The sequence below is a fragment of the Mytilus trossulus genome, chromosome 8, assembly GCF_036588685.1.
Source record: "Mytilus trossulus isolate FHL-02 chromosome 8, PNRI_Mtr1.1.1.hap1, whole genome shotgun sequence".
NCBI lineage: Eukaryota > Metazoa > Mollusca > Bivalvia > Mytilida > Mytilidae > Mytilus > Mytilus trossulus.
Window position 1 is genome coordinate 21,274,344 of NC_086380.1, and position 72,089 is coordinate 21,346,432.

Genomic DNA, 72,089 nt, shown 5'->3' on the forward strand with positions numbered 1-72,089 from the left:
ATCAAGTATTTAATTTTCTTATAATTTTCATCTTCATTTTGAATATCGAACTGACTGCTGGCAGCCGGTTGGATATTAAATATAGAATAACGAATAACGAACCAGGTGCTAACTTCACATACATGGTCAAAATGAAATTAAATACAATAGAAAACGACGACGACATCAGTGTACATATTTTCTCGATTAAATTCCGCTGATAGGCTTTTATAATAAAACAAGGAAATTTAACTTTGGAAAAAATCTAGGGACAAGACATACTAGAACAGACAAACACATTAAAATTGAAGTTGTTGTGTTTTGACTGATAATGAGAGAAGTAAAACAATATTTTCAAATGACTAAAAATGTTTTGTTAACTTAATATTTACAAACACTGTAATATTATCAATCAAATATGAATCCCTGGTCACTAAAAAACAGAACTGTAGAGACCTTACTAACACGAGCATAAGACAATAAACGTACTAAGCTCCCCGCGGAAGAAACGAATTCTAAAATATTGTTCATAACCAGCTTTTGATGGGGTTCGTGTTTCTCAAGGTTTAATTCTATATTGTTTTTTTATGTATTTTTGTTTGTTTGTTGGCATTTTTGTCTTCTAAAGGCATGGCGTTGTCAGCTTGTTAACGATTTTTGTTCTGTCATGTACACGAGATGCAAAAGATATAAAACATGTAAAAGGGACACTTACACTATAGGTTGTTGTCACATTGCCATTCAAATTACATATTCAACTAAGAACATACTTTTCCTAAATGTCTCTTTTGCAAAGAAAATATTGCCACTGTGTTTTGTAGAAACATAATTTATGTATTACTGGTAAATTATTAAACCAAGGATTTCATTACCATAAATTACTCAAAACCTTTACTTAATAGTTATCAAAGGTACCAGGATTATAATTTAGTACGCCAGACGCGCGTTTCGTCTACATAAGACTCATCAGTGACGCTCATATCAAAATATTTATAAAGCCAAACAATTAAAAAGTTGAAGAGCATTGAGGATCAAAAATTCCGAAAAATTGTGCCAAATACGGCTAAGGTAATCTATGCCTGGGATAAGAAAATCCTTAGTTTTTGGAAAATATCATAGTTTTGTAACAGGAAATTTATTAAAATGACCACATTATTGATATTCATGTCAACACCGAAGTGTTGACTACTGGGCTGGTGATACCCTCGGGGACGAAACGTCCACCAGCAGTGGCATCGACCCAGTGGTGTAAATAGTTATCAAAGGTACCAGGATTATAATTTAGTACGCCAGACGCGCGTTTCGTCTACATAAGACTCATCAGTGACGCTCATATCAAAATATTTATAAAGCCAAACAATTAAAAAGTTGAAGAGCATTGAGGATCAAAAATTCCGAAAAGTTGTGCCAAATACGGCTAAGGTAATCTATGCCTGGGATAAGAAAATCCTTAGTTTTTGGGAAAAATCATAGTTTTGTAACAGGAAATTTATTAAAATGACCACATTATTGATATTCATGTCAACACCGAAGTGTTTACTACTGGGCTGGTGATACCCTCGGGGAAGCTCTTAATAATCAATAGATATAAAAAAAAAAACTGGTTTTAAAGTTTGGTTGTACCTCACGGTTGTATTTCAAACGTGATAGCACATCCTCATTTTTACAAAAAATGTTGTTAAGCGTGGTTACCAATTCAACACTGTAATAAAATCATTGAATATAGTTTTTGGGGTATACTATTGATTTAGTTATCAGTAATTTAAAAGCAAAATAAATATTACTAATATGTTATATACATATACACATTCATGTATCTTAAATCTGTCGATACTTGTTTCTTTTTATTGTCATGTTTTTCTCTGACTGTCTATGGCGTCTTTACACTAACTCGATTGGATGTTGGATGTGTACGGATTGATAATTAAGTCTTAGATTCAGGAATTTTTATTATTTGTTAGTGGCTTTGAACTAGCTGTAAGTTAACTATGGATACTCTCAGATCTATACCTACTGTCCACTGGTATGTTTGTCCATCTGATGAGCTAAGTCTTTTTCAACTGATTTTGTGATCCCGATAACATGTTTAACCACGAAACATTCTGTATGCATGTGAATTAAACCAAGGATTTCATTTAGCTTGACTTTTTGTTTAATCTGTTGTGTCATAGTAAATGTCTTATGTTTTGTTTGGTCTTTTCTTCTTTTTTCTTCTTATTTATTTTGCTTGTCTCTCGGTATATTTACAAAACCACATTTAAACTAATTACATAAATAAAATAACACCTACCTAATTGTAACACGATATCTTTTCCACTTGAAGGAAAATATGTTTGTTTACTATTTGAGATGATATCGTTTGTTTGCGGATGATTAAAAATCGCATATACATATGACACAAGAGCGTATGATAAATGATTTTATATTTAGATCACATAAAAAAATGTAATAAAATATTAAGATTTCGCGGATTCAGAGGAATTTATTTGATGATACTATTATAAAGGTTACAATCGGAAATGTTTGACCTTATATATCATTGACAAATCCTTTCATTATATCAAGAAATGAATTTTAAGGGAACATTTTTTATAAGATAACTATTCTATGCTATACATATCATACACATGACGAATTGTTTTGATTTGATGAGATTAAAATAAAAGATAATGTCACTTAACTTAAAAGTGGTGCTTGCTCAAACATTAATGTTGATAATTCGTACATCTAGCCTTCGTCTATACATATCATTAACTGCAACCTTATTAGATAACACGTCTATTATATATTGTTTTTTGTTTTCTGTGTGAAGGTTATGATTCTAACGAACCTAGATTGAATATAGGCGTTTGATTTATTATATTTTATAAATTAAGTTATAGTTTCTTACTTAAGGTATAACGCTGTTTTATGTAAATGCTAATGAAAGGCAATCTATTGATAAACATTCTAAACTTTTTCGTAAATTTATGTGTTCATTGTTAGACAAGTTTGTCTGTTTTACTTGATTTGTGTTGTCAGTGTTAAATTTCAGAACTTGTCTTGTTTTTCCAAGGTTTGCTTGTTTGACATGTATATATGTCTTTCTTGGCCAAAGAGTCATACTTTTTTGGAATTGTCCTTTGTGTTTCTAATCTTTAAGCATATATATATATACGTATCGTGGAAAAGTGACTAAAGTATAAAAAAAACCCACAAAAATACTTAACTCCGCGGAAAAATCAATACTAATAATACAATAGTCTCTTAATGAAATGGAAAACTAAAAGCTCAAGCACATCAACAGAATGGACAACAGCCGTCATATTCCTGACTTGGTGGAGGCATGATCTTATGTAGAAAATGGTGGATAACACTGCTTTATTGCTTAATAAACTTGTCATAATACTTTCTACAGGTCGAGATAAAACGATATTCTTTTAGTACAGTGTAGATGACCAATACAGAAAATGGTCTTGCAAATGGTCAGAAGAGTCCCGCAGCAGTAATATGGTTATGAGATGACTGTGTACTATTTGACGCTATGTAGAGATCACTACCTGAATGTAAAATCATTCAAAAATCCACTCTCAAGCACTTCCGTTTAGATGTTACCAGTAATCAAAGGTACCAGGATTATAATTTAATACGTCAGACGCGCGTTTCGTCTAGATAAGACTCATCAGTGAGGCTAATATATATATAAATAGCTGTAAAGCCAAACAAATACAAAGATGAAGAGCATCATACAACCGCATTATTGGCTGCTTGTTTGGCCAGCACAATCACAAATCGCTTTGCAAGAACTCAAAGCTTCTTTTTTTCTAGAAATAAGCGTAGTATGTACTCTTTTAGTTTATTTAGTTTATTTTTAAATCATTTTCATAATAAATATTAGAATATCTACAACATTTATACACTTATTTAAATAGGATTCAAAAGATTGTTTTTGGTCAAATATTTACCTTTTTACACCATTTGTTACAATACGACGAAAGAACTAATGATTAGACGACACTGTTTCATATATTTTTAAAATGAATGAATAAAACATTTATTCCAAAACGCACATACATGCTAAAGCAATAAAAATAAGCATATTTACAGCAATGGTAATGTATTTGCATCAACACAATACATGTACTGAAAATTTAGTTATTTCTAAATTGACAACATGCGCATATCAAAGTTTTCGCCTCAGCTCTAAATGTTTTGTCAAACATTCCATACACAAACAGATTAACAATGTTATTGATAATGATCATTTGTTCAATGAACCTTAAAACAATAACCTCATTCTCAGTTCTTTGGATCCAGAAATTGCGATAAAAAATAATCGAGAAGCGGAAAACTAACTGAGGAATATAACAAAGAATAAATACTAAGTTTATAACTATAATCATCAATTAAAACCGTTTAGCTGCAGAAATACGTTCTTCCGGCATTGACGTATTCGTCTGTCGTTCAGTGACATCACAATTAGTAGAAATATTTGCATGGTGTGTTTCATTGGACGAATTTTCCAGGTCAGTTTCAGCTAATGACATACTCACAGAATTGATGTTGGCAAAACTAGTGTCCAAGCTGTTTCGTGATTCCAACATTTGTGCGTTTGTGGTTCTCATCCTCAAAACATTATTCACCACAGTGAACATTTTACTTGCAATAATCATTTGTCTTCCAATCAACAAATTTAAAATGATTAGCTCCAGCATAACACCAACGATGATAAAAGATGGATAGAATACAAATGTTCGATAGAAGTTGTGATCCACTTTCATTATGTTGATACCACACATATATCCTGTCACGTTCAATTCAATGTTAGGCATGCGCAATTGTTCGCTCCAGATAATAAACGGAGCAGACACGGTAACCGACAGAATACATATGAAAAGCAGTGATAAACGTCTCAAGTTCAGAGTCAGTTGAGGTCCAAATGGTCGACATACTTTCAAATACCGCTGCAGCGTTATGACTGCCAGGAGAAATATCGACGAAAACCCACACATGTTGAATAAAAACCACAGAATCTTACAGGAAGTAGTATATGTAATTTTGACTGGAATTAAATTTTTCCATAGGTCTAATGGTGGTTTCAAAAGGCAGACAAACATGCCTAGATTATCATAAAGTACTTGCCTTCAGTTTGTTTAAGTCTTAATTTATAAGTAATCAGCACTATCAAATTCCCTACGAATCCCAGAATGAAATATAAAACGAGAACCACGTCGTGTGGTACAGTCCTTGGATGGTTTAAACTTCCCACTAACACCATACACCATTACACCATACACCATACCCCATTAAACCATACACCTTGTACCATTACACCATACACGTTACACCTTAGCACCATACACCTTACACTTTACACCATACACCATTCCCCATTATATCTTGACGATCCGAAATTACCCATAATGCAATTAAATTTTAAATATTAAGATTTTTATTATGTTTATGCTTACAATCCGAAAAAATGAAATTAAAAAAAAAATCGTAATATTTTACAGCGGAGTTAAAGTCACAGGATAGCTGCGATCAAATTGCAAAATAATAATAAAAAAAATCCATATGTCGTATTTATACATATATGTGTCATGTGATATAACTCAAACACATACTTTGTTTATATTAATATAAACTAATCCATGATTCTAATCCCAAAATAATCCAACTCTTGACCTTCTATTCTATAAGCATATAACTATTTGTTATAATACAGATTCATTAAAATGTTAATTTTCAAATCTCATCAAAGATGCCATATGCATCCCGCTCAAATGAATATATCTTTTGTCTTGTGTTATAACTGCTGATTGAAGTTTGAAGGTTATTTAACCCAAATAATTATCTAAAATACATAAAGAGATCTTATCTGGTACAATATCTCTTATGTTAACTTATTATAGTATTCGAACTAATTACACTGGAAAATTTAAATATATAACATTATCTTACATTTATGCAATCTTCAGATGCTAAATGATAAGCCTTGTTTTGTACAGAGTTAGGAGAATTGCATATAAATTACTGAAAATCAATAACTATATTTGATGGATAAAAATCAAAGAATAAACAAATTATGTAAAATCGTGTTAAGAAGACACATACAGACTTTGAATGTTATCGTATTTTTACGCTCATCCGGGGAATAAATGTTTTGCCGATAGTTAACTCTTGCAAACACATTCGGTCTTGAAATTCATGATTCTACAAGCATTAATTATGAGTTCTTTATTTGAGATTGTAAAATAAAAGAACTCTGAAGTTTCATTTTGTTTGTATTATAAAAAAAATAATTATCTTTTCATTGTACTACTACATTTCCTGGGATAAGTACAGTAGCTGTCGAAATTTGAAATAATGCCTTTCGTGTTCTTGTTACCCTTTAAAAAGGGAAAAAGGAACGATCTCACACCATACGGTCTCTGTTGAAGAGTTTTTAATATTCTTTAAACCACATATACAGCACGTACTCCTCTTCTTTTAAGGTGGCTCACCCAAATAAGGACGTCCGGTAGATTGTTTTTATTTTCACATATTTTGTAGATTTTTTTATGCTGAATCCAAAAATGCAATGAAAAAAAGGCTCGTTTTTCCCCTCACATTGAAGCGAAATGTGCAAATTTGACCATATTTCCAAAGAAAGAAAACGCAAATATAAAAGACTTTTGATACTGTTTATAATGCTTTTTTGTTATTTTTTATTTATATGGATCTTGTCTGTACACCAGCTTTAATTAATTGTAATATCTTCAATTTTTCACTTATTCTTACAACCTATAAACTTCAAGATTATAAAAAACCGGTTTCTTTCTAAAGTGAACATTGATTGGTTAAATATTTCTCAGTGATGTCCTGTGTTTGAATTTGTTTGTTAGCTTTTTGGTCATGAATGTTTGTCTCTAATATTTAATTAACTGTGCATTTGTATTCAGATATCGCAGATCAAATTTATTCGTTCACTGTGTAATCATACGTTTTTTGATTGAGTTAAGTCTGCCAATTGTTATTTTATCGTATGTTTTTCTATGTTGTGATGTTATGCTATTGTTTCAGAAAAAGGGAGAAGGTTTGGATCCATTAAAACGTTTAATCCCGCTGCAAATGTTTGCACCTGTCTTAAGTCAGGAATCTGATGTACAGTAGTTGTCGTTTGTTTATGTAATATATACGTGTTTCTCGTTTCTCGTTTTGTTTATATAGATTAGACCGATGGTTATCCCGTTTGAATGGTTTCACACTAGTAATTTTGGGGCCCTTTATAGATTGTTGTTCGGTGTGAGCCAAGGCTCCTTGTTGAAGGCCGTACTTTAACCTATAATGGTTTACTTTTTAAATAGTTTTTTTGGATGGAGAGTTGTCTCATTGGCACTAACACCACATCTTCCTATATCTATTTATAACAATACTGATAAAAAAAGCTCTTATGAAACAGCATTATATGATTGTAATAAATTGAACTCAATAACATTCAAGGTTTTATCTTCTCATATAATAAATCAACCGCCATTCGCTTCATATTCAAGAAATATTTGCCACTGGACATAAAACAAACCACAATCAATCATAATTTTCCCTGTTTGTCTTATTTGTTACTTTTAAATAAGCCACTGCTTTGTATTTCTTCTTGTAATTTTAAATTTTGATGACATATTTTTATCTTCAAGTCTTTAAATTTCACTATGTTGCACTGTTTTACTATATCCTTCTCTTTAATTCTCACCTGGGAAGATAATTACACACATACATGAATATATATATATATGTATATATATACAACTCGTCTTAACATCAAACAAACAATGTTACATCTTTATTTTTTCCTCGCCGGGATTCGATCTCATGCTAATGTGATACCGTGACACCAGGTCGCCTGTACTGCAGGTGTCCGCTAGACCACACGACCACCAAGGCTCTACCTTTCCTCGTCAGTTTTAATCTAGCGGCGTACTGCAGTACATAATATATAAGGCCTGGAGATGTTACTGTTACAGACCAGCTCAATTATCTATAGTAAAGGATCCTACAAATTAAAGTAAGATACAGTCACAGAAAATAATTATAATTATTAGTACGTCTGAGTCAGTGACAACTCTACAACAGATTTTTCCATCGGATCGCAATCAATGATGGTGATACATGGCTGTGTGCATTATGTATATTTAACTCGTCTAAACATCAACCCAACAATGTTAGATCTGTAAATTTGCTTTCGCATTTTTTTTTTCTTTTCTCGCCTGGAGTGATATTGAGTGATCGTGACATAAAATTGCCTGCACTGTATGCAGCGCGCTAAAAGAGGGACGGACGATACCAAAGGGATAGTCAAACTCATAAATACGTCATGACTAAAATTGAAAAAAAAGACAAACAGAAAAACAATAGTACACATAACACAACATAGAAAACTAAAGAATAAACAACACGAACCCCTCCAAAAACTAGGGTGATCTCAGGTGCTCCGGAAGGGTAAGCAGATCCTGCTCCACATGTGACACCCGTCGTGTTGTTTATGTGATTACAAATCCGGTAAGTTGTCTAATTCGGTACGTCACATTCATGAAAGGGAAGGGGATTGTAGTTACGACGTAAGGAACATATCCGATATTATGTGTGAAATGGTTATTCCATAACGGTCAACCAACTCGTGATGGCGTCCGTAAAATTTACGAAGGGAGGATTTCAACTTCAAAATTTGAAACTCTTGGTTTAATAGCTTCCTTGTAAGCAACAACCTTCTATCAAGAAAATCATGATAGGAAATGCAAGTACGGGAATATCGTATCAATTGGGAGATATATACCCCGTATGCAGGTGCTGCTGGAATGTTGCTTCTAAGAAATGGAAAGTTCACAATTGGAAAGCTGAAATCATCTCTTTTGTCGTAAAGTTTTGTTTTCAACCGACCCTCATTGTCAATTTCTAGATGTAAATCAAGATATGAAGCCGACTAAACTGTATCTGTACTATACTTTATCTCTAGTTCGATGGGATACATGCGTTCCACATAGTCACCAAATTTTGAATTGTTTAGTGAAAGAAAATCATCTATATAGCGGAAAGTAGAGTTAAAGGATATTGCTAACTTCTTATCTTTCTTCCTAAGAAGTTTATGCATGAAGTCAGCCTCATAATAATAAAGGAACAAGTCGGCAAGTAGAGGGGCACAGTTTGTTCCCATTGGAATGCCGACAGTCTGTTGAAAAACACGTCCTCCGAACGTAACAAATATGTTGTCTATCAAGAAATCAAGCATCTTGATAATATCAGTTTCAGAGAACTTTTTGCTTGAATCAGAGTGATTCTTTACAAAGTAGGATTCATCCCTCCCTAAGACAAGATACTTGTATCTACGTTGGCCATTCTTTTTTATGAAGCAAAGTTATACCGACTCTTTCAATTTGTCTTTTAGTTTGGAATGTGATATACTTGTGTAAAGAGTGGAAAAGTCAAATGTTTGAATACTGTTACAAGATGAAAGAGAGTTAGATTGTATATACTCTAAAAGATCTTTGGAATTTTTAAGTATCCACATCTGATTCACGCTAAACCACACGACCACTTGGCTTCACTTAAATATATATCATTATTAACCAGTTGCAGGAAGTTATTGAAATTTATCAGCAATAGTCTGCAAGCACATTCATTGCATTAATATTGTCTTAAGCTACCCTTACCATGTGCATATGGCGTGAAACTCGTCTACTTCTATCAAAGACACATTCATCTGCTGTAATGTCATTCTGCATTTTTTGTCACTGATGAGTGTTTTTGGTGAGGCAAACAAATAATCAAATTTGCCTTTCAAAATATCATCATTTCCATTACTGCAGGCCCCTACAAATTGATAAATAAAGCTTTATGGTGGTTAAAATGATTACTTATACACATGTATGTATTAAATAATCTTCTGCAAAATGAGATATGTAAGCAGATAATCCTGATAATATTTCGATCATGATGTACACATTTGATTTTTCTATGGTTATAACTCATCATACAGTGCTTGACTTTTAAAATAAAATACTTATATTATACAGGTATACATGAGCATTTTAAGACATTTATGAAATTGATGTGTAGTACATCTTGTACATAATAGATGTGTTCTATACCATACAGGTATTTGGACCGTACAATACGTGAAAATTATAGTTTAGCTTTCTAAATACTTATATACGAAGTAATCGCGGGGAAACATTTAATGAGAAAAATATAAAAAAATATTAACAATATCATTTTCTAGTTGGACAACCATTTAAATTTCAGGGGAATGGTTTGCTGGTATATTCATGATATTACTTATTTTATGTAGATATCATTTTTTCTTTCATGTCTTTAAGGCATTCAGTTTACTCTGAATTATTCATCTGGTATTTTTTTTTATAAACAAATCACCCTTTTAATCCCCTCTGATGACAAAATAAATATAGACATATATGAAAGGGAGTTCAACAGAAAGTCTTGGCTATATTTTGTTTCCGAAAGCCCCCCAATGCTCAAATTTGACATTCTTAATTTAAATTTCAAGCGGTTCATTTTTGTAACTTACCCCTATACGCCACAGTCACATTTAGTACTGCATTAATTCTGTCCACGTGGTCTGCCAATAGTGCTCCTAGAGGTGAACAAACGATCACTTTCTAACAAGTTTCCTTTTCAAGTTCCCTGCGAACTGAAAAAAGCATTTGGTAGGGAAGCAATTTTCCGAATCCGGTCGGGAGTATAGCCACTGTACTTTGTTCAGTTTTGAGGGTGGAAATTTTGAAATCAGTTAAAACTTTGTCATATAACAAAGCGGTGTCAGTTTAATTTATATCTATGAGTTTGGCTGTCCCTATTGTATCTTTCACCCATCTTTTACCTCAATAATATAATTATTTGCTGTTGTAAAGCTGCAGCTTAATGTCACACAGTTTTCAATATAAGCAGGACAGCTCAGTTTTTCCTTGTGGCTATTTTCAGGTTGTCGCAACTGATTGTTGACGTAAATCTCCTTTCGCGACAATAAGGTGAGTTTTATGAGAAATGTCGCAAAAGAACCCCACGGTGATAAATTGTACTGAGTAATTACCTGCCGCTGCTTATGTATAGGGGAGAAACATATACATTATTTGCGGAATTGCATACATTCGGTTCAAGAATTTACCATTTTTTTTTAATTAATATCGTTTCAGTCAAAGTACCTGGTATATCTCAATTTATAACTTTTTTTTCCTATTTATTAAAGCTTTTCAAATTCAATGGAGTAATGGAGTAGGACACAAGTTAAACAGACATCGGCTCGCGATAATATCAGACAATACATGTATGTGTAATATAAAGTTGTTTCTAGTTTGTCTGAAAAGCAATCAAATTAAAATTAAATCCTTTAATTGCTCCTGTTCTGATATGTCGCGCATCAAGGATCTAACGAAACTCGAAAGAGAGGTCAAATCTGGGGACCTTAGTTCACAAATTAAATATTTGAATAACATTAATTTTTCGTCCAATTAGAATCCATCTCGTAAACAAGTTTCGGAAAATCATTCAAAATGGCGAGCAAAAGTGGCATATAAATTAAACTGACACCGCTGTGTTATATGACGATGATCTTTACAGGATGATGTTGCATCAGCAAATCAAAGCTCACAGACATTTTCCAAACCTTATTGTATCTGATAAACCAAACACTACTTATTGTCTAGTAATATGCAATGTTTTACCATATTTTTAACATGAAGAATTCCGACACCTTGGTTTGGTTTTTATAAATTTATTTTTCGATATTGTGTTTTAAATTTGTTTCTCTTATTTAATAATTTCATTTTATAGTAAAAGCTCATTATCCAAAACAAACATGTTGATTTTTTACATGAGAGCAAACAAGCTAATGTATGCCTCTCGAAATTGTTGTTGTTCGTTTTGGTGCCCTCGACTCTAGCTGTCTTAATTGACTAGGATTGTCTGTTTTTTCTATCGAAGGTCGGTGGATTTCTTTGGGAGAATGTCTGCTTGTTCCAATTATCCAATCTCGCCAACACGATCTAGCTCAAAAGCAGTGCTTTAACGTGCCGATAAAACAACACAAATCTATATCAAAAGTTTCAACTAATGTTACTCGTTGTTTATCCTTCCAGAATCCTCTACTTCTGATGTGTTTTTTAGTCCATACTTATGGCATATCATACTGAGTCTCATGATATGTTAATCTCTTATAGAAAGTGTCAAATGTTTTTTTACACTTATTTATTCGGCAACCTTACATAGTAAAGTTTCGAATGAAACAGCCAATACAAGTGATCGAAACCAATCAAAACAAAAGAACAAATAACAAAAATTCTGAACAGAATGTCCCTAACCAAATGGCAAAAGCATCGTTATACTATTTTTTGACAAGTTAGCATAAGAAATTGTTAAAAATAACTGCTTTAAAAGGTATCAAAATCCATATTCAATTGCAAGACCAAACATTTAATCTTAACATAAAAATCAGAAGATTATTTTCTCGGCAAACTTTTCCTTAATAAGGATTAATATTTGAGCTTTTTATTCTTTTAATTGATGATATAGAAACAGATATATCGGCAGCACAAGGTAGATCCTATTTTACTCTGAACTGTATATCAAAATATTCATCTATATGTAAATATCACGTATTTTTCTGTTATTAATATGATAAGTTATTGTTAATGATGACATAATTCGTGTAATCTCTTTGAAGAGGAAATGCAGATATGAATGGAATTAATGAATCGAAGAGCATTGACAAGATCTTAGTTGCCCCCAAGAAGTAGCATGTCACAAGAATGTTTTAATATTTCTATCTTCTTTTGTTTAAAGGCATCAATCATACAGAATAATTATAGTATTTCAAGTATGGATCTAATTATTTCACGAATTTAATAACAAAATTGTGTTATTGAATATTTTTTTTGTTTTACTAAACAGCTTTTGAAATACAAGAAACTCGAATTTTCTTATGTGAATTTTTAAAAAAAGTATATATATAATTTGGTTACTTTGAAGCTGTGTATGATATATTCAACATCAGCCATTCCATTTGTGTCATGTTGCAAAGTTTACTCCTACGTGTAAGTTTGCAGATGCGTTTATCATTAGTACGTCAATGTCTGTTTAATATTTGTTCATACATTGTCAGAAAAGATGGGATGACTGTTAGTCTGGCGTAACAAATTATAAGCCTTGTGTCTTTGATAAATATTTACACCAATGGGTGGATAACACTGTCGGTGCACGTTTCGACCCCGAGGGTATCACCAGCCAAGTGGTCAGCACTTCGGTGTTGACATGAATTACATTCTATGGGCATTTTGACAAATTAACTGTTTAAAAATTTGAAGTATTCGATATACTAAGGATTTTCTTATTCCAGGCATAAATTACCTTAGCTGTATGGGGGTTATCAATGTTCTTCAACTCTATACTTTTTGGCTGTAAACTATTTTTATATGAGTATCACTGATAAGTTTATGTTGACGTTTATATCAAATTAAAAGCCTGGTAGCTTTGATAAATATTGGGAATACATATTACAAGGATGCAACAGGAAAAAACCGAAATTTGACAAATATGTTTTACTATCACTTTTGGTCAACAACTAAAAAAGAAACAAAATATTTTACCTCTGCTTCCAACATGTATAAGGGAAAAGAAAAACGCAATTCCATTTTTTACAATGAATGTTAAAAGAATATATATTTGTTTTGCTACTTACCAACACATCCGTCTAGAAGCATTCGTTCATTAACATACGATATAGAGTCTCGTCGAGTCTTTCGAATAAGAGCATCTTATCAGTAACAAATAATGTAAAACAAAATGAAACATTGAAGATTGCTTACTTTCATAAATTAATTATATGAATATTAGTCAGAACATTTTACTTCAATTTAAAACAAGTGCGTTATTGAAAAATTACGATATGAAAACAATGTTTCGTGAGATTATTTTAAATAACTTATCATTACAATAACATGAACATATTTAACTCACATTTGTTGTTGTACATGATGATCTCTTTGTTTGATACATGTTGTAGTTAAGGAGACGGCTTTTTGTACTATATAATATGTCAAAGTATTTCTTCATTTTTAAACTTACACGAGGCTCTTATTTGTTAGCCTGCAATATTTACTCCTCTAGCGTTTCACATGTTTCAGTCAACAAATGTAAAGTTAAATATACAGGTTATTTTGTTTCATATATTTTAATTTACAAAACACATACATTGTAATTATAAAACACTGTACACCAGGCCTTGAAAATTGTAAAAAATATCATACATATAGGCGAATATACAAGGCCCCGAAATAAAAAAACATAAAACAACTTAATAAAGCGTCAAATTTATTACTGAACAGATAACGAACAATATAACAGACATGAACAAACAACAACCACTGAACTTCAGGTTTGGTATATGGTACAAAAAGAATGTGACGGGGTTACACATGTTTATTAGTGCTCAAGTCTCTCCTTAATCTAGGATAGTGGTTGAACAGTACAAAACATATGTAGGAGCACGCTTTACTAATCAGTCCAATCAATGCCCATGCTACGTCAATCTTTCGTCAATTACGTAAATTTCAGAAATAGACCGAGATTTAAAATAGTCCAAAAGTTATATAGAATTTATAAGAATCCACAATAGTTAATTCCATTACGCGATTGAATGATTAAGACGTTTGTGTTTACACGTATTTTGTAATTCATAATAGAAATATTATAATGACATAAAACAAGTCAATATCATACTACTATACATAGTTTTGAAACAGTACAACACATATTTAAGAGCACGCTAAACAAATCAGTTGGAAAAAAAAATACATCTCACGAAAACCAAAAAAATTCGTGAACGGGTACTTGTACGCACTCAAATAAAAAAAGAATGGCTTAATGTATGCATAATACTTAAACAAAATAATATAACAATGAGTGTATACTGATTATCGTTTAAAAACAATTGAGTCAGTTCTTTACGGAGTTCCGTCATAATCAGTGACTCTGAACCGTACATTTTTACATGACAAGTGGGGCGGTTTTTTTTGGTACCCGTATGAATTAAAATTATTGCCAAAAATAACATGAATGTTGTCAAGGAGGAGATCTACAGTTTCTAGCATCTCGTCATACCTCCAGTTAGCATACCTAGCATATTCAACTCTCATCTCAAATAAAGGTTAAAGATGATTCGCGGCAAATATATTTTTCAAACAACTATTTATTCAAATTAGATTATTTTATGATTGATAAGAATTTTTAAAAGTAAAGTGTAGAGTTGAAGGGGCAGAAGAACCAAAAGCACAAAATTTATCTTAAATAGCATTTTTTTTCAATTTCCCCATAGTTTAACACCATTATTTTCCTTTGAAATGAAAAAAAAAGCTGATTACAAGCTCGTTTATTATAGTCAACGAACTATTCATGCACGTTATTGTTAAAATCACTTACAATGGTTTGTAATGCCACTTACTTGAGGCCGAGGTGAAACAATAGTTTACTTTTTTTGGTATAGTGGAGGTTGCCATAGTATGTAACTTGAAATGACAAGAAAAGGTCTTTTAAAGAGGTAGTGTGGTTATAAGTGTTTATTTATTATTTGACACCCTGTGGAGCTCACTGACCTGCATGTGAAAGAAGTTAACATTCTATTCATAGGAATTTATCTTTGTAGTCTTTACATCATACAACATCACTATTAGTTTAAACATATTTATTTACAGTGGATTGATAAACAAGTTTTGCAACAGATATTAATCCATTTTCACTTTGCGAGTGCGAGTGCTGCCCTGCAGCGGCGTTAGCCTTCTCTTTTTTTAAATCTACAAGGACGTGCAAGAGATATGGCTCTCTCTTAACACGAATCAGTCATTAATCGTCCCCTTCCGACGGACTATTATCGTTCCTCAAGACCATACTCGCAAATGGGGTCAAGGTAGTGCCTAAAATTCCGCACCTTAAATTCATCCTGGAACGGTAATCTAGTCGGGAACCTTTGTTAGTAATCTGATGCACTTACCACTACACTACATGGTTAGCTAGTTGGTTGGACGGTACAAACACAAATCGCTTTAGAAGTTGTCAAAGCTTTTTTTCTAGAAACAAGCGCAGTATGACCTCTTTTAATTATTTTGGTTATTTCTAAATTATTTTCATAATTTGATATTCGAATACATTTATACATTTATTCAAATGATAATTATTTTTTTTGTCATATGTTTTCCTTTCTATACTTTTTACAATACGACAAAAGAGCGCACGACCAGACAACACTGTTGCTATCTAGTGTAGACGGCGGGCGATTTTCTTGTCATTTTTGCAAACGGTTATTAACAAGTATTTGTTTGATTTGTCCCATCTGAGGGAAAAAGAGGATATAAAATTAAAGTGATTTCCATTGTTATCTGTAAAATAGATGTTTTTTATGGATAAATTAATTGTGGTGTCCGTAAAAAAAGAAAATAGTATTATACCGCTGTTCAATAGTCATAATCGATTGAAATTAAAGTTATCCGGATCACACACTGAAAGAGAAGTAGCCGACTTTATAAAAACAGAGTTCTAATAGAGTTTCCTCACTTTTCTAATTACATTATGAAGCTGAATTCTTACAATGAACAATGCTAAACATTCACTTATTTCTATATTTACAACATGCGCACATCAGTGTTTTCGCCTCAGCTCTGAACTTTCTGTCAAACATACCATACACAAACGGGTTGACGATGTTATTGATAATCATCATTTGTTCAATAAAGTTGATAATAATCAGCTCATATTCCGTTCTTTGGATCCAGAAATTGCGATTAAAAAACATCGATAAGAGTAAAGCTAACTGAGGAATATAACAAAGAATGAATACTACGTTTATAACTATTATTATCAATGAAAAGCGTTTAGCTGCAGAAATACGTTCTTCGGTTATTGACGTAGTTGTCGGCCGTTCAGTGACGTCACAATTAGAAGACCTATTGCCATTGGTAGTTCCATTGTCCAGGTCAGTTTCAGCTAATGACATACTCACAGAATTGATGTTGGTAAAACGTGTGTCCAAGCTGTGTCTTGATGCCGACATTTGTTCGTTTGTGGTTCTCATCCTCAAAACATTATTCACTACAGTGAACATTTTGCTTGCAGTTATTATTTGTCTTCCAATCAACAAATTCAAAATGATTAGTTCCAGCATAACACCAACAATGATAAAAGATCGATAGAATATAAATGTTTGATAGGCTTTCTGATCAACTGTCATTATGTTGATACCACATATATATCCTGTTACATTTAATTCAAGATTTGGAACGCGTAATTGTTCCCTAATGATAATAAACGGAGCAGAAACGGTAAGTGACAAAACAAATATGACAAGCAGTGATATTCGTCTCAAGTTCAGAGTAAGTTGAGGTCCAAATGGTCGACATACTTTCAAATATCGCTGCAAGGTTATGACTGCCAGAAGCAATATTGACGAAAACCCAAACATATTGAATAAAAACATCAGAATCTGACAAGAAATTATATATGTAAATTTAACAGGCAGTAAATTTGTCCATATATTTAATGGTGCTTTCACAATGCAGACAATCATATCAACAAATGCTAAAATTGGTATAAAGTACTTTCCTTCAGTTTGTTTCAGTCTCAATTTATACACAACCAACACTGTCAAATTCCCTACCAATCCAAGTACGAAATATAAAACGAGAAATACGTCGTGTAGTATGTACTTTCTAGCTTCTACCAAATTCCAAGTTGTCAGTCTATCTTCTTCTGAATAGTTCATTTTTGTTCTCAAATGGAATTCACTATGTATATTAAGTTAGATACTACAGCTTGTAAGTAAACATATACATTAAAATAGTTGATATCTTATTTGTCATAAAGAGTCTATATGTGTATTGAAATTGATTAATATTAAAAAGCAAAGTCGAAGTCACAGAATAGCTTCGATCAAATTGCAAAATAATAATAAAATAAGTAAAATCCATATGTCGTATTTATACAAATCTGTGTCATGTGATATAACTCAAACACATACTTTGTTTATATTAATATAAATTAATCCATGATTTTAATATCAAAATAAACTAACTCGTGCCATTATTTTGTCTTATAAGCCATGTGAACATTTTTTTATATGCACTCTCACAGATTTATTAAAATACTAATTTTTAAATCTCATCAAAGATACCATATGATCCAGATAGAATGACTTTTTTGTATCTATTCTCTTTCGTTCTCAACAATTTTTATGAAGTTTGAAGGTTATTCAAAGCAAATTAATTAGCGAAAAAAATATAAGAAGATCACATAAGGTACAATATCTCTTTTGTTTACCTATTATATCCGAAGTTATTAGCTTGGGAGTTTTTAATATAGAACCGTTGATGTATAGATAAATAAACCCATTTATAATAAAACATATTCACACCTTTATGAAATCGTAAGGAGCTTAATAGCTATATTGATAAGCCTTGTTTGTTCAACAGTGCTAAGAACTGGATATAAATTACTGCACAAAGTTAAATCACAGAAATACTGAACTCCGATGAAAATTCAAAACGGAAAGTCCCTAATCAAATGGTAAAATTAAAGGATAATACAGATCAAACGAATGGACAACAACTGTCATATTCATGACTTTGAACATGCATTTTCAAATGTAGAAAATGGTGGATTGAATCTGGTTTTATATTGCTAAACCTCTACAAAAATATTTTGAAATATCATTAAAATAAATCAAAGAGTAACCATATTATAATAAATTGTATAGAGGAGACATAAACAGACTTTAAATAAAGATTTAAATTTGTGTTATTGTTAGATGTATTTCTGCTTGTATCTATCTGATGAGTTAAGCCTTTTTCAACTGAGTTATATAGTTCGTTCCTATGTTGTACTGGTACACCACTGTCCCAAGTAAAGGAGTGAGGGGTGGTGATCCAACTAACATGTTTAACCCGCAATAGTCTGTAATATTTATAATATAACATATTCACACATTTATGAAATCGTAAGAAGCTTAGTAGCTTTATTAATAAGCCTCGTTTGTTCAACAGTGTTAAGAACTAGATATAAATTACTGCACAAAGTAAAGTCACAGAAATATTGAACTCCGAGGAAAATTCTAAACGGAAAGTCTCTTATCAAAAGGCAAAAGTAAAGGATAATACACATCAAACGAATGGACAACAACTATCATATGCATGACTTTGAACATGCATTTTGGAATGTAGACAACAGTGGATTGAACCTGGTTTTATAGCGATGCCGATAGTTAATTCTGAGATTACCTCCAGGTTTTGGTGGGGTTCGTGTTGCATGTTGTATGTTTTTTCCCTTTATTTTTTTATCTATTGCGTTGTCCATTTATTTTCGATCCATGAGTTTGACAGTCTCTTTTGTATGTCTCGCCCCTCTTTTATAACAATTGAGTCAATGTTTCTAGACATGTGCCCCCCCCCCCCCGAGCACATTACCCACCCAGTACCAAAATTGCATGAATTAACGAAAATCCAACAGGATATTGGATCCGACGTCTCCCAGTATAAAAAGGTCCGAAACAGGCATACATTACCATGGACACGGTATCATCTGATATGGAAGGTGTCCAAACATCACTAGATATGACAAAAATCCCAAACATGACCCCCTTAGATCATCACACTAGTGACAATACCAATAGTACAAATATACAGTCTTGTTTAGTTCTTATTAAAGACATTTTTGGGTTTCGATGATTTGAACAACTCTGTCGAATATTAAAAGGAGCATTCAATGGCTACAAAACTTTTGAAATTTTTATTTAACAGATGCTCAATTCACTAGCAATGTAACCATTTTTTACCGGAAGTGACGATGATCTGAATTGTAAGTCTACAAATGTCCTCTATGCATTCGAGTGTAACCTTTGAAGATTCGTATATGTCGTTGAAACGAAAGAAAAGCTACACAAACGTATGTACGGCCATATATCAGATATTAAACTCAATGCAAACGGCATGCTTTACCATCATTTTAATCTGCCTGATCATTCCATCGTTTCTATGACAGTTTGCATTATCGAAAAAAAATATAGAAAAACCTTCTACGTAAACATAAACAGGTGTGCTAATTTCGACATTTGGAACTGCTAAACCATATGGTTGCAAGGACCAAAGTGATGGTAAAGGTATTCTATCTAGTCCTTCCTGAAGCTCGGTGAATGTGATAAATATTTTCAACTTTATTACTCGACGTAGACGCAGTCATGATCATTGTCAATATACATATCATATTCTCTATGAGGTCACTATTATTGCATAACTGTCATTTATAAAATAAAATAAAACGCCGTTAGGTATTCATCACATTCGCATTAAACTTTCAGGATTTTTTGGAATTTTAACCACAGATTAAGATCGTGATATTCCATCACTGTATTGGATACTAGTTCATAAACTTCATAAGTGTCCTTACAAACACCGGTATATTGTTAGTTCTTCCAAGTGCTACATGAAACCTCTTTTTAAATTATTAACATATATTTTATCAGCAATCAAAACATGGCTTCAAACTTATTGTGAAACTGTTTATTGTAGAGGTTGCGTCAATCAGATGTGGATACTTGAAAATTCCAAAGATTTTTTAGAAAACATACAATTAAGGACTCTTTTGACAATATTTGACTTTTCTACACTTTACATAAGAATTCCCCATTCCAAACTAAATAATAAATTGAAATGGTTGGTATTGATTTGTTTTCTAAAACACAAATGGCCAACGTAGATACAAGTATCTTGTCTTAGGAGGGGATAAATCCTACTTTGCAAAGAATCACTCTGATTCAAACAAAAAATTCTCTGAAACTTTAATGATCAGGAAGCTTGATTTCTTGATTGACAAAATATTTGTTACATTTAGAGAACGTGGTTTTTTCAACAGACTATCGGCATTTATACGGGGACCAACTGTACCCCTCTTCTTTCCGACTTGTTTCTTTATTATTACGAGGCTGAATTTAAAACAGAACTTCTTAAAAATAAATATAACAACTTAACAATATTCTTTAACTTTACTTTCCGCTATAAAGATGATGTGCTCTCACGAAATAATTAAAAAAATGAACGCATCTATTCCCTCGAACTAGAGATACAGGATAAAACAGATACAGTTAATTCAGCCTCATATCTTGACTTACATATAGAAGTTGACAATTAGGGTCGGCTGAAAACAAAACTTTACGACAAAAGAGATGAATTCAGCTTCCCAATTGTGAACTTTCCATTTCTATGTAGTAACATTCCAGCAGCGCCTGAATATGGAGTATATATCTACCAATTGATACGAAACTCACTGGCTTGTATGTCCTATCATGATTTCCTAGATGAAGGGTTGCTACTAACTAGGAATCTATTAAACCAAGAGTTTCATATTTTTGAAGTTGAAATCATTGCTTCGTAATAAATTACACGAGTTGATTAACCGTTATAAAAATAACCGTTTCACAGATAATATCTGAAATGTTCCTCATATCGTAACTACAATCCCCTCCCCTGTTCAAGAATGTGACCTACAACATAAAGGTATTTACCCGGTTTGTAATTACACGAGCAACGCGACGGGAGCCACATGTGGAGCAGGATCAGCTTACCCTTCCGGAGCACATGAGATAAACCCTAGGTGTTTAGGGTTCCTGTTGCTTATTTTTTTTATGTGTTGCGTGTTGTTTTCTAATAATTGTCTGCATGCCTTTTTTTTAGCCATCGCGTTTGACAGATATCTTTCGCCCCTCTCATTAACGCCCTTTGTCTATACTTGTATATGTAACTACTTACTCGTTGACAATGTAATGGAATTTGATGCGACTGTCATACAAGTGAGAGGTTTAGCTAGCTATAAAACCAGGTTCAATCCACCTTTTTCTACATTAGAAAATGCCTGTACCAAGTCAGGAATATGACAGTCGTTATCCATTCGTTTGATGTGTTTGTACTTTTGATTTTGCCTTTTGATTTTGGATTTTCCTTTTTGAATTTTCCTCGGAGTTCGGTATTTTTGTGTTTTTACTTTTTATATATCTACTTTATGGTTATATTTGTTTTATTCACATTAAACCAATTAAGAACAACAAAGTCCATCGTCTTCATTATCACATGCCTTGCACTGAATCTGTCCTGGTCGTGTTACGGGACATACCGTTGGTAAATTACATTTAACATCTGAAAATATACAAAAATTTATAAATCACATTTTAATCAAATTCACAGAAATATGATATACAAAATGAATTTGTTGAATCTTTTCTTTGTGCCATATATAAAGTAATGACATGCATTATTATGCGTATAGAATTGCAAAATCAAATGGAAATTTCTTACCATATACAGAAATGCAGAATTAAACGAAATATGGATTAAAAAAACATAAACAGTATTGCGAATTCGGTAATTAGATTCAAGGCTGCACATCGCATACTTTTTACTCCTAAGGCAATCTCGAAACGAACTGATATTACAAATTTCGAATTTATATGTTTAACTTTTGTCCTACTCCATTATTCAATGGAGGTATAAGAGGTTTTAGAAAAAACAAAATGATATAAAATGATACATGAACTTACCAGGTACTTTAACTGAAACGATATCAATAAAAAAAAATCAAAAGTCGATTCTTTAACTGAACGTTTTTAAACTATTTTATTTAAATGTATACTGACCATGGTAATCAATGAATTCCGCAGTTAATGAATATGCTCTCTGCTGCATGTATACATTAGCAGGGGCAGGTAAGAACTCGGTATAATTTATCACATTGATTTTACTCCGTTGTTAATAAACTTCCCCATAATGTCGCCAAAGCAGACTAACGTCAACAAACAATCAACAACATGGAAAAAACGGAGTTGTGCTGCTTATAATAAACAAACAATCAACAACATGGAAAAACGGAGTTGTGCTGCTTATAATAAACAAACAATCAACAACATGGAAAAACGGAGTTGTGCTGCTTATAATAAACAAACAATCAACAACATGGAAAAAACGGAGTTGTGCTGCTTATAATAAACAAACAATCAACAACATGGAAAAAACGGAGTTGTGCTGCTTATAATAAATACTGTTTGACATAAAGTTGCAGTTTAACAACAGAAATCATATATCGTTGTGTTAAATGACATTTACACGATGATGTGTTGCATAAACAAAGCTCATAGACGTTTTCAGCTCTTATTAAACGAGATGAACCAATCACTAGTTTTGTCTAGTAATATGCAATGTTTTGCCATAATGTTTTAAACATGTAGAATTCCAATAATTTTGTTTCAGTTCATAAAGTTTGTCATTTTGTAAATAAACTCATCATAGATACCAGGACTAAATTTAGTAGATACGCCAGACTCGCGTTTCGTCTATAAAAGACTCATCAGTGACGCTCGAATCCAAAAAAGTTTAAAATGCGAAACAAGGTACGAAAATTTGTTTCCCTTGTGTAATAATTCCATTGTTTAGTAAACATGTTTTGTTTCTTCTATGTTAGAGCGAAACAGCTAATGTGTGCCTCTCCAAATCGTTGTTTATAATTTATTGGCGGAATCATAGACAAAATATTATAAGATATTCTAATTTTCTTTATATAAATGAAGCCGTCAGATTGTCATTTAGGGCCTTTTATAGCTGACTATACGGTATGGCATTTGCTCATTGTTTAATGCCGAACGGTGACCTATAGTTGTTAATTTCTGTGTCATTTTGGTCTTTTGAGGAGATTTGTCTCATTGGCAATCATACCACATCTTCTCTCTTTTATATCAATAAGTATAACTGTATAATCTTATTATCAGAAGGATATTGATCAAATACATCTACCTAAAAATGTACAGTCATTAGAAATATCTCACTTTCGAATGTCTCAATATAAACTTGAACGATATGGACGGTCCCATTTGCGAACATACATGAGCAAAACGATTTGTCCAATGTAAAATTTATAAAAGGATACTTAATGTTTTAAACGAAAAGATTTATAAGTAGAAGTAGTCTCGGACTAACGTTACTAGTTACTAAATAATTAATACCATGCTCATAAAATGTTATAGAAAGTGTCATAGTTGTTTTTATACTTACTTATTCGGCATCCTAAAAAAAGAAAGTTATAGAATGAAACAGCCAATACAAATGTTAGAAACCAATCAATTCTAAGAAAAAGTAAAATCACAAAAAATACTGAACAAAAAGTCCCGAATCAAATAGAAAACTCATCGTAATACCATTTATTTGACAGGTTTGCAATCAAAATGGTTAAACAATTGTCACAATTAGAACTGATTATGGTAATCCTTTTTCAATTGCAAGACCAAAAATCTAAATCTTAAAATTATTTTCTCGGCAAACTTTTTCTTTAATAAGGATTTAAATTTGAGCTTTATTTCATTTAATTGGTGATACATAAACAGATATATCAACAGCACAAGGTAGATCCACTTTTTGTCTTGTACCGTATAGTTTTAAAAAAATCATCTATATGGAAATAGTGCGTATTGTTCAAAAGTTAATCATCTTCTTGTTCTGTTATTATTATAAATATTTATTGTTCATGATAATATAATTCATGCATTCTCTATGAAGAGGAAATAAAAAGTAAGAAACGAAGAATTGAATGAAAGAGTCTTCATAACCCCTAAGATATCTCTAAAAAGTAGACTGTCACAAGAATATCTTGATATTCTAATGTTCTTTAAACAAAAGCAACAATTTGATAAAACAATTGGAGGAATTCTTGTGTGAATCTGATTTTACGAGTCAACTTATCAAAATTGTGAAGCTGGATATATAATTTCTTTTTAACTAAACTGCTTGACACTGTGTAAAACAGACAAAAATGAATATTCATCCGTTAAAATGAATAATAACGCGAAACAAAGCTTAATGCGTAACATTGTTATTAAAACATAATATTCTTACCAGATTTTTCTACATCTGAAATAAAAATTTACATTTTTCTATCTCCACATTCTTATAAAAAAATATTTAAGCGACAAAAAACAGGAACTATAATTTTATACAATAAATGTTACAAGGATAAATTTGTTTTCCTTTTCTCACTTCAGTTTCGATTTACTTTCTATTTATCAAAACGGTGATTTCTATCTTATATATATATGTTCCGTACCAAACAGAATATAGAAAAGTACTACAGCTAAAAAAACTATAAATGTTTGAAAATGAAACTATACAACCGTGTTTCATACACCCATGCTAATTCGTGGCGCTCGAGTGAAAAAACTAAAAGCCCACATTTCCACTTGTCGTAAAAGTTTTAAAAACAATTAGATTTGTTTCTTTGCTGTCTATTAAAATCTGAAAATCTCCAACTTTAACTACGTTTGTCTAATTGGAATGGAACCTTTTCAATGTCACACCAGGCACACAGTAAGAGGCACCACTCATTGACAACTGAGTTAACACAAGCTTCAAGTCGGTTGCATGGTGATACGTGTCGGATGCGTGCTGGTACGTGTTTGATACGTGTTGATACGTGTCTGATACGTATTTGTACGTGTTGATACGTGTCGGATACGTATTTGTACGTGTTGATACGTGTCGGATACGTATTTGTACGTGTTGGATACGTGCGGGTTCGTGTTGGATGCATGCTGGTACGTGTCGGATGCGTGCCGGTACTTGTTTAATATTATGTGAAACGTTTAAGACTATATTGACTCTGCATCGTTTTTATCGTATGCAAGGTATTATTCTATCTATGGACTGACTTTTATTTCAAGTATATCTCCTTTTCAACGATAGAAGAAAAAAAATTAGAATGACTGTTTATGGCTCAAGTATCTACCCACAGAAAAAGATACAATAAATTGGTGAAAAATTAATTTGTAACATGAATCGGTAATGAATTTGTTTTTGTGCAGGACACAAGCTATTTTTAAAAGATGGAATTTTTGAATGATAGGTATTATAGGCTGCGGGTTGCCTATAATTGCTCACATTCACTTCGTTTGAACTTTGGTGGATAATTATCTTATTGGAAAGCATACCACATGTCCTTATTGTTTTTATAGTGTAGACAGTAAAGTACAGCTAGTTTGGAAGTCATACTATGTTCGGCTAGATCTTACATTTATACGTTCATCCAACAAATCAGAAGCATTCGTTCATTTACATACGAATAGAGTCACGTCGAGTAAAAACTTCGTACAAGTTACAAATAAAGTAAGAAAATGAAAAATTTAAGTTTGTTACCTTTCATAAATTAATTATCTGAACATTAAAATGTTTTACTTTAATTTGAAACTTTTAAATTATTAAAAAATCACGATATGAAAAAAGCCTATGAGATTATTATAAATATCCAATCGTAACAATTTTTTTAACATATTTGAATCACATTTGTCGTTGTTAATGATGATCGCTTTGTTTTATAGGCAAGGATACGGCTTCTTGTAAAATACAACATGAGAAAGTAGTTCTTTGTTTTTAAACTTACACGTGCCTCTTATATTTTGGTATGCAACATTTACTCCTTTCGCATTTCAAATGTTTCAGTCAATAAATGTAAAGTTGAATATTAATCTTATTTTGTTTCATAGATTTTAATTTACAAAATTCCTATAATTTACCGTTAGGTACCAACTTCGTTGGTTTATATGATAAAGATAAAGTACGATTTTATGCGTTCGATTGTGACTCAAAATTAAACTTCGGAAAAACATCAACATAAAGTATTGATCTAATAAGAATATTCTTCATATAACAACTGACACCAGAATTAATCTTAATGAATTGATAAAAAATTACCGATTCCAAGGTGACTCTCCTTTTCTACATAATCAATACCAATGCACACGTCACAAATGGTTGGCAGTTTGGCGTATGGGGCTGAAAGTGAAATACAATATTAAAGGTCAATCTTTTAAATTGTTTGTTACTAAGTTGCTTATTTCATTTGCTGTAAAGTAAGGGGTAAATATTTAAGTCAAAATAGACATGGTATCAAAAGCAAAATACAGATTGATAACAAAGATCTTCAAACCTTATGTATGTGTTGCTAGCTATTAATATCATAATAAAACCATGTGATTTGATTCCCAATGAGACGACCATCCATTTTCCAAGTTCAAATGCAGAGGATTTACATGTAAAAAATTTAAGGCAACTGTACTTCCGGAATTGAACAATGTAATAAAAACCATACTGTATAGACGAATATAAAAGACCAAGACATAAAAAATACAATTCAATAAAGCGTCAAATTTATAACAAAACATATAACGAAAAACTAATATTAACAAACATGAAACATATATTTATATAGTTTTTGAATAAAACCGCTGTATTCTTGTTCATTTGTATTAATTTCGATTTGATCATACTCCTTTTAACTTTCACTGGCTTTAAATGATGGTTCTAGCATTTTTCTAGGCAAAACAAAAAAGGTTTTCATAATTATAGGATTTTTGCCCAGAAGTATTCTACAACCCTTAGAACTGAACACTTTTTATTTCTTTTTTGTTACATCCGCCTCTTATATACATAGCTATCGCATAATGTGTTTCGACGCGTAATATTTTGTTACAATTACATACCCCAGTTATTTGAAAGATAGAAAATTGCATCTCTATTAGTTCCATGAAATGTGTCTTGAATACATTTGTACAACCAGTTGGAACCATTGAAGAACCTGTTATTTGAATATATATTGAATTTACATTGATATCACTAGTAATATTTAGTCAGACTTTATAAATTCAAAACTTTATTTTTGATTGGATGAGTAAAATTAGACTATAGCTATTTGCCTCTATGCAACAGATACCAGTCTTGGTTTTACACATATAGACTCTCCTCTATTTAAAAAAAAGGTATAGATATTCCATTTGTTGCTTAAAACTCGACAAATTTGTTTAAGTATGCAAACCAATTGAAGGAGACTGTATGTTTTGCTTGTGTTACATTAACTCCCATTGTTTTGTATTTCTGAAAATATGAACTTGAATGTTAAAGTCAATACGTATATCTAGGTTCAATGAATATCATTGGACAGACAACATATGAGAAAAACATATTTCTTGTTTGTCGTAGACTAGACATACAAGTACATGGTTTAGCTAGCTATCAAACCAGGTTTAATCCACCAATTTATACATAAGAAAATATATGTATCAATTCAGGAATAGGACAGTTGTTAACTCGTCATTTTATGTGTTTCAGCTTATCATTTTGTCTTTTGAATTGGGACTTTTCGATTTGAATTTTTCCACGGAGTTCTGTATTTCTATGATTTTACTTTATACCTAAAACTGAAATGAACTTATTAAAACGTCGGTCAATTTTTCGTTTATCCCTTAGAAATTTTTCATAGCTACAGTTATTTATCATTATTCTATTTCGGTGTTCCTATTAAGGTAAACGTTAAATGAGTTGTATTTTGATCTTAAAATGGCCATAAAGATTAAAACCAATCGTTTACTGTTGAAATAATTAGCATCAATTGGCAGCAGTGAAGGGAATTTGTGTCGGTCAATAGTGGCAAGCGCCCTTGATAGGTAATGTAAGGTGACTGTATCATAGGAATTCAGAAACACATAAAAACAATTAAGTTGATTCCAACATTCTATTGTCATGTTCGTTTTAGGTGCTTAATTTTCCGGAAACCAAACGAAATGTTGGAAAATTATAAGAGATGTTTCTAGAAAATAATGTAAATGTATCTTTTTATTGAATGTTTTACCTGTGTCGTTTGATAATCGGTTAGCTAGTTAGTGAACATTCTTAACTGTTTTTCAATAGTAAGTTAATGTGTATCACTAGCAAAACTGAATGATATACAACAAATATTATTAATAAGACTAGTCCTGCTTTTAAACAATATCAATCAATTTATATATTCGTGCTCAGTCAATTAGTTTTTTATACCCAATAACATAAAATTCTCCACTTCTGTGCACACATTCGAAAGTAGCTTCTACCGTGCCATTTACTAGTGTTAATATTTGCGTTAAGTTCCCAGGTGGACTGAAAACTGTTGAGTGATAGCTAGTATCAGTTCCTATAACGGTAAAATGGTAAACCCGATTCTGCTTACTGCATGGAAATGCACAAGAACCTGGAAATATAAACATGTATTGATGTGATGATGATAAATGATTAGTAAAAGGTCGAGTACAGTATAACGTTGGTCAGTTGCTTTCTTGCAATTTGACTTACCGTCAACTGACAATATGGGATGATTCAGTTTTTAACTTTCAAAAATACACATCTGTATGATTGGTCTATCTTAAAATTAAATGCTGCAAAATTCCTTTACAAAATAGAACCGAACATAATTTCATTTTATTAACGACTTCTTCTTCAGCAATATGACTGTATATTAAAGTTTCCATCTATAATCTGACTGAAGGGGTCCTTTTCGCCTAAAACACAATACATCTGTTTTGCCGATATTATGTAACTAATTTGACTTAGAAATTACATTCAATAACTCTTCTTTATTTCAATCAAACATGATTTATTTATACAAAGCTCCGTTGATCAACATGTACCGCCAATTTTCCTATCCTTTGGGAGGTTTACCATTGTTTTGCCGGCTCTTTTACGTCTACTGATAACATTAGGAAGTCGTTAACGTTATTGTCTTCCCCATTTGACAGTTTTTGCAAATTCTTTCAACCAATTAGTGAATCTAATTAAGACACTAAGGTTTCAACTCCATCAGGCAAAGTTGGATTTAGATGAATTTGGCTATTTATTTCATGTCTATTTGAAATATAGCTCTTTAACGGTTTCGGTACTTATACATCATTTGGATTTCAAATGTTTGGCTTTGAACGTTCCTGATGAAGTTAAATCCAGAAAATCGCTTGGGACGCAAAAGAAAACATTAAACGTGTTGTTTTTCATTTTCTAAACTACACTTTCTTAAAATTGAGTACATCAACACCCGTTTTGATTTTTACAACGTATCGAGTATATTTAATGACTACCGTTTAAAAATGTATACTTCTTATTTTGATAACACAGAGCCACCTATTATTTGGTACATATACGAAAAACAAACAGCAGACGTTCCATTTTTATGTATACGTAGGTAACACCAAACTTCAATGTAGAAAATAATACTTCTGAAACTTTAAATTGTAAGTTATCGAAGTTTAGATATGCTCCCTATGGCCATGTTATTACAGGGAACCTCATTATGGTCCAGGACTGTAAACCAAATTGAAAAAAAGACCAAAATATCGTCTTTCATCTAAAATAGACTGCCAACAGTGTCGTCAGATCACCAAATGTGCTATTTCCTCGTTTTGTAAAATTGGTGTAAACTGGAAAGGCTGATAGAAAACGCGTTGATTCTTATTTAAATAAATGTATGAATGTTGTAGATTATAGAATATCTCATTTTGAAAATGATTGAGAAATAAATAAAAGAGTACATAATATGCCTATTTTCAGAATACGAAATAAACTTCAAGAATTTTCAAAACTATAAAGCGGTTTGTGTAACTACCCGCCGACAAAGCAGTCAACAATGTGGTGGTTTCAGTCATAAATATAACACGGACGTTCTAGAGAATGAAATTTTAAATTCATCTACATTCAAGTTCGTGCGCTCCACAGAGAGTCATACAGTGAAAAAAATATCATAACCACATCACAGCTTATGGCTTCTACCGATCATGTGTACATCCCTACTTTACATTGGTTACCTAAACTGCACAATAAAAACAGTGTTAAAGGTCCCTACTATGTATTGGTTACCTTGACTACTATAAAAACAGGAAAGTATATTAGTTGTTTTGTACTCGTTTGATGTGTTTTAACTTAGGAACACAACATAGAAAAAACTATAAACGTCGCTGTTGAAATACACTCCATTGAAATATGTTTGAACTCCTTGCCTAATTATCAACCATAATTTTAGCGGCTACTCACCTAATGTTTGGGCAGTAAATGCCATACCAAGGAAAAGAAATGTTTCAAATACATTTTTTTATTTCGTAATCGACTTCTTTTGTCTTTAGAGTTGAAATAAATTTGAGGAACTGGCCACAGCGTGTCTAAGGTAAATATTCCAAATACGTAGTTTTTACGACATACGTACGTCAGATGCTGTCCAATCTATCATTTTTTACTGACATTTGCATAAGTATGTACTTCAAACACTATTGATTTCTCATTTCCAATGTACAAGTAGAAAAACAATATTATATTAATATTCATGAGAAAACCATTTCATAATCATTTCCGGAAAAGACTTATTAAAACGGAATACAACAAAGTACTTTTATTCGGTGATGTTGTAATATTGATATTCATGTCAACACCGAAGTGTTGACTACTGGCTGGTAATACCCTCGGGGACGAAACGTCCACCAGCAGTGGCATCGATCCAGTGGTGTAAATAGTTATCAAAGGTACAATGATTATAATTTAGTACGTCTAACGGAAAAGTCTGATAGAAAATCCCTTGATTCTTATTTAAATAAATGTAGGCATGTTGTTGACATTTTGAAAATGATTGGAAAATAAATAAAAGAGTAAATAATATTTTCAGAAAAAGAAATAAACTTCAAGAATTTTCAAAACTTCAAAGCGGTTTGTTCTAGTACCCGCCGACAAAGCAGTCAACAATGTGGTGGCTGTAGGTCATAAATACTATACGGACGTTATAAAGAATGAAAATTTGAATTCATCTACATTCAAGTTCGTGCGCTCCACAGAGAGTCATACAGTGAAAAAAAACACATCGTAACCACATCACAGCTTATGGCTTCTACTAATCATTTGAAGATTCCTACTATGCATTGGTTACCTAAACTACTAAATAAAAACAGTGTTTAAGGTCCCTACTATGTATTGGTTACCTTGACTACTATAAATAAACAGTAAAGTATAATTTAGTTGTTTTGTACTCGTTTGATGTGTTTTAGCTTATGAACACAACATAGAAAAAACTATAAACGTCGCTGTTGAAATACACTCCATTGAAATAAGTTTGAACTCCTTGCCTAATTATCAATCATAATTTTAGCGGCTACTCACCTAATGTTTGGGCAGTAAATGCCAAACCAAGGAAAATAAATGCTTCCAAATACATTTTCTAATTTTCTAATCGACTTCTTTTGTCTTTAGAGTTGATAGAAATTTGATGAACTGGCCACAGCGTGTCTTAGTAATAATCCAAATACGTAGTTTTTACGACATAAGTACGTCAGAGGTTGTCCAATCTATAATTTTTTACTGACATTTGCATAAGTATGTACTTCATAGACTATTGATTTCTCATTTCCAATGTACAAGTAGAAAAACAATGTAATATTAATATTCATGAGAAAACCATTTCATAATCATTTCCGGAAAAGACTTATTAAAAACGGAATACAACAAAGTACTTTTATTCGGTGATGTTGCAATATTGATATTCATGTCAACACCGAAGTGTTGACTACTGGGCTGGTGATACCCTCGGGGACGAAACGTCCACCAGCAGTGGCATCGATCCAGTGGTGTAAATAGTTATCAAAGGTACAAGGATTATAATTTAGTACGCCTAACGGGAACGTCTGATATGAAATCCCTTGATTTTTATTTAAATAAATGAAGGCATGTTGTAGATTATAGAATATCACATTTTGAAAATGATTGAAAAAAAAATATAAAAGTAAATAATATGCCTATTTTCAGAAAAAGAAATAAACTTCAAGAATTTTCAAAACTATAAAGCGGTTTGTGTAACTACCCGCCGACAAAGCAGTCAACAATGTGGTGATTTCAGTCATAAATATAACACGGACGTTCTAGAGAATGAAATTTTAAATTCATCTACATTCAAGTCCGTGCGGTCCACAGAGAGACATACAGTGAACAAAATATCATAACCACATCACAGCTTATGGCTTCTACCGATCATGTGTACATCCCTACTTTACATTGGTTACCTAAACTGCACAATAAAAACAGTGTTAAAGGTCCCTACTATGTATTGGTTACCTTGACTACTATAAAAACAGGAAAGTATATTAGTTGTTTTGTACTCGTTTGATGTGTTTTAACTTAGGAACACAACATAGAAAAAACTATAAACGTCGCTGTTGAAATACACTCCATTGAAATATGTTTGAACTCCTTGCCTAATTATCAACCATAATTTTAGCGGCTACTCACCTAATGTTTGGGCAGTAAATGCCATACCAAGGAAAAGAAATGTTTCAAGACCTTTCAAAACTTCAAAGCGGTTTGTTCTAGTACCCGCCGACAAAGTAGTCAACAATGTGCTGGCTGTAGGTCATAAATACTACACGGACGTTCTAAAGAATGACATTTTGAATTCATCTACATTCAAGTTCGTGCGCTTCACAGAGAGTCATACAGTGAAAAAAAAATATCACAGCTTATGACTTCTACTGATCATTTGAAGATCCCTACTATGCATTGGTAACCTAAAATACACAATAAAAACCGTGTTAAAGGTCCCTTCTATGTATTGGTTACCTAAACTACTATAAAAACAGTAAAGTATATTAGTTGTTTTGTACTCATTTTATGTGTTTTAGCTTATGAACACAACATAGAAAAAACTATAAACGTCGCAGTTGAAATACTCTCCATTGAAATATGTTTGAACTCCTTGCCTAATTATCTATCATTGATTTAGCGACCACTCACCTAATGTTTGGGCAGGAAATGCCATACCAAGAAAAATAAATGCTTCTTAATACATTTTTTTATTTCGTAATCGACTTCTTTTGTCTGTAGAGTTGAATTTAATTTGAAGAACTGGCCACAGCGTGTCATAGGAATAATTCGAATACTTAGTTTTACAACATAAGTACGTCAGATGTTGTCCAATCTATATTTTTTTACTTACCTTTGCATAAATATGTACTTGATACACTATTGATTTCTCATTTCCATTTGGTTGTAGAAGTAGAATAACAATGATATATTAATACCCATAAGAAAACAATTTCATAATCATTTCCAAAAAAGACTTTTTAAAAACGGAATACCACAAAGTACTTTTATTCGATGATGTTGCAAACGGAGCACGTAAATACACATACCGTCTTGATAAAATTGTCGATCTTTTACTTAAAAAACACTTATTTAAAAAGGTTACCAGCTTGTGAATTATGTTTCAACTGTATACATTTTGATTGTGTTATCAGTAAATTCAAACCAAACTCAATAGCATCTTTGAAAATCATAGTGAACTGAATGATCATGACTCAGCAGACAGCAATGAACAAACCATTAAGTTAAAAAAAATGTAATTGAATTATGTGATAATAACATACAACTGATGAAACAAGTTTCAGGATGACATCTACTGTTATACTAGTACTTCCTCGAAAGAGGACGTTTTCTGGGGGTGGTACTCCTCCTGGCAATACGAGTGAGGGTCCGTCTGAAATTTCTGATAACAATATCAACCATGCACAAAAAGGTCCCTTTCTGACCAGCAGGTACAAGCTGATGCCATATTCCGTTCATTTATAAAACCGGAGCACCTCCGGTAACAGAAATATAAAGGTGTGGTGATTAATGTGATTGTGCATGGCGGATTTAAAAGTGGATTCAAATAAAAGGATACTTGAGTATAAACCCGCGGCCGGTGAACGTTTTTACAAATGCAAATTTAAATGTGTCTGAAGTCGCAATAAGTGATATGCGTGTGCCAGAGATAGTGTGTATGATATCATTGAGTGAAGGGCAAGGTTTTGTGCATTGTCAGTGTAAGGCCTTGTTCACACCAAACGCCGTGTACAGTAAACATGTTTACATTTGGTTTAATGTTATTTATACTAGTTTCACATTAAATTTGTTCACATCTATAAAACTTGTTTAGCTACCTGGACATGAGATTTGTTCACACTTGTAAACTATATGTCATTTAAAAGTTCATTACGTAGAACCGAATTCAATTTTTCGAACAACTATTCTAGCAGTTAGGGAACGACCATTTGACATTAAAAAAGGGGGGTGGCTGGATTTTCCAACAATTTAATTAAAGAAAAGCCAGTCATTCAGATGATTAAAATGAACAAATACTTGAATCCAAAGTTTCCCCATACATTATAGTGTTAAATAATGAATTGATACCATCGAAAAAAAAAACAATTAAAAACTTTCGCTCGAGAAAAAAATCTGACTCAGAACTTTTTTTTAAAGTAAAGTGGTTGCGCATTTAAGAAAGCCATTTTGCATGATTTGCAGTAGTTTAAAGATGTCTCAATTACGCATTAAAACGTTGGTTCACCATCAGGGTGCTTACAGACTTAGAAAAATAATTGGGATGTTAAGGATCACTACATTTCTATCTTTTCTGTTTGCCAATGCTAGTGGAGTTTTAATTCTCAGAGGGTATCACCTGCCCAGGATGAATTATCATTGATATGGTCATATTTATAAATTAACTGTTTGCAAAACTTTTGAATTTTGTAAATACTTTTCTGCCTATGTAATTGATAACCTAAGCTGCGTTTTACATTGGCAAACTTTTAGGAATTTTTGACCTCAATGCTCTTCAACTTCGTACTTTATTTGGCTTTTTTTTAATCTTTTTTGGATTCGAGCGTCACTGATGAGTCTTTTGTAGACGAAACACGTGTCTGACGTATATACAAAATTTAGTCCTGGTATCTATGATGAGTTTATTTATATACATTTAGAAATTGTGGTCCTCAATACCCTTCAACTTCGTTCTTTTTTTGTCCTTTTTTCTCTTTTGGTGATTCGAGCGTCACTGATGAATTTTTGGAGATGAAACGCTTGCGTAAGTACACAATTGAATCCTGGTTTCTATGCTGAGTTTATTTACAAACATTGAGTGAATGCCAATGCTGTTGGACTTTTAAATCCCCGAGGGTTTCACCAGCCCGGAAGTCAGCACTTCTGTGCTGACATGAATTATCATTGATATGGTCATATTTATAAATTAACTGTTTGCAAAACTTTTGAATTTTGTAAATACTTTTCGACCTATGTAATTGATAACCTTAGCTGTGTTTTACATTTGGCAAACTTTTAGGAATTTTTGTCCTCAATGCTCTTCAACTTCGTACTTTATTTGGCCTTTTTTTTTTAAACTTTTTTGGATTCGAGCGTCACTGATGAGTCTTTAGTAGCCGAAACGCGCGTCTGGCTTATATACAAAATTTAGCCCTGTTATCTATGATGAGTTTATTTATATACATTTAGAAATTGTGGTCCTCAATACCCTTCAACTTCGTTCTTTTTTTTTTTCTTTTTTCTCTTTTGTTGATTCGAGCGTCACTGATGAATTTTTGGAGATGAAACGCTTGCGTAAGTACACAATTGAATCCTGGTTTCTATGCTGAGTTTATTTACAACCATTGGGCCAATGCCAATGCTGTTGGACTTTTAAATCCCCGAGGGTTCAACCAGCCAGGAAGTCAGCTCTTCTGTGCTGACATGAATTATCATTGATATTGTCATATTTATAGATTAACTGTTTATTTTTACAAAACGTTTGAATTTTTAAATACTAAGGATTTTCTACCTAAGGAATAAATTACCTTAGCTGTATTTGGCAACCTTCAGGAATTTCAGTCCTCAATGCTCTTCAACTTCGTCCTTTTTATGACCTTTTTAACGTTTTAGGATTCGAGCGTCTTTGATGAGTCTTTTGTAGACAAATTGCACATCTGGCGTAAATACAAAATTCAATCCTGGTATCTATGCTGAGTTTATTTATAACTACTGGTTCGACGCCACTGCATGGGGAGTTTTAATTCCTCGACGGTTTCACCAGCCCAGTAGTCAGCACTTCAGCTCAATGAGCATTTGTTTGGTAAGGAATTTCCTTTTAATGTCAACAATGATTTGACTCGTGGAAATATATATTACTAGCTATTGGAGATCAATGATATTTGTGTACTCTGTTGAAAAACGAAGTTGTAATCATTCCTTTATTATATGTATGTTTTCCTTTATAGACTGTCATACAAGTGAGAGGTAATGCTAGCTTTAACACTAGGTTCAATCCACCATTTTCTGCATACGAAAATGTTTGTTCAAAGTAAGGAATTTGACAGTTGTTATCTATTCGTTTGGTGTGTTTGACTTTATGATTTTGCCATTTGATTAGAGACTTTTCGTTTGGAATTTTCCTCGGAGTTCAGTGTTTTTGTCATTTTACTTTATGCATAAAAACTGAAACATCTCATAGTTGAGTATTAAAATTTAATGTGAAACATCAATACTGTTCAACTCAATATACATTTATTTGGTAAGGAATTTCATGTTTAAATTAATGTAAAAAAATTAGATGATTTGGCACGTGGAAATATGTAATACTAGCTATTAATATTAGAGATCAATGGTATTGGTGTACTCTGTTGAAAGACGATGTTTGAATCATTCCTCCATGAAATTTATGTTTTGTATCCTTTGGTACAATGTCTGGGTGGACCATATCCATACTGGTTATACTACCAAACTCTTTTTTCCTCGTCCTTTTCCTTAAAAAAAGAAACAAAAATAAATGTCCATTAAATATGTTATTATGAACCTCAAGGTTAAGTTTTAATAACGTATTTACCAGTAATTCATACCAAATGTTCACCTTTTGAATATGTTTGCATCTTGATGAATATATTATAGTATGTTTTTTTAACATAAATTAAACAACGCGAAATATCTCTTCATTCAAAAAACAGATACTATTCTACAATTAGTATGAACAATGTTGTCCCACATTTTTTATTCAGTTGTAATCTCTGTCATGGTTTTTTTTCACGCTTTTCGGTCCTGCCCTTTTTTTTTACATTGATTGGCATCATAATTGTTTTGTATAAAGTATCAAATCCTGCCTTTTTTTTTACTTAAAACTCCTGTCCTGCCTTTATTTCCAATGCATCTTAGAGACCCCATAAAAATCCAATGGAAGCAGCGTAACAAACTTCATGACAATCAACAAAGTACGTTTGCTACCAAGTGAATGGCTACCAATACACTGTCAATGTTTTCACAAAACGTTGTCATTAACATGCAATAATTAAATTAGACGTATGTTTGAATATAATACGTTATTCTGATTGGTTACAATGCAATCTCTCGTTATTCCTTAATCAACCTCATTACACAATAAAATTTATCATTCATAATGCGAGGGGTCCCACAATAAAGTAAACAGGTAAATCAAAACTAGAGGCTCTAAAGAGCCTGTGTCGCTCACATTGGTCTATGTGCATATTAAACAAAGGACACAAACGGATTCATGACAAAATTGTATTTTGGTGATGGTGATGTGTTTGAAGTTCTTACTTTACTGAACGATTTTGCTTCTTACAATTATATCTATAATGAATTTTGCCCGTTAGTAACAGAGAACTATATTTGGTAAAAATTTACATAAATTTATCAAATTAATGAAAATTGTTAAAAAATTGACTAAAAAGGGCAATAACTCCTTAAGAGCGGTCAATTGACCATTTAGGTCATGTTGACTTATTTGTAGATCTTACTTTGCTGAACATTATTGCTGTTTACAGTTTATCGCTATCTATAATAGTATTCAAGATAACCAAAAACGGCAAAATTCCTTTAAAAATTTCCAATTGGAGGGCAGCAACCCAACAACCAGTTGTCCAATTCATCTGAAAAATTCAGGGCAGATAGATATTGACTTGATTAACAATTTAACTTCTTGTCAGATTTGCTCTAAATGCTTTGCTTTCATAGTTATAAACCAAAAACTGCATTTTACCCTATGTTCTATTTTTAGCCATGGTGGCCATCTTGGTTGAATGGCCAGATCATCGGACACATTTTTCAAACTAGATACCCCAAAGATGATTGTGGCCTAGTAGTTTCAGTGGAGATTTTTGTAAAAGATTACTTACATTTATGAAAAATGGTTAAAAATTGACTATAAAGGGCATTAATTCCTAAAGGGGTCAACTGACCATTTCGGTCATGTTGACTTATTTGTAAAACTAACTTTGCTGAACATTATTGATGTTTACAGTTTATCTCTATCTATAATAATATTCAAGATAATAACCAAAAACAGCAAAATTTCCTCAAAATTACCAATTCAGGGGCAGCAACCCATCAACGGGTTGACTGATACAACTGAAAATTTCAGGGCTGATAGATTTTGACCTGATAAACATTTTTACCCCTGTCAGATTTCCTCTAAATGCTTTGATTTTTGAGTTATAAGCCAAAAACTGCATTTTACCCCTATGTTCTATTTTTAGCCATGGCGGCCATCTTGGTTGGTTGACCGGGTCACGCCACACATTTTTTAAACTAGATACCCTAATGATGATTGTGGCCAAGTTTAGTTTGATTTGGCCCAGTAGTTTCAGAGGAGAAGATTGTTGTAAAAGATTACTTTAATTTACGAAAAATGGTTAAAAATTGACTATAAAGGGCAATAACTCCTAAACGGGTCAACTGATCATTTTGGTCATGAGACTTATTTGTAGATCTTACTTTGCTGAACATTATTGCTGTTTACAGTTTATCTCTATCTATAATAATATTCAAAATAATAACCAAAAACAGCAAATTTCCTCAAAATTACCAATTCAGGGGCAGCAACCCAACAACCGATAGACCGATTCATCTAAAAATTTCAGGGCAGATAGATCTTGACCTGATAAACATTTTTACCCCATGTCAGATTTGCTCTTAATGCTTTGGTTTTTGAGTTATAAGCCAAAAACTGCATTTTACCCCTATGTTTTATTTTTAGCCGTGGCGGCCATCTTGGTTGGTTGACCGGGTCACGCCACACATTTTTTAAACTAGATACCCCAATGATGAATGTGGCCAAGTTTGGTTTGATTTGGCCCAGTAGTTTCAGAGGAGAAGATTTTTGTAAAAGCTAACGCCGGACGACGACGGACGCCGGACGCAAAGTGATGAGAAAAGCTCACTTGGCCCTTTGGGCCAGGTGAGCTAAAAACTTGATAAAAATCGTGTTTTCATGAAACTAGCTTACAAATGTATTTATAAGAATTAAATGACTCTTTTTGTAACTTCATAGGGTTGTAAAAACGTTGACCGTGCTCACATGTTTAGAATGAAACGCTTCTGCGCTTCATACAAAATGTACTTCGGTCAACGGTTTTACACCCCAGTGAATTAAATGTGCTTATACCAAAATACTGAACTGTGGCATCTTACCTGACATAATGTCTGTATATGATATACAAAGTCGTCATGACAATCAAAGTAACGACAACTATAATGACAATGACCCAATAAGGAAAGGCTGTACCTGAAATGAAAACAAAACTACAGAAAAAGAATTTACAGCAAGCTAAATGTATATTATTTCTATGAAACTAAGCTTTTAAATCAATTGAGCATGCATTTTATAACAGTTTAATACATAATACTGAAGATTTTAATCAGAGTCAAACACTTAGTCTCTTATAATGTTATAAACAATTATAAATCCGACAAAAAGGGATAGTTTTGAAGATGTCCTTTTCATAAAAATGCAAGCACCACGTTATAAATTGTATGCGTCTCAAACGCTTGTATAGGATCAAACTTCACCAGGAACACCCAAAGCCGAATAGTTAAAAGACGAGGATAATATAAGAACCAAAACAGTAAAGACAAAAAAAAACATAACTAAAACGATAGCCAAATCAATATGAACCATTTAAGGTCAACCGAAAAATTAATGAGTAGACTATATCATCGGAACTGAAAAGTCAATCAATACATGTATTGGTTCAGTGCTGAAATATAACTTTGAAATATAACATCAGTAACTATTTATGTTAAACGAATGATAATACAAAGAAGAAGCGGTATGATGAGACAGCTCTCTATCCGAAACTTAAGTTATCATAAAAATTAGCAAGAACTGGGCAAACGCGAGTTCAAGCAGGCAAGCGGCAAGCATCTTAGTTCAGTGCCCTTTTTTGCTTGAACAGAATCTCTGGAAACAAATGAACCTTTATGTAACCTTCTTTGTATTAAAAGTATATGTACTTACCATTATCTCTTTTATCTTCCGGAACGGTACTTTCAAATGAAGGTGTCGTTTTTATCGTCGGATGTTCGGTACTACTTGATGTAGTCTCAAGCAGACCATTTAGTGGTGTTGATGTTCTTTGCTGTTCAGATGATGTCAACGGAGGTAAAATGGACTGTACGTCTCTTGATGTAAATTTGTTTGGCGGTAATGTCGTGTACAATGAGGTATGTACGCTTCGTTCCGATGCCGAGAACATAGACATATCTCCCGAAGTGTGAAGAAATGATTTTGTTGATAAATACGTTAAAGGCGTTGAGTTTACTGACTGTAAAGGTTTTGACGATACCATACTTGAGAAATTAACAAACAGAAAAGAGTGATGATTTGTTGTTATATCAAGTTCTGATGTCTCAAAATGCATACTTTTGCTAGCCTCAATAGTCATCGAAGAAGCTATAAAGTTCGACTTGATATAAGTTTGTGTTGTTGTTCGTTGGTCTGTATTTGATGATATGATATTTGATAACTGGTCAACAGTGGTTGATGGTTCCAAAGATGACAAAGATACTTGTGACGTCCCACTTTTTCTGGGCTGTAGATTTGATTCTGGAGACACATTCAATGTTGTGGATTGTGTTGAATATAACTGTAAAAACGTTTTACTTGCTGTATGACTAGGTTTTGATGCAGTGATATAGGATGTAAATGAATCTGTCCATATAGTCGTCTGCTTCAAACTGGGTGTGTAATTGATTGCGTCCAATAGAGTAGATGACGAATGTAGTTTTTCGGAAATTTCGGTAGATGTAGGCATCTGTGTCGCCTGATGATATGATGATTGACTAGGAATATATGCTGTGACCGTTGAAACTAGCTGATCATCCACAAAAGATGATGGTGACGGCATAACAGACTCTGATGAAGTACATTTAGCTTTGTTATCAACACATTGTCCTGTTTCACATCGGTAGAGAGCTTCGGGACAAGGTTGAACAAATATGCCTGTAAAATTTGTGAAATAATAAAAAAATATATATAAACTTAACATGTTTTTTTATATTTGTAATTTTCAGGTGAATTTAATTAAGAACACACATAGATTGTTTAAAACATAACATAACTCTTTCATAACCGATTGCAGTGCAAACAACAAGTTCCTTTTGAATAGCCTTTGTAAGTTTCAAAAAACCGAAGTAATGTCACAACTTAATTAAATCCATTGTTTAAAGTTCTATTAAAAAACACTAAACGCGTCTGAATAAATAGCTTGGTATCTTTTGTGAGTTACATACAGTGGTAACCAATGATTGATTGTTTGTATTGAGTGCATATACGATAGTCACTATATATCAGCTACTTCTTAAAATTAAATGGCATTTAAAAAAAAAAGATTTTGCTATTCATGCAACAAATGCGTCCGCCAGTTTTAGTATTGTTAAATGTGTTCGATTTCACAGTTGTTATCCGTTTGACGTGGCTCGGTACTTATACATCTCGTCAACGTGTTTGTATTGGCTTTCATTTTTTAGTCGTTTGTTTTGTATATGCGACTTTTTGTATTTCTTATGTTTTTATAACGTGACTCTGTACTTTAAAAGATCCCGTCAGTTTGATATTGTTCTATTATATGTCATTATGATATATTTCTTTTATGAAGTACTATATACGTTTAACCACAAACGTCAAAATCATTCAATCGCGTAGTAGAATCAACTGTTTTTGGATTCTTATAAATTATAAATATAACTTTTGGACTACATGTAGTTTAAATCTCGGTTTATTTCTGAAATTTATTCTTACATACTTTTGATTTTTTAACCCTGTATGCTAACATTGCCTATGTAAATTTTAAAATTGTTTGTATGCACATTGAACGACAAATTTATGTGACGTATAAAAATTTCTGACGTCAGACACTCAAATCAATCAATGTATTCGTAGATAGTAGATGTGTTTGTGTTCTGTTAAATTGTTCCTTTTAATATTGTTATACGATGATGACTGATGTACCCATATTTAGACTATTTTATTTATTGTGTCTGTTTAGTTAACACATCAATGTAAATTTAACGGAATTTGATTAGACTCTTATTAAAGTGAGAGGGTTAGCGCTATAGAACCAGGTTTAATCCACCATTTTCTACAATTGAAGATGCCTGTACCAAGTCAGGAATATGACAGTTCTTGTCCATTCGTTTTTGATGCGTTTTGTTATTTGATTTTGCCATATGATTATGGACTTTCCGAATTGATTTTCCTCTAAGTTCAGTATTTTTATGATTTTACTTTTTACCAGTGTTCGATACTCGTTAATCCATATTGAATATAAAAACAAAAAGACAGATCGTAAATAGATAAAAAGAGACTTTTGTGCGGTCATGATTGATACCGACAAGTAAGTGAGCCAAAGTTTTCGAATAAACACCAAAGATTTGCAAAACAGACGAAAAATAAACATAAAGAATAGTCGTTTTAAAAATATTGTTTATATCTAATGAACTATTCATGAAATCATTAATTTAATTGATTTTATTTGTGAACTCGAATGTATTGTTACCTGTTAGATTATCGTACCATATGTACTAAGAATATATATTGTAATTTCATATTATGAAAAAGTACATATTTACAGTTAAGTTCATCAGAATAATCTGAACATTCAAAATTATCATCGCATCTGGCTTTGGCTGGAATACACTGACCATTGGTACACTGGAACTGGTCAGTATCACATGATTCAACTGTCAATATAGAAAAGCTCAAAAACAATTATTTAGTTTGAAGAATATTCGCATGATATACATATTCATTTAAAAAATGTACACTATAAACATGGGTAAGAATTTTAACGCGTGTTCGGCATATCTATACTATTGTTTAAAAAATCTTAACTACTTATCTTTATGTTATACTATACTAATTACAACTAATGTGTAAACTCTATCTTAACACTATCATAAATGTTTTCAAACAGAAATCATCTTTAAATGATAACCGTGCTTTGCTCATTGTTGAAAGCTGTACGGTGACCAACGTTTTTTTTTTTTTGTAATTTCTGTGTCATGTTGGTCTCTTGTGGAGAGTTCTCTCATTAGCAATCATACCACATATTTTTCTTATGTTAGTCTGACACTTGTTAAAACTTTCTGATTGATAATAATTCGAAGTGTCAATGGGTAGATCTATAATTCTTTTAACGCATACATTTTGCATTGCATAAAGAAAGTAACTAAATATTACACAGTTAAGAATGTTGTATGAAAAAAGGGACAGTAACCATTTAAACAAGTCTAACGCCCTAAACACTTCGTCATAAGAAACGACACTATTTGTAATAATTTTGTCTTGGTCTTTGTGTGAATAATTGTTTGATTTTAGTCAATGCTTATGACAGACTGAGTATTTAAAAAAAAGAAGATTTAGTTACTTATTCGAAAACAGTCTTTTTAAAAACATGTACAGAAGTTGTCTGGTGATATTTTAGTCATACTATAGTAGTCATACTACTTTAACTGCAATGTAGCAATAGGGTTCGCGCTGTAACTCTATGCTAAAAAATTATAGTGTTTGATTCAATCCGAAGAAAGAATAGACTAGTCTTAGATGCATGATTTATTTTATTATCAGTGGTTTAATAATTTTGAACTAGCTGTCAGTAACTGCGAGTACTCGCGCATCTATACTTAGTGTCGTTTTGTTGTTGAGATGTTAAAATACCGGCCACGTCCACTCTGTGTGTTTGTTAGATATATTTTCTATCTGTATCTATCAGATGAGTTTAGCTTTCTTCAACTGATTTTTTTATAGTTCGTTCTTATGTTGTACTGTTATACCACTGTTCCAGGTTAGGGGAGGGTTGGGATCCTACTAACATGTTAAACCCCGCCACATTCTGTACATATGTACCTGTTCCAACTCAGGAGCCTGTAATGCAGTGGCTGTCGTTTGTTTTTGTGTTACATATTAGTTTTTCGTTCATTTTTGTACATTAATTAGGCCGTTATGTTTCTCGTTTGAATTGTTATACATTTGTCATTCTATGCCTTTTATTACTGACTATGCAGAAGTATAGGCTTTGCTCATTGTTGAACGCCGTACAGTAACCTATAATATTCAGTATAGACTTTGCTCATTGTTGAAGGCCGTACAGTGACCTATAAATATTAAATCTGTAACATTTGGTATCTTGTGAAGGGTTGTTTTATTTTCAATCATATCACATCTTCTTTTTTTATACAATGTATAATCAAAACTAACATTTTCATTTTTCTAGAAAGCAGACGGCTCTTGGAAGTAAGTCCAATGTCAGTTGGTAGCCAGAATAATCTATCTAGTAGCGTACTTTTACCAGTTAAACACTTCAGAGTATTTGTGTCAGCCTGATAAAAATCGGCATTAATTTTTGTATAACATTGTCATGTTTTGGCCTTGAATCTGCTGGTGCACTATTATGTCATACATTGAAATTAAACAACAACCTTAAAAACTTTGCATATGAGCAATATTAAATAACAAGGAACAAATCTGTAACAATTTATTGGTATAAAATTAAAACACATAGAAGCACGTTGCTTTGTAAAATAGTTTTGTATTGTTATGCGTTTACTTTTCTACATTGGTTAGAGGTATAGGGGGAGGGTTGAGATCTCACAAACATGTTTAACCCCGACGCATTTTTGCGCCTGTCCCAAGTCAGGAGCCTCTGGCTTTTGTTAGTCTTGTATTATTTTAATTTTAGTTTCTTGTGTACAATTTGGATATTAGTATGGCGTTCATTATAACTGAACTAGTATATATTTGTTTAGGGGCCAGCTGAAGGACGCCTCCGGGTGCGGGAATTTCTCGCTACATTGAAGACCTGTTGGTGACCTTCTGCTGTTGTTTTTTTATTTGGTCGGGTTGTTGTCACTTTGACACATTCCCCATTTCCATTCTCAATTTTACTGTTTATTCAGATCCATTAAAAAAAACAACATTCGCTTGGTAGATTATTGTTTCCTAAACCCGAAGTTACAAATATTTCAGAACAAGAACACAATAATATTGAAGTCAACAGGAAGGCTCTACTAGAGTTAGTCGAAAGGAAGGTTGGTGATATCGAATGGAAAATGTATATTTGAAAAGAAAAAAAAAAACACATATGGACTTCCCTACATGTAACAACTAGCAATCTTTCGATCCCTTAAATCCTTGTTGCTAGGGTTATCTAAAGTGACGGGTACTTGATGCTCTCCCTAATTTACACGAGGCATTGGATTAAACTCAAATTCCAACTACACGTAGCTGCGTATATAAAGATCCCTCATGGCCAAAAGGACGCCCCATTTTGAGATTTTCCATACCGAATGAAGATGTTCTAAAAATGACCCTAGTCATCATTGTTTATTTCAATGTCGAAGTTAACATTTAGCAGCAAATGTGTTCTGCATATTAGGGATTTTATAAAAGTTAAGAAAATACAGGGTAGGATTTAAAAATCCTATCTTCCGTGCAAAAGGGCTTGCAATTTGGACTCATACAGTAAAAACATGTTTCTGCTTAGGATACACCTTGCCTTTCAATTCTATTTCACCTTCGGCCCAGTCAAATTGCTGGACAGGTTATTTTTCAGAGAATGAAATGCTGTCTCAATAAGAGCTAGATACATGTACGGAGTGCAATTATCATTGTTCTTTGATTTGTTTACTTTTTTTTACTGCCGCCCAGGAAACAAATCACGGTGGGTATGGTTGTCCTGCTAGAGAACGTTCTGTGCTGGTGATTTGGTCCTGTCAGGTGCTGGTGGGTCCTGATTCTGTGCTGGTGGGTTTGTATACATTGTGTCAAATTGGCAATAAAACGACTGTTTGGTTGCTTAATTTATCTCTGATGCGTCATAAGCAAAATATATTACAACAATATTATATTGCAAAAGTCGTACAAGTTCGTTAAACGGAAATGTCCTGACGCTGTGCTGATGATAAGAAAAACGGTCCTGGTTCTGTGCTCCTATGTCCTGGTTCTGTGCCTTTATATTTTAGTTAAAAGTGGCATATATTCAAGATCATTGATGCTGTACTGTTATTGACTAATTAACTGTTATCTGCTTTCTTGAAATTGACATTGTTGTTAATCTGTTTACTGTTATCATGAGAGAAAAAATACCCCCATTTTTTTATTTTTGTTTTAAATTAACTGTAATCTTATTTATTGGCCTGTTAATGGAACCCTCCTTGTCCCCTTTTAAGATAAGAAAATATGTTTACGATTTTCGGGATTACGATCATTTTGCAAGATCACCAAAATACATTTTACGTTGTAATTTATACAATACTTATATAAAGTAGATGATGTGGTATGTTTGTTGTCAATGGACAAATTCCCATAAGAAACCAAAGGAAGTATGTGTTAACAACCATACGTCATCGCACGACCTTCAACAATAACCCATAAAATAAAAATGTAAAAGGTTTTGCATAAAAATGGAGAGCAAAAATATAGAACAAAGGACTTTCTGTGCGTTTGAATCATATGTCTTTAGCAGCTTAAAACCCGTGAGTGACATTTGATTGTGAACAATTGAGTGCTGACTATAAGAATGACAATAGTATTGCGGGTTTGTTTTTTTGGGGTTTTTTTTGTTTGTTTTTTTTTGGGGGGGGGGGATAAGTTAGAGCGAGATTACAGTGAAAGTTTTAAGCTTGGAATAGTTTCCCGTTAGATTTTAAAGTTGTATTTTAAAAGAAAAATGTATCTTATAGCTATTAAGAATCACTTGCTGTATCTGTAAGATTTTTTAAACATCATTTTTTTGTCTGAACGGTTATCAGGGTTTTTTTCTCGAAAGTTCGATGGAACACTTAAATTCACTATTTTATGAAAGGGCAGACTAGAATATGTCAGAGAATGAAGACAAGATAACATAGAGAACACTTACAAAACTAAATTTTCTAAGCTTTTTCATTTCAAAATTCAAAAATAAATAAATATTTTTGATAAAGAATTTCGGGGGAGGAACTGGGTCCAGCAACAAATATAAGCAATTTAAGATTTTGACCCTCACAGTTTCCATTCACCACAAATATTCTCGTTACAACGAATCATTGTAAATACAAAAATACCAGTTGTAGCCTTTTATTTATCTATTAATCTATGTATACGGTTAAAGTTATGAAAGGCAGCAGGGTCACCAGGGTGAGGAGTCCATGTCATCTGAAATAAATGCTAAGCAGAGATCTAGAAAGCGACAGATAATCATGACATTAAAAAACTCTCTTCTTTTCTACTTTTTTCGAACAAAATTGACACATAAAATGAAATATATAATATTGTGGAATTTTTAACTTGTGTTCAATTCATTGGTTACACCTTTTACTAGGATAACAATCCTGTGAAGTATGAGCTTGGTAAAATATTTCAGAAAAGAAGATGGAAATGTGAAGTTTCCGTGCGTCAGGTGCATACAAACAGCTAACATGCCTCGTCAAGGTGGAAGCTAAAAAGTCCACGAAAATTTGATATAAAACCTTTATTCCTTCCAACAAAGTTATTGAGATTTTGTTGAGGATTTAACCATCTACGACAACAGCGGAGCGCTAACAAATATGTCACTATGCGGCATGTGCTTTGAACATTGTTGAAGCATCAATGTAAGGGGCATTTAATATCTTAATCAAACTATTCTTATTTTAGATACTATATATTGTTATCTGATATTGGACGAAAGATGTTGCCCTTTTATGTAATTATGTAATACAAGTAACGATCATTTGAAAACACATATTTAACAGCCAAATGGATGTACAAAAGCTAAAATAGGAGTCATAGATCCTATTGACAACAAGTATCTGCCCAATTTTATTGATTTTGTAACATATGTTTCAAATATGACCAACTTCTTATCCAAAATCACCAGCACCGTATCAGGACCCACCAGCACAATGACAGGACCCACCAGCACAGTGTCAGGACATGAATAAATTGAGAAAATGCTAAATTTTAATAAATTGCAATGTTTTTTCACAAAAAAAGTTTTGTTGTGTGGATTGCGGTATAGAAAGCGGACTCTATGAGCATTTTTGTTTTATTTTTTCAGTTCGAGTTTTCTGAAAATGAGCATTTTTGTGTTACGCTTACTGAGACAGTTTAGAGGGTCAACTTTTTAATGGTTTACATATATACCCATAAGAAACATAATTGAACAATCTCAACTGTTTTCTTCAATTTTTTATGAGTGAAAACGTCAAAAATCATCATTTTCGTCTTTGTTTACATTTTTTCATTGATCACCAGCACCCGTCAGGACCGAATCACAAGCACAGAAAGTTCTCTCGTAGGACAACCATACCCACCGTGACAAATGTAATATTTTAAAAACAAAGTCATCGACCATATAAGAAAATTAACGAATTTGATATTTGGAATTTGATGATTTAATGTTATGTCTTTCTAAGCAAATATTCATCTCTTTTGAAAGCATGCAATCAGAAGTAATTCATAGAATAAAAGAAATAAATGCATTATTTTTTAATTTTCAATAATTGTTCAAAGTTTTATGCGAAAAATTACCATTCCCTTGACCTTAAATCAAACAGAACGACTGTAAAGCTAGTAAACAGTATACATTAACCATCATGTTAAATGTTAATTCACACCATACCTCAAGCCTGTACTACAGATATTATTCTATTTCTATTGTAAATATAAATAGAGATTGATATACTGACAGATGTGATCATTATACTGTTGCTAAAGTATGCCTTCAAAGCAAACAAGCAAGACTTAGTGATAAAAATGCATCTATGATTAAAAAAAAATTGAAATATTTAATATATACAGTTCGTATATTAAGAAACCCTCAATATTCGATAATTAAAAGCCAATTTCTCCAGAATTTATTTTACACTAGTGTCTTTGTTTTTTACTTAAGGGGGCTCGCGGGTCTTAGTCATTTTTATTTTATTTTTTAATATAGGATTTTGCTTTATTTTTCTATAAACGAACTTTATCTTATACTTAATAGAAAAATTTAAAAAATTCGGTCACCGTTCAAATAAGCTAACAATCTGCCTTCAAAAGAAGCATACATTTTTGTTAATGTCCCTTCTGATAGGAGAAATAGAGGTAATATCGAAATAAAAAAAAAGAACTAAATTACAGAAATCGCTTAAATTTTACAATTATTTAGTTTCTGAACAGCTAATTTGAAAACAACAATAAAAAATATAGGTCACCGATGAGTTAAAAAAGATATTTCAATTTGAATGCCAAAAATAAATGGCATTTTTGCTAGAAAGGGCAATTATTTTGAGCTTTTTCAATGATATAAACATTTTAAAAGTCATTTGGTGCCAAACCGAGTCGATTATGTTGGTTGATTTTTGTACCATATCGTTAAGTAATATCCAATAGTGTAATAGATAAAATTTGCAACGAAAAAACAAATGTTTAATGTTTTGCTTAAATCTTTATACCCACTAGCTTCCTTAAATTAACAGTTAGTTACATGAAGCTTCATGTTCGGTTTCCTAGGCTGTACATGTAGTAAAATAAAAAAAATCGTGACGTAAAAAAATTCACGCGATGAAGTTGTTTCGACATTTTGTGGTATTTTGGCAACTAGAATATCACTTTGAATGAAGTACAAAGGCATTTATATTATTAATATGTATCATTAAACGATGTCGGTGACCCTATCATTTGTAAGTTGTATCAAAATTGTCTTTAAAACGAACGAATATTGCTGCAAATATAACATGTATAATGATTTCAGTGATAGCCGTTAAAACGTTGTATTTATAATACTATTTCTCGTATTTTGACCCTTTGATCTAATGAAATCGAGGAAACGTTTGGTCCTATCACTTTCTTTTATTTGGTACATGTAAAGAAAAACCACGAGGCAGTCAAATTGAAATATGTTATTTTTGTTCTCAAAACTAAAGTACTATGAAACGTAAAAATATTCCTGTAAACGTTTAAAATTTCTACATTTCATCTGGTGTTTCAAAAGTTACGTTGTATTTACATGTAACAGCTCCAATATCAAAGCCGTTACATTAAAAAAAAAAACACACAATCTACATACATTACACTACATGCTTTGAGGATTTATGCAATTTACCATCTTAACAACTCAAATTAAAAAAAAAAGATAGATACTTGAAGTAATTGAGTACCCGACATGCCGATTAATGAAATATTTTACTTCGTCATGTTCGTGTGACGCTAACGATATATATATAGCGATAGGGGTATTTGTCGCTTTGCAATATAGATCATTTCTTTCCCGTTGTTCTTTTGTTATGCTATGCTATATGTTTACACAATAATTTAATTCCCAAATGCGCGCAAACTTAATGCGCCCCTTCATATAAATAACTGATTGTCAAATTGATATGCTATGATTTAACAAATATATGACACACGACAGTGTCATTATAAAACGTTGATATAATATATAGATCTAATAAAAAAAAAATAATTAAGTATTCAAAAATTTAATACCTGTATTAACCCGAGTTTAATTGAGTTCACCTATAAAATAAATGCGCGAAAATGTAATCAAAAGCTGCGCGCAAATGTAATGGTAAAGCGCGCAAACGTAATGCAAAGCATAGTTTTTACTTACTAGGTATTGAGTAGTTGTAAATACAAAAACACACAAGTGAAATAGTGTTCTTTCCTTCATGAACTCTGTGCGTTAACTTTCTTACTCCTAAAAGAAAAATTCAACAATATTGCATTGTTGTTAGAAAATAATATCAACACATTTTTCCATCTAACAGAATTAAACATCCTTATCACCAAGATCAAAATCGCACAGCAACATGACAGCTCTTCGTGTAGGTAATATGTATGGTTCTATAAAATTCTCGTTAACGTATTTGATAACGCTTGTATCTCATTTATTTCCCGTAGAATTGAAAGACAGAAGAATGTACAGTGTTGAACTTCAGCTGCTATTTTGATGACCTTGCAAGGTTACACGAATTGAGAGTTGAAATCGCGGTTAAATTTTGACACCCCAAGGTTCTTAGTGATACCACTTAAAAGAACCTACATAATTTTATACAACATAAACAATGTGAAAATTAAGAAATGCATGTTTATTTAAATTCAGCCAGTGCAGTTGTAAGTGGAATACTTTACGTCTTGAAGTCAGAGATACTGTAAATATTTAGAACTGTAATCATTAAATATTGAAGCATGTTCATACTAACATATTTGATGCATATTTTCGATAAAACAAAGTATAATTAATTTCATTACTGGATTTAACATGTGCATGTAGAGGTGTAATTGGCTGATAAATAAAGGTTAACAGGTGCGCTAAGCAATGGAAATGAAAAGTCAGAGAAAGTAAGAATTTTTGTATTGCTCTAGATCTCTACAGTTTTTTATCGAGTGAATCTAGAAATTAGTTTAAGTTAACTTTTGGTGTGGCTATAAAATACCTTTGTGCATAACAGTTTAAGGATGTTCGCTTGACATGTTTTTCGGAATTTTTGTCTGATTTTCGAAATCCTCTGGTTTTATCCATTTGAATGCCTTGCAAAAATGCAAAAATTGCCCAATGACCCCCATTTTTCTTTTTATAAATATTTTACATGTATGATTATAATCCGTTTGTAAAAGTCTAATTAGTAATAGAACATTTCCCTCCAAAATTTTAGTCTTGGCTAATATCTCAAAAACAAGCACTTTGACCTTTAATTTTTGTTTTGATTTTTGCTTCCTTTGATTAATCCCCTATCAATATATAATAGTTTTATGGAAAGCTATCTATTTTGAAACTGAGTACCGAATTCCCTTCAGATGGTTATTTTACTGGTGTCTTCAACCTATGCCAACATTTGATAAAAAAACATATTCAATCTATGCCTACAAACAAAATACAATAGGTGTTGTTATAGCAATTATTAATTAATAAAAGGTAAAATACAGTCGGTATATTTAAGCTATAAAAATACTCTTTGAAATTTAAGAAACAAAAATATAGTATTTGGAAAATTGTGTTGTAGTAAAAATGGAATATATTTTTTTTCTAAAAGGACAAAAAATGTTAAATAGAACCCTTGATACTAGCAAAATTGTGTTGAAAAAAATAAAAAGATAAAAATGAGAAAAAAAAAGACTATCATTCTGAAATTAAACACTTAAATATAACAATACTTGAGAGAAAAAAAAGAGATATAAAGCTATTTTATTGGTGTAAATTTTTATGATATTTTTTTTTCATTCTTTTGTTGATAAAATGATGATAATAAGATAATTTGCAAAACTACTAAAAAATGTGTGTAATTTATACAAACAAACTTATGACTTCCCTAAGACCATCATTAGAAACCGCTTGTGTAGTCCTTACTTTGTGACCAACTTTAGAAAATGTCAAAATTTAGGACCACTTTGTGAAACCCACTAAGGACTAGAATAAACTTTAAAATCATTCTATGACATGTCTTACTCCTGAGATATCTTTGTGAAACTTGCACAAGAGACCAAATGATACCATGACACCAGTTGATTGTGCAGATGCAGCATCATTTCTTATAGTATGACTTTTGAGACAATCATAATAGTAAAATTTTTCTAATTCTATGTACAGTAGTTGTCGTTCGTTTATGTAATTTATACGTTAAAATCAATCGGGTCCAGGACCAATCCAGTATATCTTATGATAAATTAATCCTTCGTTTTCAAATCAATTTCCTATGTGCATACATTTAGAGTAATAAAGAGCTGGTAAACTCAGTGAATGATAAATATTTCTAGTAAAGGAATACATTCTCCTGCATTTATTTCCATATTTTTCTAGAAATTCACAATTGCATGTTTGTAGTTCAATTATTGTGTGTATACTGAAAAAGGTGTGAGCCAAGGCTCCGTGTTGAAGGCCGTACATTGACCTATACTTGTTTACTTTTATAAATGATTGTTGCTTTACGCTGCATTAGCACAAAAAGGCTTTATCGCGGCGAACTTTTATAACTATGTTTATTGAATAATAATAATTTATAAATGTTATTTGGATGGAGAGATCATGTCTCATTGTCACTCACACCACATCTTCCTTTATCTATATGTTAGAATTTATAGTGAACATTTATAATAGATTTTTTACATGATTCAGTGCTTATTAAATACACGAGTATCAACAGTGTTTTATGCCATTGTATTTGAAGAAAAATATTTTATATAAAATTTAATATATATTGATCATATATTTTATATTACATGTATTTATGAGAATGACACTGATATATATTTAATGACAAGATGCTTGCTTCTTTAATAAAAATCCATAAAATTCTTTTTCCTCATCATTTCATTATATTAATTTTTAACTAGTTCCTATATGAAAAAGAAATCCTCAACACACACAATTATAACTACATTTTCACTTGTGTTGTACTTGTAAAATCTTTTATACTATAACGGTAGGTTTAAACTGGTTGTAAATTGATTAGCCCTTGAATAATTTATGTTTTTATAACACTTAATCTGTAACAAATTATTCAACCTATGCCAACATTTTTTCATACAATTTTATACCTAAATTTCAAAATGTTGGCGTAGGTTGCTTTTACTTTTATTTAAAAAAAAACATGTATGTATACAGTTTTAGAATAAGAAAATGTGGTACGATTGCCAATGAGACAATTATCTACTTTATAAGTGAAATTTAAGAGGAAGTAAGCAATTACAAACAACCATATGGCCTTCAACAATGAGAACATTCCATACCGTTTGGCCGGCTATAAATGGCTCATTTTATAACTGTACCAAACATATCTAGTATGTTTCTCAACATTCAACACACTTAATTTCATTTCAAATAACTTTTTTACTACTACAAAAATAAAAAGGCGCTGTGGTCGTGTGGTCTAGCGGGACGGCTGCAGTGCAGGCGATTTGGTGTCACGATATCACAGTAGCATGGGTTCGAATCCCGGCTAGGGAAGAACAAAAAAATTGCGAAAGCAAATTTACAGATCTAACATTGTTGGGTTGATGTTTAAACGAGTTATATTAATTTTCAGAAGGTAGAAATGTAAACTATTTATTGAATTCGTTTCCTATCAAACGACAGTAAAATCCATAGCGTGATCGTACATTATTAACATTAACCTATTATTTAACAAACTTTTACGAATGAATGCCATCTACATACCTTTAATTTACGTTTATAATCCGACATGATACAAGGTTTCGTCTAGGTTTCAAAAGTTAAGACGTAATTCGAATTAAATTGAATCTCTCTTAAATTCAAAAACATCATTAGTCATTTATGTTTGACATGTTTTCAAATAAGGTAATGTGTATTACCTGTTGTGTAATTTCAAATACCGTACCACAAAACTATTTCAGGATACCGTATTTCAAACAATTTTAGTATAAACAACTGTGTATGGCGAAATACGGTTTATTGCGGATTGATTCGTAAAAGAGTAATTTCGACAAGGGCCATAATTGGCCCCGATTATAAAGTTCTATGTTACAAGATAAAAAAAGTGTTCCTTCCTTCATGAACTCTGTGCGTTAACTTTTAGCTAAAGACTTTTATAAATTGTTATTTGAATGGAGTGTTGTCTCATTGGCACTCACACCACATCTTTCTATATCTATGTATTACTGAAGATATTCCGTGTTTTTATTCTCAATTTTATCAGTGGTAAAATTGATATATTACTACATGTATGAGTGCAAAGCTATGTTGCTTAATTTTTTGTTTTTTGTAAAACTAGATAACTTTTTTTTTAGTTTCAGCAAATATCCTGCTAAGAATATGTCGAAAAAACTGTTACAAAACTAATGAAGACGAAATTCGCATTGGTTTATAGATCAAATTTAAACGTATCTCTAGTCTTCTATGTATAAATGACAAAATATATCTTTAAAAGTCAGTAATATTTTAAGTGGTTATCTGTCAATTTGATTATCATGTTTCCTTTTTTATTAGTTCCATTGAAGAGATAAAATTGTTGCTCCATGCAGTGCATCTATTAATTATTATCTACAAACAGATTGATTGCGTACTATATCTCAGTTTAGTGTTAACCTCCATTAGAGTCAACACCACTGGATAGATCATATATTTTCAAACAGTATCTGCTGATTTTTGAAACACGGATTTTTGAAATATTCAACTGAAATGTTTCTTTCATCTACTTAATCAAACATATATAAATTAATTGTATCCATCTAATCTTACTCTATGGTAAAGACTGCATGTTTATCTACTTTCATTGTTGTGTGAGGGCAAAGGAGAAAACATTCAATTTGTTTATTTTTAAGTCCCCCACCTTGTAGAAAGAAAATGAAGACCCCTTAATAAGGATAAAAAAATGTCGACACTACTCCCCCTTCATTTTCCAATACTTTGTTCTAAAAAAAACAATTTAAATATATTTTTTTTATGAATGATTCAATTAAAAAAAATAACCAGTAGAGACACAAACTTCCAGTGGGTAAGCTGTTTGTACGGACTTTGAAGAACTGTATTATGATGAACGCGGTTATTGTCGCATTGTCCTTTACCACACCCGTAACCCGTAATTTTTACTCTACAAGTTGCGTATTTGAACAATAAATGTCTTATCATTGATGCTTTTAAAATTCGTAATAATTTCAAAGCACTTGAAATCTGACCAACATTTATATTAAGTGATGTAATTGTACATGTATGTTATTATCTTAGTTCGGTACAATTCTTGAAACCAGACATACATGTAGCAAATTACACTCATTTAGCGACATGCAAACATCTAAAGACAGTTATAAATATTCATTTCATCCACGTACAGTTATAAATTGTATTCCTCAGCCACAACAAATAGTATCATACAGTACAGGGATTGAAGATTACGATCTCAGAATATGTTTTGATCCAAAAATGTTCTATCCCTAACTATTGTGTTATCAAAAGTTTACAGTTTCATCTATTTTTTTCTCAAATGTACACACACTATTTTTTATTTTTTCATTTTGTTTCTTCTTCTTTTTCAAAATACAAAATACTATAGTCGACGACCGGCGAGTAGTCTTCAATAATTGAAGGATGGCTAGATCTTTAAGAAGAACAATTCACCTATTCAAGTGAAAATTAGAAGATTAAGCTTTTATAAATTCGCTAGTACAAAATGTAATTGAAAAAAATGACGAAACAACTATTTGAATATATTCTACATGCTAGAGATATTATGTTAAAGTATCATCATGTATATCACACAATAGACAATAGAAATCTTCAGTAAAATATTTAAGGACACAATATATCTAATAATTGAATATTATTTTTTTGTTTGTTCTGATATTAGATCGAAAAGTCAAAAAATATATTTAAATGTGTTTTACCTGATGTTATAACTTTAATAGCCATTCCTTATAATTAAATACACACAATTATATACACCAATTGACAGTTGTTTGTACAGATAACGTTATACAAAATCAAAATACTTTTTGCGTTCTTTCAATCTTTGGGTCACTGATTGCACTGCCAGTATAATAATTACGTAACATTTGTATTGTTTAAACTACTTTTTCATTCAGTAATACGTGATTCATTGGATATCTACATACATACATACATACATGTATGTAGATATAGGTATATTAAGGTCAATACATAGGAAATTGGTTTTAAATCTATAACATTCGATATCATTTACATTCAGCTGTCAAATGCTGGTGCTGCAACCGGCATTTGAAGATATAAACAATAATTTGAATAAAATAGTCACAAGATTTCAAATATTCGACGCAAATCTCTAAAAAGTTAAAAGTCTTCTACATATGTTTGTTTTTGAGTTGTTAGTCTGTGTGGTTTGTCGCAGGCTCGGAGGTCGCAGTAATGTTTTTCCAACCTAAGCCTAAACGTATTAGTCATCAGAAAAATCAATACAACAAAACAAAACACAATTGTACACCTACAACGATTCAAGAACAACGTAAAAATTCAGTCTGGAGTGTCTAGCCTTTGTTTAATAGTCTTGTATATTTTGATTAAATTTTGGTTCAATTATGTTTCAGAATTTAGTGTGACGCCATGTTTGATGAACAAGGTCGTATGGTGACCTATAGTTTTTCAATGTGTCAGTTTGGTCTTTGTTGACAGTTGTCTCATTGGCAATCATAACACATGTTCTTTAATCTTTTTTTTATAAGTACACATTTCTGTTTAACAGCAAGCCTAAGTGCGTCTCCCGGTGCGGGATTTTCCCGCTGTGTTGACGATCCATTGACGGCAAAAGGCTGTTGTCTGCTCATTGGTCAAGTTGTTGTCTCTACGATACATTTCCAGTTTTATATTCGTAACTTTATGACACGTACGTTCTTGATTAATTATATATACTCCTGATATCTAGTTTAGGCAATGTAGTTACCTTCACACGAAGACAAAAACGTATTTTATATATATTCGATTATTTATACTTCCATTGTAGTGAAATATGACAAGTAAAGGTACATCACGATATTACCTCTACTCCATGACTAAACACAACTATAAATTTGCCGAGTTTAATGTGTATCTCAAATAGTTTCTAGCAGTACACATTTCACAAACATTAATTTAAGACATATATACAATATTTCAAATATCAATGTATCCACAGTGTATTCGCTGAAATGTTTGAATGTATACCCTTCATAGATAGCCAAGGCCGGCCAGGACAAATCAACAATCGTTCACATGATATATGAATATGAATGGAAACCTGTATCCGTGCCTATGCTCGAGCATATATATCTCAGGATAAAAGTGTCGGACCACACCTTTAATTAGCAAATACATATATAAATACAAAAATTACAAGTATTATTGAAACAAGAAAAATGTGTAAAATGTCAACTTTTGCAGCTTTTATTGATTTAAAAAAAGCATAATATGATACTGTAAACAGATTTTTATTATTTTGTAAACTTGAGTCAATAGGAATTAGTAGTAAAATGTTGAATGCTTTAAAATCTTTATACCATAAAGTACAGTCATGTGTTAAAGTTAATGGGAATTTAACCCAATGGTTTGATCTTCAATGTGGTTTAAAACAAGGGTGTGTGTTATCGCCCCTTTTATTCAATATATTTATTAATAATTTAGTAAATGAGGTTAAACGTTTAAATTTTGGTATTCCGATAGAGGAAGAGAAAATATGTATTTTGCTCTATGCTGATGATATTGTTTTAATTGCTGAAAATGAATCAAACTTACAGATGCTCTTAAATGTTTTACATATGTGGTGTCATAAAAATATCATTTTGTGTTAATTTGAGTAAATCTAAGATTATTCATTTTAGACCACCTTCTTTTCCAAGGTCTATTTATCATTTATGCTGGGTAATGATTAAATTGAAATTGTAATACAATATACTTACCTTGGTTTACATCTTACCGAATTTTTAAATTATGATTTAATGGCAAAAGCTATTGCCAAGTCGGCAAGTAGAGCTCTTGGGTTATTGATCGCAAAATGTAAATCAAATGGTGGTTTTTGTTACTCTACTTATACAAAGCTTTTTGACACACTTGTATGGTCAGTCATCGATTATGGTGCTTCAATATGGGGAACAAGAGAATTATCTTGCATAAATGCTGTTAAAAACAGAGCGATGAGGTTTTTTTTTATGGGTGTAGGAAAGTATACACCAAACTTCTCTTTGTATGGTGATATGGGCTGGATTCCATGCAATGTAAAGCAATGAACAGCTGTTTTTAGATTATGGTCCAGATTTGTAAAATGGACAATGATAGATTGAACAAAAGAGTATTTATGTGGTCATATAAGTATGGAAATAAGTCAATTAAAAACTGGTGCTTCAGAGTGATGACTAAGTTTAAAGAGTATAATCTTGAACCATATTGTAACTGTGATATATTGTTAACTAAAAATGTAATTAAGGATATAGAATGTTTAGCTATTGATTTATATAAAACTGAATGGCATAATAAGTTGGTTTCGAATGAATATGCCAAACTTTGTACTTATAAATTATTTAAAACAGAATTTAAGGTAGAAAATTACATTTGTAAAACTATTGCAGGGAAATATAGAAGTGCTTTTGCAAAATTTCGCTGTGGTGTTGCGCCCCTAAAAATTGAAACGGGCCGGTATCATAACTTACCTTTTAATGAAAGAATATGTTTTAGTTGTAATGATACCATTGAAGATGAGAAACATGTAATTTTGAAATGCCCACTATATATGCAGATTTTCGTGATGTGTTGTTTAGTCATGCTAATTCTTTTTGTCATGATTTTAATAATATGTCAGATGACGATAAATTTGTATTTTTATTTAGTGATGAAAACGTTTACTTTTATACGGCCAAAATCTGCTATAATATTTTACTGGAAAGAAAATGTTTACTATATTCTTAACATTTGTTTACTTTTAAATTATTTTATGTTAATATTCTTAACATTTGTATACTTTTAATTTGTTTTATGTTTTGTGTTTTATGTATGTATATATGTACATGTATATACCATTTTTTATAGTCTCTCATAACTCTTTTTAGAGTGGCTCTTGTTTTATATTGTAATATTTAAACTGTAATATTATGTAAATGTTTTAGAAGAGGTGAGACTCAAATAAAATTTTGTCTTGTCTTGTCTTGTCTACAAAATCGGAAAAACAACTTTAATTGCAATCAGCAATTAAAAATAACTTTAGGAGCTTACTATGTTGAACGACGGCTAAAAAGCGAAGAGCTTGAAAAACTCCAATATATCGACTTCTGATTGGTTAATTTTGTCATGCTTTATGAATATTTATGAAAAAACGTAACGGCAATACAATATTTTCCCGCTTTACTATACGAACCGCGGGAAATACAATTATTCGTTTTAACTGGATAAAAGTAACTTTCACATACCTACCCTACTGGGAAACCAAATGCAACGAATCGTTAGACGTATATCATTCCATATCCTCATACATATACCAATTCAATAAGCAATGTTCTCAATACTTCTTTATACAGCAGGAAGCTTTCATATCAGGAATTGGAAAAATCTACATTGTACACAATGGCAGTCATCTTTTTTACCATTACTTTCAAAGTAAAAATAAATGTGTAAGTCGAAGAAAATGTTATAAATTGTCTGTTTTAACAATGCGTAATTGAAGTGGAAATGTATTCCTTTGTTAAAATAGTACAATGATTGGGTTTATTTATTTATGAAACACTATGTTTTAAATTATTGGAACCTGCGTTGGACCTATTTTTTGTGTAACATGATTTTTGTACCTTATTGGCAGTACTTTATCTTAGACCAAAATGCATATAAAAGTTTAACATTATATTGAATTCTAGTTGTTTTTTTTAAATGGTTATGCACTTCTGAAGTAGCTCCCCATTTTGGACTAGGTATAGTATACGCATTCGTTTGACCAGAATTGAATACGAGTATGTGTTGCAGATAAAGACGTACGTGTTCCTTACGATGTAGACACAATTCTGTTCTCTATTGCCCATTTCTGACTTTCTAGATTTTGCTTACGCGAGTTTCCTTTGAATCTCGAGTAAAGTTCACACCAACGAGCTTATGCATGTTTTGATACATTTCACGGAAATTGACTTTTAAACGGATCTCACGTGAACTTTGCAACAACATAAAATGAAATCGTCAATACATATAATCCCCTGCATTAATGTGGATTTGGATCCTAAAAACTTAAGATTTTGTGATATATAAAATTCAGTGCATCTTCCTGACTTATTCGTGGTAATTTACTATAAGCTCTGAAAAATGGTCAGGTTATTCATTTTAAAAATCCTACTACCAATCTCACACATTAAAACTTATGGTCGTCTTATTCGACCTTCTTACATGTTTTTTCGTCTCGTATTTTGTATAGAAAGAAGATGCAATTGAGACAACTCTCAATCAGAGTCACAATGTGTACAAAGTAAACCATAATGGACCAAAATACAACCTTCAACAAGGATCATTGGTTCACACCGAACAGCAAGCTATATAGAACTCAAAATACATAATTTTATAAGGAAAATGAATTTGAAAGGTACAGACATGGCATGTGTTAAGTCTACATTGTACATTTTAGAGAATTGAAAATAAACTTCAAGTCTGTGGACACATTGCAAATTTTAGGTTAAGCGATAGGGAAAACCATATGCCTGTCCTTGACAACACTACGTTCCTTGCACGTTAAACTGTAGGTTTGGAAGAAAGAGCTCATACACTACTTAACGAATATATGTTCAAAACGGCCATTTTGTTTCTGACATCAGCTGAAGAGTAAGGGCAGACAATTATCAAGTTTTGTTAAGACTTTTATTCTAAGTTCAAACTTATCATTTGCGCTAAAATTAGTACAGTGTACAATAAAAATCATAAACTTAACAGTCTCAATATAGACCGAAAACCTTATCATAGATACAAAGATCAATTTTGTATTTACGCCCGACGGGTTTTTTGTCTACAAAAGACTCATTAGTGAAGCTCGATTAAAAAAAAATAAAAGGCAAAAAAAGTACGAACTTGAAGAGCAATGAGGACCAGAATTCATAAAACTTTTGCCAAATTTAGCTAAGGTAATCTTTTCCCGATGTAGAAAAGCCTTAGTATTTCAAAAAATAATTTTGAAGCTGTACTTAACGAAAAGATCTTAAAGATGTACAATATTGTCAGTCGAGGTGGAATGTTTGTCAAATCTTCGGACACCTAGGTTTTTCCCTACGATACACGGTAAAATGTATTGCCAAAAAACGCTCACTCATTCTTTATATCAATAGCTGTCAATAGGTCATAAAAGGGCATTTACCAGAATTGAAGCAGATTCTGGATTTCCTTCATTTCAATTTGAGACCCGAATAATACCAATGCGAATAATAAAATGCAAGATGAACGTTCGAGTTAAACTGTTACCAATAGATCAACAATTCAATGAGCATGAACACTCGCTCTATATCCTATCAAAATTGTAAGCTTTTCTAATTTTGATGCGACTGTCATACATGTGAGAAGTTTAGCGCTATACAATCAGGTTTAATCCACCATGTTCTACATTTGAAAATGCCTTTACAAGTCAGAAACATGATATTTGTTTTCTATCCATTTTATGTGTTTATTTTTTTATTTTTGCCATCTGATTAAGGACTTTCCGTTTTTAATTTTCCTCGTGATTTTACTTTTTATAATATTAATTTGAATGCTATTTTTTTTTTTAATTCCATCTGGTTAGTAATCTTTAAATGACTGCACGCGAATTGTCTGAAAGAGGGACGAAAGATACCAAAGGGACAGTCAAACTCATTAAATAAAATAACAAACTGACGTTTTGTTTCTATAGATTAGACCGTTGGTTTTCCCGTTTGAATGGTTTTGCACTAGTCATTTTGGGGCCCTTTATAGCTTGTTGTTCGGTGTGAGCCAAGGCTCCGTGTTTAAGGCCGTACTTTAACCTATAATGGTTTACTTTTTAAATTGTTATTTGGATGGAGAGTTGTCTCATTGGCACCCACACTACATCTTCCTATATCTATTGACAAATCCATGGCTAAAATTGAAAAAGACAAACAGACAAACAATTGTACACTAGACACAACATAGAAAACTACAGAATAAACAACACGAACCTCACCAAAAACTAGGGGTGATCTCAGGTGCCCCGGAAGGGTAATCAGATCCTGCTCCACATGTGGCACCCATCGTGTTGCTTATGTGATAACAAATCCGGTAAATAGTCTAATTTGGTAGGTCATATTCATGACAGGGAAGGGGATTGCAGTTACGACGTAAGGAACATATCCCATATCATTTGTGAAACGGTTATTCCATAACGGTCAACCAACTCGTGATGACGACCGTAAAATTTACGAAGGGACGATTTCAACTACTCCATTTGACACTCTTGGTTTAACAGCTTCCTTGTGAGCAGCAATCCTCTATCAAGAAAATCATGATAGGAAATGCAAGAATGGGAACATCGTATCAATTGGGAGATATATACCCCGTATGTAGGTGCTGCTGGAATGTTGCTACTTAGAAATGGAAAGTTCACAATTGGAAATGATTATTAACAATTCATTTAAACATGTTAAAAGACTCGTTTAGAAGCTTTTCCTTTCATCTTTGAGACTAGTATGCCTTAAAGCTGATGTTTTCACTTTCAAGAAGCAGGTTACCGAAAAAAAGAGGAACAGTTGTGATTCAATGGAAGACCGATTGATCGTTGGGATATATATATATAACATCTTCATGCCTTATATATCATGTACTGCAGTACGCTGCTAGATTAAAACTGACGTGGAAAGGTAACATATGGCCACCGAAAGCTCTTTTTTTGAGAGCCCAGGTGGTCGTGTGGTCTAGCGGGACGGCTGCAGTGCAGGCGATTTGGTGTCACGATATCACAGTAGCATGGGTTCGAATCCCGGCGAGGGAAGAACCAAAAATTTGCGAAAGCAAATTTACAGATCTAACATTGTTGGGTTGATGTTTAGACGAGTTGTATATACATTATGTACACAGCCATGTATCACCATCATTGATGGCGATCCGATGGATACATCTGTTGTAGGGTTGTCACTGACTCAGACGTACTTATGAATATAATTATTTTCTGTGACTGTATCTTACATTAATTTGTAGGATCCTTTACTATAGATAATTTAGCTGATCTGTAACAATAACATCTTCATGCCTTATATATCATGTACTGCAGTACGCCGCTAGATTAAAACTGACGTGGAAAGGTAACATATGGCCACCGAATGCTCTTTTTTTGAGAGCCCAGGTGGTCGTGTGGTCTAGCGGGACGGCTGCAGTGCAGGCGATTTGGTGTCACGATATCACAGTAGCATGGGTTCGAATCCCGGCGAGGGAAGAACCAAAAATTTGCGAAAGCAAATTTACAGATCTAACATTGTTGGGTTGATGTTTAGACGAGTTGTATATATATATATATATATATACAATTCACGAAAGTCTCTTATTATAGTGACATAATAATAAGCATTGTCTTGGTGTATATAAATTTCACTAGAAATGGAAAGTTCACAATTGGAAAGCTGAAATCATCTGTTATGTCGTAAAGTTTTGTCTTTTTCTCTTTTTTCAGTTCTACAAATTTATCATTTCCATTGCACCTGTGCGTCTGTAACTTTTTAAACTACTTCTTGAATTGAGTATCTGCCACTATATACTCGTTTGTTGAATATCGAGTGAAATATTTTAATAAAGCATTTCTTTAAAGTTAATTTTGTTCGTTTAGGGTGGAAACATGTTAATGCTGATTGAACAATCGTCATGATGGTACATTAGTTAATGTGGAGTAAACACAAGCACAAAAAATACATGCATTACTAGTATATAACAAATGGCACAATATTAGTTTTTGCTAAGATTCTGGGCGATAATCTTACTGTTTAGCACCCGTGGATACACGCTCTTGTGAATTTATTTTGAAATGAGGGGATCCAATAAGTTACAAAATAGGGCCAACTTGGAACCTGACTCAAGTATATTTAAAAAATATTTCGAATTTGCTGAATGAACTTTGGGATATATGTACTTCAATTGAACATTACAGATTTGTACACCAAAAATGTTTCCATATAGTATCAGACAACTTACGACGTCGGTAAGCATATCCTAAAACAAAACAAAAAATCATATATCTGATGATAAGTTCACAATATCAAACTAAACCAAATATAAGTTGAAACCATTTACATATTAATGATGTTTGATTATATCACATTGCAACATGTATATAATTATATATATATGTACAAAATGTACATATCTTTCTTTTTAATGCCAAATTATATACTTAGAAATTCGGCCACCAGTTAAAGTATTGCACTTTGATATGCATATATCAGAGAAAACCAACTTTTGAGACTCATATCAAGTTATCATTTATAAGGGATACCATGTTCTTATATTGATGATCTTATCGTATATAAGGTCAAGCAACAGTATATCAGGTTAGTCACAGATTTTAAGAAAATTTGCATACTACTTTGGCTACGTGCACTTCCAAAAGGGAAACAGATTTTTTTTTAATATACTTGATTGAATCTCAACATAGGTTAACATTTGTCAAGAAAGCATATACAATTGGCGATTTTTTTTCTTTCTAAAATATCATCAAATCTCCACTTTTAAACACAACTTTTTCTTTAAAAGTATATGTTGCTGATGGTTTACTTTTTAAATTGTTATTTGGATGGAGAGTTGTCTCATTGGCACCCACACTACATCTTCCTATATCTATTGACAAATCCATGGCTAAAATTGAAAAAGACAAACAGACAAACAATTGTACACTAGACACAACATAGAAAACTACAGAATAAACAACACGAACCTCACCAAAAACTAGGGGTGATCTCAGGTGCCCCGGAAGGGTAACCAGATCCTGCTCCACATGTGGCACCCATCGTGTTGCTTATGTGATAACAAATCCGGTAAATAGTCTAATTTGGTAGGTCATATTCATGACAGGGAAGGGGATTGCAGTTACGACGTAAGGAACATATCCCATATCATTTGTGAAACGGTTATTCCATAACGGTCAACCAACTCGTGATGACGACCGTAAAATTTACGAAGGGACGATTTCAACTACTCCATTTGACACTCTTGGTTTAACAGCTTCCTTGTGAGCAGCAATCCTCTATCAAGAAAATCATGATAGGAAATGCAAGAATGGGAACATCGTATCAATTGGGAGATATATACCCCGTATGTAGGTGCTGCTGGAATGTTGCTACTTAGAAATGGAAAGTTCACAATTGGAAATGATTATTAACAATTCATTTAAACATGTTAAAAGACTCGTTTAGAAGCTTTTCCTTTCATCTTTGAGACTAGTATGCCTTAAAGCTGATGTTTTCACTTTCAAGAAGCAGGTTACCGAAAAAAAGAGGAACAGTTGTGATTCAATGGAAGACCGATTGATCGTTGGGATATATATATATAACATCTTCATGCCTTATATATCATGTACTGCAGTACGCCGCTAGATTAAAACTGACGTGGAAAGGTAACATATGGCCACCGAAAGCTCTTTTTTTGAGAGCCCAGGTGGTCGTGTGGTCTAGCGGGACGGCTGCAGTGCAGGCGATTTGGTGTCACGATATCACAGTAGCATGGGTTCGAATCCCGGCGAGGGAAGAACCAAAAATTTGCGAAAGCAAATTTACAGATCTAACATTGTTGGGTTGATGTTTAGACGAGTTGTATATACATTATGTACACAGCCATGTATCACCATCATTGATGGCGATCCGATGGATACATCTGTTGTAGGGTTGTCACTGACTCAGACGTACTTATGAATATAATTATTTTCTGTGACTGTATCTTACATTAATTTGTAGGATCCTTTACTATAGATAATTTAGCTGATCTGTAACAATAACATCTTCATGCCTTATATATCATGTACTGCAGTACGCCGCTAGATTAAAACTGACGTGGAAAGGTAACATATGGCCACCGAATGCTCTTTTTTTGAGAGCCCAGGTGGTCGTGTGGTCTAGCGGGACGGCTGCAGTGCAGGCGATTTGGTGTCACGATATCACAGTAGCATGGGTTCGAATCCCGGCGAGGGAAGAACCAAAAATTTGCGAAAGCAAATTTACAGATCTAACATTGTTGGGTTGATGTTTAGACGAGTTGTATATATATATATATATATATACAATTCACGAAAGTCTCTTATTATAGTGACATAATAATAAGCATTGTCTTGGTGTATATAAATTTCACTAGAAATGGAAAGTTCACAATTGGAAAGCTGAAATCATCTGTTATGTCGTAAAGTTTTGTTTTCAACTGACCTTCAATGTCAATTTCTAGATGTAAGTCAAGATATGAAGCCGACTTAACTGTATACTGAATGTACCGCAGTTAAAAGGTTTAAATTTAACTGAACGACTAAAATGACTTGATGATTTATTGTGCAGTCATTTAAGAGCTTTTCAGATGAAAAAGGAATAAAACTAGGGTTTACTCCGAATAAACTAGATAATATTTTGCATGTTTTGGTTGAGGGATCAGCTGAAGCTCACTTCCGTGCGGGATATCCGCACAATGTTGAAGACTCATTTTTGGCTTTTGTGTGTATTTTCCTGCTCTTTTATCGGGTTGTTTACTCTAAGAAACATTCTTAATTTCCATTCTCTATGTTTATTTTAGTTATGTTCTTGTTGAATGAAAGGGTCGAACAATAGCACTAAACGATTAATGTTGAATATAAGAGAAGAATCTATAGCAATCATTCAGATAGTTGGTCTAATGTTTTTTGTATGGCTCAGTCGTAAGTTTTCAGTCTTTTACGTTTTGTATACTGTCTGATATATTCAAAGATTTTAAAATGATGTTAAATTTTGTCTTACGATCACTTGAACATTTTGAACCTAGTCAAAATGAAGGTGCACCTAACTGTTCAATGTTGTCCTGCTCGAATAAAAAAGAGACAGTCATGTTTTTTTGTTTTTTTTTGTTATTAATGGTATATTTTGCCTCTCTTTTCTTCTATTTATAACTAATCCAATCATGAACGTTTTGTTAAAAAAAAAAAGATAAAACAGACACGTAAACTTTATTATTATTTTCTATTATATTCGTATACGTGTAAAATCTTTGTTTTCAACCTCGTAGAAGCTTCAAGATTAGGAACACGCATTTGGTATGCTTCCATTGTCTCTACATTTACGACAACGTCCACACTGTGTTTGTTTGCAACATTCGCAGCCTTTCGGTGTGTTACATCCAAACTTGCGTGATTGCTTGGGTGCTGCAATGATATTTAATACAAAACATTAAAAAGCAACTAACACTTCAAATAATCAACTATACACTTTCTCTAGTATAAAGTTCACGCTGTGGATCCATAAACATTTACAACATAAAGATAAAATTAAAGGTGCATACTACAATTAAATTTGAATACTTATGATAAAACACGGCTTTTCGTATTTGCTTATTTCCATATTATGCTATTTTGAAACTTTGGACAAAGAGACTAAATACAATACAACTGAAATTACAAACATGGAAAATAACAACAATGAAATATCGAGCAAAAGTAAAGACGAAACAGAAAATGTTAGGCATTTTTAGACAACATAGTATGTGATTGTACAAAGACAAAAACCAATCCACTAAGCTGAAAGTTTCTTTTTCTCTTTTTTCAGTTCTACAAATTTATCATTTCCATTGCACCTGTGCGTCTGTAACTTTTTAAACTACTTCTTGAATTGAGTATCTGCCACTATATACTCGTTTGTTGAATATCGAGTGAAATATTTTAATAAAGCATTTCTTTAAAGTTAATTTTGTTCGTTTAGGGTGGAAACATGTTAATGCTGATTGAACAATCGTCATGATGGTACATTAGTTAATGTGGAGTAAACACAAGCACAAAAAATACATGCATTACTAGTATATAACAAATGGCACAATATTAGTTTTTGCTAAGATTCTGGGCGATAATCTTACTGTTTAGCACCCGTGGATACACGCTCTTGTGAATTTATTTTGAAATGAGGGGATCCAATAAGTTACAAAATAGGGCCAACTTGGAACCTGACTCAAGTATATTTAAAAAATATTTCGAATTTGCTGAATGAACTTTGGGATATATGTACTTCAATTGAACATTACAGATTTGTACACCAAAAATGTTTCCATATAGTATCAGACAACTTACGACGTCGGTAAGCATATCCTAAAACAAAACAAAAAATCATATATCTGATGATAAGTTCACAATATCAAACTAAACCAAATATAAGTTGAAACCATTTACATATTAATGATGTTTGATTATATCACATTGCAACATGTATATAATTATATATATATGTACAAAATGTACATATCTTTCTTTTTAATGCCAAATTATATACTTAGAAATTCGGCCACCAGTTAAAGTATTGCACTTTGATATGCATATATCAGAGAAAACCAACTTTTGAGACTCATATCAAGTTATCATTTATAAGGGATACCATGTTCTTATATTGATGATCTTATCGTATATAAGGTCAAGCAACAGTATATCAGGTTAGTCACAGATTTTAAGAAAATTTGCATACTACTTTGGCTACGTGCACTTCCAAAAGGGAAACAGATTTTTTTTTAATATACTTGATTGAATCTCAACATAGGTTAACATTTGTCAAGAAAGCATATACAATTGGCGATTTTTTTTCTTTCTAAAATATCATCAAATCTCCACTTTTAAACACAACTTTTTCTTTAAAAGTATATGTTGCTGATAAACATATTTTCGTTCTTTTGACGTAAGATGATCATGTGAATCAAGGTTTTTTGCATAATTTGGTTTACTATAACTTTACCTTAAATGTTTTTTTTCTGGATTAATTCGATTATAGATTGTAGTTAAATTGACCATGTTGTTCACACACACCCTTAACTAATGACATTTCAATTTGAATATATTGATATGCGATAACTATGAACGGAAGGTTTTAAGTACTTAAATGATATGAAATAATAGTGTTAATACACGAGTGAGGCAAGCTCTTATTACATGATGGAATCTTTAAAAATGTTTTGATGATTATTGTCAATAAACAAATCCTGTATGAGTGATTCATTCGTTTGTCATTGTTTTGACCTATTATCATTTAGAAGGAAAAAACGAAGAAGCTTTTGAAAAACTATAAACTGCAAAATAATTCAGAAACACAATTTATAATTTGATCTATAAGCATTTCTGTGTCTTCACAGCGTCTTTTTCTATTATGTTAATATGTACGCGGATTTTCTTAACGGAGAGTTATGTAATTTGCACATGCGTATATTTAACTGTACAATTAAGTTCAATATTGTTTCCGTACAATTAAGCAACTTACTGTACGAATGGGATCCACGTGCTACAAAATATCATACGAATACCGTATAGATACATAAAATATAGAACCAAACACCAAACTAATCACAATGTTTAAAGACTCTTTCAATTACGATGATCGAATTTAGAAACTGGAAACAATGTTTACAACTTGATGTATAGATCAAAAGAACACGCAATATTCTAGTACTTACCAATATGTGTTTCACCTGAGGAATTGACTATTAAATGAGTTTTATCAAATTTATAATTCTTGTTAGAGACATTTGTTTAATTTCAAATTTTGATGACAGTTTTTTGCCCCTTTGCAATGATGTTGGTCTGTTCAATACTAGGTCGTGATTACAATAAACTTTTATAGTTCAGATGCATGTCGAGTTCACATTATAAAATATCTAAAATTTCACGATTCTTGTACTTACCTACAGCTGTGAAAAAGTCCTTGGCTGGATATGCGCAGACCTCGCAAATTTTAAATGCGTCTTTTTTTCCTACAAAATCTCCTAACACTGCAATGAAATAAATATAGGCACGTTATCGGGATATTACTTTTTTTATCCGAAACTAAGAATACCGAACAAGTAGTTGATCATTTGTGTATGTTATATATATAAATTATTAAGGAGATGTGGTATATTGCCAATAAAACATATGTGCAACAAGTTCAGATGAAGTACAGCCACTATAGGTTACCGTGTTGTTATTAACAATTGGAAATATAGTATACTCTAAAAGGTCATGATATGAAACAAAATAATGTTGTTTTTTAATTGAGAAAATAAGTTGTTGCAGTCTGAATTAGTTCTCAAAACTATTTTAGATGTTGTAACTCAACATTTCTCTCTCTCTAAGTTATGAACAATGTCATAAGTTGTCATGTATAATTTGTTAACGATTTTTTTTTATTCGATCATGTTAGAAAAAAACAAATTCTTCTCTTAATTGGAATATTATAGCGTCGGGATATGTAATTTTCATGGATAGAGAAATCGTTTTTCCTCGTGAATATGTGATTTGTGGTTTGCTAAAGTCTACGAATAAACACCGATGTATTTCATGGACAATTCAAATTTCTATATAAACACTAAATTACACAATGATATGAGTTTAAGAATGGAACATCGTCAGAAGTTTCCAAAACTTGTATTCCTATATCTATCTTTTATTGTTGTGTTGCTGTCTCGTTCAATTAATCTAACTTTCACCTACATTCATTGATTTGTGTTGTGTTACAAATGGTCTCAAACTTACATCCGTTGTGAAGTCTAAAAGTTGTCGGTCTTTTGGTTCTGTCATACTGTATCTTGAAACAAG

The 72,089-nt window shown here is 32.1% G+C and overlaps 3 protein-coding genes across 5 annotated transcripts in view; all 3 read right to left on the minus strand.

Moving 5' to 3' along the window:
• Positions 1-22,071: 22,071 nt before the first annotated feature.
• On the minus strand, positions 22,072-30,932 carry LOC134727448 (uncharacterized). Its single transcript, XM_063591831.1, has 5 exons — positions 30,897-30,932; positions 28,881-29,070; positions 27,551-27,645; positions 26,763-26,843; positions 22,072-22,172 (listed from the first exon to the last, which is right to left on the minus strand). Exons 1-5 carry the CDS (start codon positions 30,919-30,921, stop codon positions 22,072-22,074), a joined length of 492 nt encoding a protein of 163 aa, XP_063447901.1. The 5' UTR covers positions 30,922-30,932.
• Positions 30,933-37,212: 6,280 nt separating this feature from the next.
• Positions 37,213-57,335, minus strand: LOC134681728 (uncharacterized). 3 transcript variants are annotated; one of them, XM_063541360.1, is made up of 6 exons: positions 57,268-57,335; positions 51,542-51,628; positions 43,563-43,673; positions 40,951-41,934; positions 40,125-40,218; positions 37,213-37,447 (listed from the first exon to the last, which is right to left on the minus strand). In XM_063541360.1, the coding sequence occupies exons 1-6, from the start codon at positions 57,290-57,292 to the stop codon at positions 37,303-37,305; spliced, it is 1,446 nt and encodes a 481-aa protein (XP_063397430.1). In that variant the 5' UTR covers positions 57,293-57,335; the 3' UTR covers positions 37,213-37,302. The 3 variants fall into 3 exon arrangements, with proteins under 3 accessions (XP_063397430.1, XP_063397432.1, XP_063397431.1); XM_063541362.1 differs by having other exon boundaries at positions 43,563-43,677; XM_063541361.1 differs by lacking the exon at positions 57,268-57,335 and adding an exon at positions 55,085-55,239 and having other exon boundaries at positions 43,563-43,677.
• Positions 57,336-68,483: 11,148 nt separating this feature from the next.
• The window catches only part of LOC134681729 (uncharacterized), a 5,677-nt gene continuing 2,071 nt past the window's right edge, over positions 68,484-72,089 (minus strand). The window contains exons 3-7 of the mRNA XM_063541363.1: positions 72,027-72,089; positions 71,198-71,284; positions 70,777-70,797; positions 69,606-69,623; positions 68,484-68,690 (exon numbers count right to left, since the gene is read on the minus strand). The exon at positions 72,027-72,089 is cut by the window's right edge and continues 23 nt beyond it. Of these exons, the coding sequence (XP_063397433.1) occupies positions 68,566-68,690; positions 69,606-69,623; positions 70,777-70,797; positions 71,198-71,284; positions 72,027-72,089 (314 nt within the window). The 3' untranslated portion in view covers positions 68,484-68,565. The remainder of the gene's footprint in view (positions 68,691-69,605; positions 69,624-70,776; positions 70,798-71,197; positions 71,285-72,026) is intronic.

Coding starts and splice junctions, on each gene's coding strand:
- LOC134681728 (XM_063541360.1), bottom strand. CDS start 57,292: ATGGCTATTAAAGTTATAACATCAG. Junction 43,674..51,541: donor TTACAACTACTCAATACCTA/GTAAGTAAAAAC, acceptor CTATATTGACAG/TTGAATCATGTGATACTGAC. Junction 37,448..40,124: donor ATATACAGACATTATGTCAG/GTAAGATGCCAC, acceptor TCTTTTTTTAAG/GAAAAGGACGAGGAAAAAAG.
- LOC134727448 (XM_063591831.1), bottom strand. CDS start 30,921: ATGGCATTTACTGCCCAAACATTAG. Junction 27,646..28,880: donor GGAGAATTTTATGTTATTGG/GTATAAAAAACT, acceptor TTCAAATAACAG/GTTCTTCAATGGTTCCAACT. Junction 26,844..27,550: donor CTATCTTTCAAATAACTGGG/GTATGTAATTGT, acceptor TTTCACTTTCAG/CCCCATACGCCAAACTGCCA.